The sequence below is a fragment of the Schistocerca gregaria genome, chromosome 3 (assembly GCF_023897955.1).
Source record: "Schistocerca gregaria isolate iqSchGreg1 chromosome 3, iqSchGreg1.2, whole genome shotgun sequence".
Taxonomy (NCBI): Eukaryota; Metazoa; Arthropoda; class Insecta; order Orthoptera; family Acrididae; genus Schistocerca; species Schistocerca gregaria.
This window is the reverse complement of record NC_064922.1, coordinates 151,436,598-151,508,686: the sequence shown is the minus strand read 5'-3', so window position 1 is coordinate 151,508,686 and position 72,089 is coordinate 151,436,598. Positions and strand designations below refer to the sequence as shown.

Genomic DNA, 72,089 nt, shown 5'->3' with positions numbered 1-72,089 from the left:
CCGTTGGCATATCTTGGCGCATACAACGTACATGAACGAACTGTATTCTTCCTACTCTCTCCACATAACGTGAGCCTGTCGGCTTTATCTGCGGTAGTAAATTCCTTCTTCCATTCACAACCTACCGTTTGGTCTGTCACACATTGACTAGCAAGCCACAATGCACTGAAGGAACACAGAAGCACTCAGTAAGCAAAGATTACAACATGGTACCTAGCAATTACTCAGGCTGAATGGCACAAACAAGTGTCGGTGAGTAAACCTTTCAAGATACGGTATCTCGTTAACGACTCGCGCTAAAACCCTGCGACAAACAACACTGACATTATCATTTACCCTACATTCCTACATTTAGTCTGTTAATGTCAATAGGCACTGTTCCATTTCAGAAAGTGTATGTTTGCACAAAGGTATCCTTTCTAAGTATTATGATAATCTGTTTATTGATTAACTATACGATCCCCTGACTACCACTTCATTTTGCGAAAACGGCACATAAATAGCACTATCCATTTCCTCAATGTATGAGGTGCAAGTTTTAGCTGATTTACCCCTATTGCAAAGATAAACGAATTTGGCATTCCTCTGAAAGTTAATAACAACCGTATAGAGTTTACAACAGAACTCAATGAAGTGTCAATGGATGGCATACGTCAAACGCCACCAAAATCTGTAGTAATGCTTGCCAAATACTTATTCGTTCAGGCGAATAATTTAATGATCTAAGCAAACACAGGTGATGTGTAGACATAAGATAGCAAACATTTAAAAAAGCCGGCCGGGGAGGCCGAGCGGTTCTAGGCGGTACAGTTTGGAACCGCGCTGCTGCTACGGTCACAGGTTCGAATCCTGCCTCGGGCATGTATGTGTGTGATGTCCTTAGGTTAGTTAGGTTTAAGTAGTCCTAACCTCTAGGGGACTGATGACCTCGGAAGTTAAGTCCCATAGTGCTCAGAGCCATTTAGCCATTTAAAAAAAATCAAGACCAGTTAAGTTAAACCAGTAGATTCTGAGATTTATAATAAAGCAGTAACATTCGAAAAATATGAGTCTAATTAACGTCATTATGGCTAAATGATACATGATGGACTTGGGCGCACCACTGAAAACAAAGTGAAAATTCCTACAAAAGTGGTAGCCAGCGTGACAACTAAGTATAACATTAGAAACCGTAGTTTGTGTGGCTTGAAAGCGTAACAAGCTATGATTAGTTTTTTTTTCTATCGACCGTAACGTTTTAGAGTCTAGAATTCTGAGCAGCAGTGCTTCTACGGGACTTGTAATATTTGAATGCATCACATTTACGGAGTCTAACGTTTTATAGGAGCACTGCAGATAATTAGAAGGAATCTTTCAATGATCGGAACATTGAAAAATTTTGGACTTGGTACTTTCAGGATCATTAGTAAATGAATGCTAAAACTATATTTCAGTTTCATGTGGGCCAGATCGAACTTCAAAAATTTTTCGTGAATTATATAATAAATTCAACTACACTGGATATTTTGCCTTCTTTTTTGTGTGCCTCAAGTGAAGTGCTCGATACAGTCGGCCTTAGGTCCATTTAGTGCCCCACTGTACGCTAATATTCATAGCCAGATCCATGTGCACCTCCTATTCACATTTGAGACTTTAACTGTACTCCCCAAGTCAATCCTCTCAGGTTTTGCTAGGAACGTAGCACGGCAGTGTGCGATCTCCCCAAGCTGAATGGTGAGCCATACCGACCGTCCATTGTTCCACCATCCGGTAGGTAAGTCGACAGGTGCACACGACGACCAGTGCTCATATTCCTAGTAACCAAATATTAATTTTAACACCTTATAGTTGCGTCATTACTGATATAATATTTATGGTAACGATTTCCAAAACAGGTTATGAAGCTGGTACTGATTTTTTTTCCATTCACATCAGGTATATTGTGTACATCTTTCCACTCTGGGTTTTCACCTATGTGGCTTTCCATTTCTGTTAAAATTTATGTCAAATAGCGTAGTATGTCTGCAAACTGTTAAACAGCAGGAGCTGGGAGAGCATTAACTATGGGATTTACACTGTAATGTTACAGATGGAACTGTCCATGAAACAGAACCAATGGACGTGCCTCTGACTTGTATAACTCTGGTTGTGGAGAACTAGAGTTATATGGAATGACTAGTTAAGATGGAAAAATCTTCTGTAATACTCTCTTGAATTTATTCGTAAACGTCGAAGTTGTATTTCACTTGTGAATATCTTTATCGTAATTGCTGAGTGAAATTTTGATTATATGTGTATGTGGTGGGAGAGAGAGAGAGAGAGAGAGAGAGAGAGAGAGAGAGAGAGAGAGACTACTGTACGAGAAATTCTTAATTTCTTCTACTACTCTTCCCTTCAAACTCTATTATGGAATTAGAAATAGTTCTTAGGTTTCTAAATGTTTGTTGTTATTTGCAAATACTGTTGTCGAAATCGTTGGAAACATTGCTGACGTGTGTTACATATTGGCGAACGTTAATATTTGATGTCGCGAGGCTTATGAAGGGTGTGGAAGTTGAGGGACATTCTTGATGATGAATGATGGTACCCTAAAAACAAATACAACTGAACTTGCAATTAATGTGATTAACACGGGTAACGAAACTGAAGAAGTAAATGTTGAACTAAAAGGACATGTACTTGAACAACATCTGCATTGTTTTGTTATAGACACAATGGTAGCGTAACTGTTTGGAATAAAAGTAAACAGTGATAATTGCCTGCGCTAAAGACATCTACCACTAAGCACGAGTAATTAACCTCCTATGTCACGTATTAAAGGACAGGAGAGTACAGTCTTTAGAGGCAGCATGTTTTCTGACCTCTCCTGTTAGTTTTCTATTACGCAAATACTGAAAAAGTTGGCACTGAGAGTGCATCGCCGACTCTGTAGTTCTGTAAACTTAACTTATTAATTAAAGGAAGGTGTCTAAGTTGTCAAAAATCTAACATTTAATTTTGGTTCTCATTTTTCGTTCCTACTCATTAGACCTGAGCGGGTGTTTTACGGTAGGGGTTTGTTCTTTATGACTACATTCCTCAGTGGGATGGGAACGGGGCAGGGGGCTCCCAGTGGGGCATAACTGCGAGGGGACGTACTGTTGTTCTGCCATTTGCCTGATAACCAAGGGGAGCCTCCTGAAAACCGTGGTCGGAACTGGGGGATTGGGATTATTTCAGTTTTTTGTTTCTGAGACAATGAAGACCATTGTATAAGGCAAAAATTAAAATTGTGTGTGTGTGTATTTGTAAGTGTGGCCGTTGTCAAAACATTTAAATTGAAAATATTTCCATCATACAGCGTAACATATCAAAAGGGACTGTATCGATAAATCCGGATCATTTCAGTTTTTTCTTCTGTGGCTGTAACATTCGTCGTCATGTCAGCTCTCCAAACGCTAGGTAGGTGTGCAGGCAATGAACACTGCGCAGGTATTGTAATGTTTAGAACCGCTATCTGTTCTATGTCTGCACGATACGTGAGCAACGTTCGCAGTGTACTGCCTGTTATGGTACGTCATAGTTCGTTACACGGCCAGGGTGGCGCGTCGAGTAGTGCCCTGTTCGATATGTTAGAGGATTACAACGTCGCGAATGGAGTTTCCGATAAGAAGTTATGAAATATTGGCCTTCCATACTCTCGCAGCATGGAGGTGTAGTCCCACGTGCCACTGGATATTCAAGGGCCACTGAGTAGCACGTCGTAAATTACGATTTTTACCCATTTCTATTCCTCCCATTACAGCGCTATGTCTGCCGAAATGAAGAGAATGCTTAAGACAAAACATATGTAGATTTTGCAGTAGAATCTTAATCTGCAACAAAAAACGGGGGCTCCCATTGAAGATTTCAAAGTTGGCCACGTCACCCACGCTCTGGGTGGAATGGCGAGTCGTGAGTAATAATCGTTGGATGTCCCCCTCCGAGACAAACAAATTGTAATTATTACTTTTTTTATCCGATGTCCAGTTCTCGAGATATTTCAATGTCTTCAGTTAAAATAAACACGCTGTACACCGAAACATCAGGGAAAATGGCTCTGACAGTTCTTAGGAGGGGCATTCTGCACTCCTGACTGCTAACGGCGTACCGACTCAGTTATGTACTGATACACACTACAGTACAGTAAACTCTTGGAAGGTTCAGCTATAAGGGGTATTGATTAAAATATACAACACTTTTTTCCGAAAGCAGGATTGGTTTTATTCGGGATTCCAAAACACCATATTAATACCTACTCTTTTGACTACAAAACCCCATTTTTGAACATAATCTCCTTTCAGTGTGACTGCCTTCAACCACCTAACTGGGAGGGCCTCTATGCCCGCAGTGTACCACTCTAGTGGTCGAGGTCCGAGCCAATCTTGTACTGCATCAATAACCTCCCCATTACCCACGACCTGCTTCTCGCAGAGTGCATCCTTCTTTCTACATCTACATATCTACATCTACATATATACTCGGATTTCGGAATTTAGTGAGCAGTCCCTTCCGTTTAGCGCGTCGTCTATATGCAAGTGTGTTCCACTTCAAACATTCTATGAGATTTGTAACGCTCACGCGATGGTTAACTGTACCAGTCACGAATCTTGCGGCTCTTCTTTGGACCTTCTCAATCTTTTGAATCAGACCCAACTGGTAATGGTCCCATACAGACGAACAATACTCTAAGACTGGCACGAACTAACGTATTGTAAGCAATTTCCTTTGTTGGCAGACTGCATCGCTTCAAGAATCTACCAATAAGCCGCAATCTAGAGTTCGCCTTACCTATTACTTTTGTAACCTGATCGTTCCATTTGAGATCATTTCCTATAGTCCACTTCCAAAGACTGGGCATTTATTTTGTACTCTTACATTAATGGGGATTTTCGATTTGTTATACGCAGTAGGTTACACTTACTAATGTTGAGAGATAACTGCCAGTCATTACACCACGCATTTATTTTCTGCAGATCCTCATTGATTTTTTCACAACTTTCGTGTGATACTACTTTCCTGTGGACTACAGCATCATCGGCAAACAGTCTAATGCCGCTGTCAATACCATCAATCAGGTCGTTTATGTAAATCGCAAAAAGCAGCGGACCTATTACACTGTCCTGGGGCACACCTGAAGTTGCGCTTGTTTCTGTTGAAGTCACCCCATTCACGACGACATACTGCTCTCGGTATGTTAGAAAACTTTCTATGCAACCGCATATGTCATCGGATAGACCGTAAGCGCGCACTTTTTGGAGCAAGAGACAGTGCGGAACTTAGTCGAACGCCTTTCGAAAGTCGAGCAATATGGTATCAACCTGGGAGCCGGTACCTAGAGCCTGTTGTGTATCATGCACAAAGAGGGCCAGCTGTGTCTCGCATGACCGCAGTTTCCTAAAACCGTGCAGATGAGATTCTCAAGAGTCTAGAAAGGTCATTATATCTGAACACGAAAGGTGCGAGATCTGGTCTGTAGTGTGGATGAGGAAGAACAGTCCAATGAAGTTTTGTGCGCTCCTTTCGGGTGTGCAGACTTGTGTGAGGCTTTGTGTTGTCATGGACGACAAGAAGTTCGTTTGCATTTTAGCGGGGACGAACACACCGAAGTCCTTTCTTCAGTTTCCTGAGGGTAGCACGGTACACGTAAGAATTGTTCGTTGCGGCTTAAGAGAAAACATCAAACAGAATAACCCCTCCAGAATCCCAGAAACCTGTCGCCGTGGCATTACCGTTTGAGGATGTGGCTTTGAACTTTTTCTTCGGGAGAGAAATGGTGTTGCGCCACTCCAGAGATTTCCGTTTTGTTTCCATTGGAAGTGATTAACCCATGTATCATCGCCCGTGACTATGGTCGAAAAAAAAAATTATCACGATCAGCGTCGTAACGCACGATAAAAATTCGCACAGATGGTCCTTCGTTGGCCAACGGCTTTGCCGCAGTGCTAACTCCGGTTCCCGTCAGATCTCCGAAGTTAAGCAACGCCAGGCTGGGCTAGTACTTGGATGGGTGACGATCCGGTCTACCGAGCGCTGTTGGCAAGCGGGGTGCACTCAGCCCTTGTGAGGCGAACTGAGGAGCTACTTGATTGGGAAATAGTAGCTCCGGTCCCGGAAACTGACATACGGCCGGGAGAGCGGTGTGCTGACCACATGCTCCTCCATATCCGCATGCAGTGACACCTATGGCCTGAGGATCACACGGCGGCCAGTCGGTACCGTTGGGCCTTCATGACCTATTCGGGAGGAGTTTTTAGTCCTCTGTTCTTCTGTATGATCTTCTGTTAGGACGGTAGCTGAATGGTAAGGGTGACGGATTGTCAGTCCTCTGGGCCCGGGTTCGACTCCCGGCTGGGTCGGGGAATTTTCTCCACCCAGGGACTGTCCTCATCATCATCCGATCATCCTCATCGACTGCAGGTCGAAGCAGTCGGGTCAAAATTGAAAGACCGTCACCGGCGAACGTTCTGCCCGTCGGAGGACCCTAGGCGAACGAATAAATACACTACTGGCCATTAAAATTGCTACACCAAGAAGAAATGCAGATGATAAACGGGTATTCATTGGACAAATGTATTGTACTAGAACTGACATGTGATTACATTTTCACGCAATTTGGGTGCATAGATCATGAGAATTCCGTACCCAGAACAACCACCTCTGGCCGTAATAACGGCATTGATATGGCTGGGAATTGAGTCAGACAGAGCTTGGATGGCGTGTACAGGTACAGCTGTCCATGCAGCTTCAACACGATACCACAGTTCATCAAGAGTAGTGACTGGCGTATTGCGAAGAGCCAGTTGCTCGGCCACCATTGACCAGATGTTTTCAGTTGGTGAGAGATCTGGAGAATGTGCTGGCCACGGCAACAGTCGAACATTTTCTGTATCCAGAAAGGCCCGTACAGGACCTGCAACATGCGGTCGTCCATTATCCTGCTGAAATGTAGTGTTTCGCAGGGATCGAATGAAGGGTATAACCACGGGTCGTAACACATCTGAAAGGTAACGTCCATTGTTCAAAGTGCCGTCAATGCGAACAAGAGGTGACCGAGACGTGTAACCAATTGCACCCCATACCATCACGCCGCTTGATACGCCGGTATGACGATGACGAATACACGCTTCCAATGTGCGTTCACAGAGATGTCGCCAAACATGGATGCGACCATCACGATGCTGTAAACAAAACCTGGATTCGTCCCAAAAAATGACGTTTTGCCATTCGTGCACCCAGGTTCGTCGTTGAGTACACCATCGCAGGCGCTCCTGTCTGTGATGCAACGTCAAGAGTAACCGCAGCCACGATCTCCGAGCTAATAATCCATGCTGCTGCAAAAGTCGTCGAACTGCTCGTGCAGATGGTTGTTGTCTTGCAAACGCCCCCATCTGTTGTCTCAGGGATCGAGACGTGGCTGCACGATCCGTTACAGCCATGCGGATAAGATGCCTGTCATCTCGACTGCTAGAGATACGAGGGCGTTGGGATCCAGCACTGTGTTCCGTATTACCCTCCTGAACCCACCGATTGCATATTCTGCTAAGAGTCATTGGATCTAGACCGACGCGAGCAGCAATGTCGCCATACGATACACCGCAATCGCGATAGGCTACAATCCGACCTTTATCAAAGTCGGAAGCGTGATGGTACACATTTCTCCTCCTTACACGAGGCATCACAACAACGTTTCACCAGGCAACGCCAGTCAACTGCTGATGTGTATGAGAAATCGGTTGAAAACATTCCTCATCTCAGCACGTTGTAGGTGTCGCCACTGGCGCCAACCTTGTGTGAATACTATGAAAAGCTTATCATTTGCATATCACAGTACCTTCTTCCTGTCGGTTAAATTTCGCGTCTGTAGCGCTTCGTGGTGTAGCAATTTTAATGGCCAGTAGTGTAGATTCTGTTAGGAAGCTATGAACCCAGCGGGCACACACCTTTGAATATCCCAACTTGTGGACGAGTGTGTCAGCAGTACCAACAGAGATGTCCAACTGAGCAGCGAGGAGTCTGTGATTCGTCGGCCACCTCGAATGAGAGTGTCTCCACGTTCCAACATTTCAGAACGATGTGCGGCCGGCCGCAACGTGCGAGATCGGACAGTTTTGCCGACCTTGTTGCAATGATGACAGACGCCTCGCCCTACGGCCCACCGTGGTTTTGCTTAGTGCAAAGTATACGTGGCCATTCTGTGAGTGTCTCTCAACATCTGCGACAATCCGGTTTTTGTGAAATTATTTTTATTTAACAAAGCTTATAATTTTTTAGGCTCTACTCATCCATTTTCGTTAAATCTGTTGCTGCCTCAGCCTCATGTTGTCGAGTGCAAATGGTTGTTGGCGGCCGTCGTGGCCGATCGGTTCTACAGTCTGGAACCGAGCGACCGCTACGGTCGCAGGTTCGAATCATGCCTTGGGGATGGATGTGTGTGGTGTCCTTAGGTTACTTATGTTTAAGTAGTTCTAAGTTCTAGGGTCTGATGTTCTCAGAAGTTAAGTCCCATAGTGCTCAGAGCCATTTGAACCATTTGAAGCCAAATGGTTGTTACGCCATGAATAATAAATATAAACATTAAGTTTCAGAACTTTTATTCTCTAACTTCATAATTGTACTGACATGCTTATAACACTGACGTACATCTTCCTTAAGTCATTTCATGCTTCTCGCACGGAAACTAATAAGACATTGCTCTCTCATGCCAACATGGCTGCCCCTTCATATATAAATCCGAACAATTCTAGGTATTGTTGTAAAGGGTGTTTTAATAAAATGTATAATTAAAATTGTTGTCTTAACATTAATAACAAATTTCAACAGTTGCACTACCACTTATAGAGTAAATACATTTATCGAATTTTACGCAATTAACATTTTAGAAGTGTGGAAATATTCATGAAATATTAACAATACTTTTACTGTTTTTATAAAATGCAAAAGATACATGGATCGGAAAATGTTCCTACCAGTAAATATGTTTCGAAGTCTCCTATTGAGTGTGGCAGAATATGTCTTTTATTTACTATCGGCAAAATACCTAAACAACTACTTACACGCCACTTATAACATTGTCGCTAATTACATTTTAATTTTGTTATCAGTTCTGATTCTCTCAGTTGGTTTTTCGTTTAAATACAACAGACTTTAATTTAGTTATTGTTTTAACACAAATCCATCCCAGTTTCAAAGAAATGAGTTTGATCAGTGTACTCGATCATTTGATCCACGTTTCACCTAATTACCTTAATTCTAAATGTTCCTACCAATTACAGGACTTATATACTTTAAATGGGTTTCAATTGACTTAGTCTAATTTTCACCAAAAGAAACTCTATGACAACTCTCTGTCTGGATGGCACCTCAGTTACAGAGGCCACTTTGAAGCCTAGGTGCAGCACCGCCATTAATCGGAAAGTCATGAAATTATAGGAGCTGAAAAGGGAAAATTCCACGATGTCCCCCAACAAATTCCGCATTTATTTCAATCGAAATTGGCCGAGGAAAAAATGTGTTCTACTTTCCACTGAACGCCCCTGGTATATCACCCGTCATTCAGACTTCTCATTTTCTCATTCACTACAAACTTGCACTACACGTGATGCTTGTGAGTAAGGTATTACAGATCCTAGTGCCTTTAATCGGTGTGTCGAGATCCTCTTTGTGAGCAGAGGAGGAAGCAGTGGCGTACACTGTATGCCGCACGGCTGCCCTCAGTCACTGTACCAACACACAATGATTAGTTTTTGTATACAGAATGTTTCTGGAAGAGCGGGCAAAACTCTAACAGGACATATAGAATGCTCCACTGAACAATTTGAGCTAGGGAACCTGGGCTCGGAGAAGCCAGCTTAAAGAGATATGGAAGTAAACTTGTCTAGCATTACTGTTTTCCAGCATATATACAACTATAAAGCGTACAGGTTTACATGTACTGTGCTGTTTATTTATATGTACGTTCTTTGTTTCCTGCAAGGTAACAAGGAGTCATAATGCGTGTTTTGTTTACTTTAGTTGTCCATAAGGTAGCTCTGTTGTGCCGTATTAACATGACAGAACGTGCTATAAATCAACGGCAGACTCATTCATTACTCAGTGCTATTCCGAGACGCACAGTACAACACAATGGAGCAGTACCGGTACAGTATCGCAGAACTCAATGACATGCACCTTGTGTGTGGGGAAATACGTTGCAATGCTCTCCCTGCTGAAAGGCTGTACGGGGAGCGATTGCTAACAGACATCATCCGTCACGACGACTGTCTCCCCTGGTCGACGAATGTGGGAGACTGGTTGACTGGCGAGAAGAAAAAGGGACCTGGAAACATGAGGGCCACTCGCACACCCGTATCCGAAGAGGAGTTCTCGCAACCTGACGTGAATCCCCTTGATTATTTCCTAAGGGGATGGTTAAAGTCGCTTGTGTATGAGACACCAATGGATACGGAGATGGCATTGGTTGCCAGAATTGCAGCTGCCTGTGATGTCATTCGAAACACACCACGGATATTTGTCAGGATGCGACAGAATCTTGTTCGCCGATGTCACGCTTGCATTCACGGTGTAACTGTCAGTTCCAGCACATTTTGTAAGATACAGTACAAATGGTATGGTCATTGTGACAACGATGTATTTGTACTTCACTGTAACTAATGTAAATATAAAAAGTGCACAGTAATGTGATTTCATTCCTGTTATCTCCTTAAGCTGGCTTCTTCGACCCCAAGTTCCTTACCTCAAATTGTTCAGTGAAACATCCTCTGCGTCCTATTAAATTTTTGCACGGTCTTACGGAAACGCCTTGTATGGCACAGATGACGTAAAACTAGTTATTGTACAGGTAAAATTGGTTATTGTGCAGGTCTTGCTACGGAAAAATATGTATGGATGACGCCGTGTTAATGACACCTCATTTCTGGAAATATTGGATAGTTGTGGCTTTCTGCACGTATCTTTATCTCTACACAGCGCTTGTTGCATAGATAAGCAGGGACCAGTTACACAGCGAATGGATTGTCATTAGGTCTGTCGAGGATCGCTGCTCCCATGTATGGAAGGGGTCTTTGATTTTGTTATTTCATGTGTGACCGCTGCTTGCTACCGTTGGCGGAGGCCGCTCCTCCCCCTTAGATAATGTTTACGTTCTATGTAAATGATCTTGTAAAAGGGGTCGGAAGCTCTTTGTGACTGATCATAAAAAAATGGTTCAAATGGCTCTGAGCACTATGGGACTCAACTGCTGTGGTCATCAGTCCCCTAGAACTTAGAACTACTTAAACCTAACTAACCTAAGGACATCACACACATCCATGCCCGAGACAGGATTCGAACCTGCGACCGTAGCAGTCGCACGGTTACGGACTGCGCGCCTAGAACCGCGAGACCACAGCGGCCGGCGACTGATCACAGATGATGCGGTTGTCTGTATGGCAGTAACAGCGCCAGAATGGGAAGGTTGCGGGCAGTATTCTAAGGATTGCGTGTCTCCTTTCTGTCAGGATACTTAAATGACCACACAGAATAAAAAAAAAAAAAAAACAGAGTGCTCGCGTTGACTGGTATCATATGGCTACAAGATATCGCTGTAAGATTTCACAGCAAAGCATCATTATAGTGAGGGAAAAAAAACAGCGAAACCGATAAAATAAAATCACGTCATTGTGGGACAGTTACAAACTGCAGGACCAGTTACAGGCGATCGACCCTCGGGGCCGTGACTGGCCCCTGATTCTTGACAAAAATAAATTTAATGTGAAGACCGTAAACAGACGAAAAGATCTGATATCATTTGACTGCATATTCAGCGATCAGGCGTCAGGAAGTATGTGGTTCTGTTCTACGAAAGCGATTTAAAATGCAATGAGCACACGAATCGAGGCGGGAGATGATGTGATGGTGGCAGATGTCGGACTCAAAGTCCTTAGAAGAAATTCATGAAATTGTAATCTACGTACGAAGATGGTCGCTTGCATGATCCTCTTTCGGGCATATATTGAGTATTACTCCTCTCTATCTAATCCTTAGAAAATAGTGTTAATTGAAGATACAGAGGAGATTCCAAGAAGAGCTGCGCATTTCATGGCAGGTTTGTCTTTGCTGACAGTTTGGCACGATATGGAAGGTTGCCAAGAGTTTTGGGTACTGTGCACCCAGTTTCAAGTCATAGCGACTGACTTTATCAAAAGAGTAAATTTACAGTGAGATGTTAAACTGCCCCTCATATTTACAATTTGTACAGAAACCAGATGGCAGTTATAAGAGTCGAGGGACATGAAAGGGAAGAAGTGCTTGCCAAGGGAGTAAGACAGGGTTGTAGCCTCTCCCCGATGTTATTAAATCTGTACACTGAGCAAGCAGGAAAGGAAACAAAAGAAAAATTTGGAGTAGATATTAAAATCCATGGAGAAGAAATAAAAACTTTGAGGTTCGCCGATGACATTGTAATTCTGTCAGACAAAGCAAAGGACTTGGAAGAGCAGTTGAATGGAATGAACAGTGTCTTGATAGGAGGATATAAGATGAACATCAACAAAAGCAAAACGAGAATAATGGAATGTAGTCGAATTATGTCGGGTGATGCTGAGGGAATTAGATTAGGAAATGAGATACTTAAATAGTAAAGGAGTTTTGCTCTTTGGGGAACAAAATAACTGATGTTGATTGAAGTAGAGAGGATATAAAATGTAGACTGGCAATGGCAAGGAAAGCGTTTCTGAAGAAGAGAAATTTGTTAACATCGAGTATAGATTTAAGTGTCAGGAAGTCATTTCTGAAAGTATTTGTATGGAGTGTAGCCATGTATGGAAGTGAAACATAGACGATAAATAGTTCGGACAAGAAGAGAATAGAAGCTTTCGAAATGTGGTGCTACAGAAGTATGCTGAAGATTAGACGGGTAGATCACATAACTAATGAGGAAGTATTGAATAGGATTGGGGAGAAGTTTGTGGCATAACGTGACCAGAAGAAGGGATCGGTTGGTAGGACATGTTCTGAGGCATCAAGGGATCACCAATTTAGTATTGGAGGGCAGCGTGGAGGGTAAAAATCGTAAAGGGAGACCAAGAGATGAATACACTAAGCATATTCAGAATGATGTAGGTTGCAGTAGGTACTGGGAGATGAAGAAGCTTGCACAGGATAGAGTAGCATGGAGAGCTGCATCAAACCAGTCTCAGGACTGAAGACAACAACAACAACAACATAATGCGTTCATGAGTGTTTACTTTGATGTACTAATACTGTAATAAATTGAGGCACTATGACTTAAAAAGTATGTTCAGCGCTAGTTATTAGCGAAGTATATATTGCGAGTAAGTATAGCACCCAGGAGATACGCTAGGATGTCGGTCTACTTCGGATCATGCAGATTGGCGGATGTGTAGTGACTACAGTTAAAATTCTGTGTGACAGCTAGAGTGGCCACCAGAGAGAATTAGTGTTGTTCGTTTGTGTGGTGTTGTTACAAGGCCGACAGGGTATACCAGAGGCTCGAATAGTATTAGATATAGGATGATCACTATGAAGTACACAGCGACGCAGTGTACTAGTATGAGACAGCGCTATCAAGACCTGGTAAAAAATTTGAACCCAGCCTCACTGTTAGTCTCCATTTGACAAGCTAGTCATATCGTGCAGTATCCAGACATGTGGGGCATTCGTATGTGACAGTGTCCCTAAGTCGGACACCATGGATATGTGATGGAAGGGATACTCATCGTCAAGTTTGCACTCTGCCACATCTGACCACTACAACGCTGTATTGTGCACAAAGCACATCGTCATCCGTTCACATATGTGACTGCCATCCGAGAACAAGTAATGGACTCCTTGTAACATTCTGTGTTATCCCACACGATTGGTTGAAGACAGATTTCAGTTCCGCACTTACCCGGGAGACCATTGCTGGCGAGTCTGGTAGCAACCTGTGGAGAAGTCCCTTTCTTCCCACGATTTGGAGAGACATAGTGGCGTTATTTCAGGTGTGATAGTAGATGTAATGAGTTCTCGTGCGTCACCTCTCATGCTACTGTGCCGTGGTGCCGTTTTTCAATAAGATAATGGTCATCCACACACAGCACGTTGTAAAGGAATTATATTTTTTTTTAGAAAGGAATTAAGGAAAGGAGATAAGGATCTTTATTGTCTATAATATATCATACAATCGCCATTAATCTTTATTTTACAATTGCCACTACCAACTTTGGCCCATATAAAGAAGTACTCATCAGCATTTAATTTCTTCTTCTTCCTAGTACTCAAAACAAATGGCATGCTTGGAACTAGAGTACCATAAGGCTGTTTAGCCAACAGTCCTGTAGTCTCCGAAATACTCCATGTCTTCCAAGTGAGAATATTAGCATCAGGAAATGCTTCAAGGCCACCATAATCTGCTTGATTACCCCACACAACAGCAAGTGTGAGCCAAGTACTACCTCCAAACACTGCCTGTACATCGCAGGTAAAGTTCAGATGCAGTCCACGAAACACATTCGGGCCTCCAATTAACTGCTGCTTATTAAATTGACCAGCAAGGTCAATATCAATAGCCTTCAAGCTGCGATACACAGGTACACTGCGCCGCCAGCGACGACGCCATGCATGTCGCAGAGGCATTGCTGTGGGACGTTAACACTATTATTTTAATTTTATGCAAAGAATTTAGATGGAGGCGACGATCTTCACGGCGAGAGGTACGTGAATGTGTTCATCTTTTTCCTTTCGTGGCCGCTACCTTCAATTTCAATATATTTGCCACGACATTCAGAACCTGCAGTCTTTCTTTCATTTAATTTTGAAGTACACGCATTTACGTTCTACGATGAATAAATGCATTTAACTGTAATTCTTTTTATCCAGGCCACGAGGGATGATTACACTCAAAATGTACGTGCCCCTTTCCCGTTCGTATGTTCGCATACGTTTGAGTGCGTACAAGCATAACTACACTCCTGGAAATGGAAAAAAGAACACATTGACACCGGTGTGTCAGACCCACCATACTTGCTCCGGACACTGCGAGAGGGCTGTACAAGCAATGATTACACGCACGGCACAGCGGACACACTAGGAATCGCGGTGTTGGCCGTCGAATGGCGCTAGCTGCGCAGCATTTGTGCACCGCCGCCGTCAGTGTCAGCCAGTTTTCCGTGGCATACGGAGCTCCATCGCAGTCTTTAACACTGGTAGCATGCCGCGACAGCGTGGACGTGAACCGTATGTGCAGTTGACGGACTTTGAGCGAGGGCGTATAGTGTGCATGCGGGAGGCCGGGTGGACGTACCGCCGAATTGCTCAACACGTGGGGCGTGAGGTCTCCACAGTACATCGATGTTGTCACCAGTGGTCGGCGGTAGGTGCACGTGCCCGTCGATCTTGGACCGGACCGCAGCGACGCACGGATGCACGCCAAGACCGTAGGATCCTACGCAGTGCCGTAGGGGACCGCACCGCCACTTCCCAGCAAATTAGGAACACTGTTGCTCCCGGGGTATCGGTGAGGACCATTCGCAACCGTCTCCATGAAGCTGGGCTACGGTCCCGCACACCGTTAGGCCGTCTTCCGCTCACGTCCCAACATCGTGCAGCCCGCCTCCAGTGGTGTCGCGACAGGCGTGAATGGAGGGACGAAAGGAGACGTGTCGTCTTCAGCGATGAGAGTCGCTTCTGCCTTGGTGCCAATGATGGTCGTATGCGTGTTTGGCGCCGTGCAGGTGAGCGCCACAATCAGGACTGCATACGACCGAGGCACACAGGGCCAACACCCGGCATCATGGTGTGGGGAGCGATCTCCTACACTGACCGTACACCTCTGGCGATCGTCGAGGGGACATTGAATAGTGCACGGTACATCCAAACCGTCATCGAACCCATCGTTCTACCATTCCTAGACCGGCAAGGGAACTTGCTGTTCCAACAGGACAATGCACGTCCGCATGTATCCTGTGCCCCCCAACGTGCTCTAGAAGGTGTAAGTCAACTACCCTGGCCAGCAAGATCTCCGGATCTGTCCCCCATTGAGCATGTTTGGGACTGGTTGAAGCGTTGTCTCACGCGGTCTGCACGTGCAGCACGAACGCTGGTCCAACTGAGGCGCCAGGTGGAAATGGCATGGCAAGCCGTTCCACAGGACTACATCCAGCATCTCTACGATCGTCTCCATGGGAGAATAGCAGCCTGCATTGCTGCGAAAGGTGGATATACACTATACTAGTGCCGACATTGTGCATGCTCTGTTGCCTGTGGCTATGTGCCTGTGGTTCTGTCAGTGTGATCATGTGATGTATCTGACCCCAGGAATGTGCCAATAAAGTTTCCCCTTCCTGGGTCAATGAATTCACGGTGTTCTTATTTCAATTTCCAGGAGTGTATATGTACTACACAGTATTAAGGCTTACTTATTTATTTATTTATTTTTCCCTCTGATTAGCGAATGTACGTGCCCTCTTATTTGATGTAGTCAGTCGGCCGTATTCTTTAATAACATTATCTGTAATATTCAGTGGCCTAGTTTCCACAATTGATCTTTGCCTGTGTCGCAACAGCGCTTCACGCGAAATATTTATAATAGCAAAACACAATAATATAAGAGGACGCGTCACCTCGTGTCACTATGGACGGCTGGTGTCACGTTGTGGTACTCCTGTTTCGAACGAGGTCCTCAGATTTGTCTCTTGTGCCATGGGTTGGAACAGTTCGGACATCGATTCCGCTCCATTTCCAGTATCCATGATATCCAGAACAAGTTACAACAGTTTTGGGCCGCCTTGTCACCGTAGAGCATACAACGGTTTTATGTTGACACCCTTCCCAAACCCCTGAGTGGAGGCATCCTGGCTAGGGGGGGGGGGGGGGTGAATCCAATGTCATACTAACAAGTGGGCTCTTACTTTCGAGTTCTTTGTAAATGTCAGTCGAATTTGTAATCACTGAAATACTACATATCCGCTCAACCTGTGAAGTCTTATTTCATTTGCCGGCCGTTGTGGCCGAGCGGTTCTAGGCGCTTCAGTCGGGAACCGCGCTGCTGCTACGGTCGCAGGTTCGAATCCTGCCTCGGGCATGGATGTGTGTGACATCTTTAGATTAGTTAGGTTTAAGTAATTCTAAGTTCTAGGTGACTGATGACCTCAGATATTAAGTCTCCTCATCTTGGTGCATCACTTGTTTGTTAGGCAGTATAGTTTACACGAGTAGCTAATCCTTATCTCCACAAAAATGGCGGACCTACTTAGTACATTCATGTTCAGAAATAGAACCGGATACCTTGAACGAGTAGGGATAGGACGTTCCCAGCTATAGGATATGTACATTGGTGTGCTGCTGAAACAGTTAACATCTGAACCGTGTCAGCCCGCAGGTTCAAGGTCAACACTAATATGGCGGCGACACATGACCGACCGCTAAAATGTGCCTGCGGCTCTCTTTATCGCTATAAACCGAAGGTAATGGATCAGTGTGACTTGAGCAGAAGTGCAGAATGCCTCGCAGATGTATACGCAAACCTTACCGTCAAATCAGTGAATTTGAAACATGGCGCACTATTGACAGGAGAGAATGTGAGGCATCCATAGGGAAAACTGCTGCTCGAGTGGAACAAAGTGTTTTGGCACTGCAGCAGTTGTGTGCCAGAAGACTGTAGAACACGACGCGATGAGTCAGGTCGCACTACCCAGACCACACCCCGAGAAGATCGACACCTCATCGGAATTGCATTGCACGACAGATCTGAGTCCTGCTCAGCCCTGGCGTAACAGTGGAACAGTGTAACACATCGTACACTATCAGGAGTGACAGCCCGTCGCTCTTATTACGACATGAGTTAAGTTCGGGTCGTCCACTTCTCGGTCTAGCCTTGACGAATGTACGAAAACACACTAGACGACAATGGTGTATGGAACGACTTCACCGGAGACAGGAACGGCATCACACTGTGTTTTCGGACGAATCCCTGTTCTCATTGTTGATGGATGGATGCATTATGGTTTGACGCAGACAGTGGGAACGGCATCACAGTGACTGCATTTGCGTAAGAAATACATCTACATCTACATTTATACTCCGCAAGCCACCCAACGGAAAGCCTCCGTGCGCGCTCGAATCTCTCTAATTTTACATTGGTGATCTCCTCGGAAGGTATGAGTAGGGGGAAGCAATATATTCGATACCTCATCCAGAAACGCACCCTCTCGAAACCTGGACAGCAAGCTACACCGCGATGCAGAGCGCCTCTCTTGCAGAGTCTGCCACTTGAGTTTGCTAAACATCTCCGTAACGCTATCACGGTTACCAAATAACCCTGTGACGGAACGCGCCGCTCTTCTTTGGATCTTCTCTATCTCCTCCGTCAACCCGATCTGGTACGGATCCCACACTGTTGAGCAATACTCAAGTATAGGTCGAACGAGTGTTTTGTAAGCCACCTCCTTTGTTGATGGACTACATTTTCTAAGGACTCTCCCAATGAATCTCAACCTGGTACTCGCCTTACCAACAATTAATTTTATATGATCATTCCACTTCAAATCGTTCCGCACGCATACTCCCAGATATTTTACAGAAGTAACTGCTATCAGTGTTTGTTCCGCTATCATATAATCATTCAATAAAGGATCCTTCTTTCTATGTATTCGCAATACATTACATTTGTCTATGTTAAGGGTCAGTTGCTACTCCCGGCACCAAGTGCGTATCCGCTGCAGATCTTCCTGCATTTCGCTACAATTTTCTAATGCTACAACTTCTCTGTATATTACAGCATCATCCCCGAAAAGCCGCATGGAACTTCCATCACTATCTACTAGGACATTTATATATATTATGAAAAGCAATGGTCCCATAACACTCCCCTGTGGCACGCCAGAGGTTACTTTAACGTCTGTAGGCGTCTCTCCATTGATAACAACATGCTGTGTTCTGTTTGCTAAGAACTCTTCAATCCAGCCTCACAGCTGGTCTCATATTCCGTAGGCTCTTACTTTTTTTATCAGGCGACAGTGCGGAACTGTATCGAACGCCTTCCGGAAGTCAAGGAAAATAGCATCTACCTGGGAGCCTGTATCTAATATTTTCTGGGTCTCATGCACAAATAAAGCGAGTTTTGCCTCACACTATCGCTGTTTCTGGCATCCATGTTGATTCCTACAGAGTAGATTCTGGGTTTCCAAAAACTACATGATACTTGAGCAAAAACCAGGTTCTAAAATTCTACAACGGATCGACGTCAGAGATATAGGTCTATAGTTTTCCGCAGCTGCTCGACGACCCTTCTTCAAGACTGGGAGTACCTGTGCTCCTTTCCAATAATTTGGAACCTTCCGTTCCTCTAGAGACTTGCGGTACACGGCTGTTAGAAGGGGGCAAGTTCTTTCGCGTACTCTGTGTATAATCGAATCGGTATCCCGTCAGGTCCAGTGGACTTATGGTGTGGAGTAGTTTTGGGTACAATCGCAAATTACATATAGTGCGATTCCAGAGCGCTGTGACCAGTGTGACCAAAACAAATGACATCCTGTGACTCGTAGCCATACCATTCCTGCACAACACCCCAGACACCATTTTTCAGCAAGACAATGCACGACCACACGTTTCTGCACGAACACGTGCCTTCTTGGTGTCACGGGATGTCAGCCTTTCGCCCTGGTCCGCCAGTTCACGGGATTTGTCCCGAGTCGAAAACGTTTATGGTATAGTGAAACGACAGGTGCGGCTCTGTGACCCAACGCCAACTACCACAGATGAGGCTCGAAACCAGGTGAATCCAGCATTGATGGCTACACCACAGGACGATATTCGCGCCTTATACGCGTCGATGCCATCAGGCATGGAGCAAGTGGTCAGGGCCAATGGCGGACTCTGTGCCCACTAGCCAGCAGGGGACATGGTGACTGAGATGGTAATGGGAACTGGCAGTTGGCAAGAAGGTATCTAGGAAGAGGAGGTATTCAGACAGTTTTACTTCGCGTATATGCAATAGATTTGACCAACTGTCAGATTTGAGTGGAGAGGAGTCTCGTGTAGCTGTAGATGTAGCGAACATGCAGCAGTCGGCGGCAATTAGGAGGTCTAGGTTAGTTGCAAAGTCTAGCAGAAAGAAGGAGGTTCTGTCGCTAGGTACTTGTCACGGTAGAGGTGTGGGCCAGCAGTTGCAGGAAGTGTTGGCGAGTGAGTACCAGGTCACTTTGGTGTGACGTCACGTGTTGCACTGCTGTTGAAATTGCTCGTTACTATTTTATAAAGTTTTATTCTTCAGTTACTTATTTTAAAGTTTTTTGTGTTAATATTTCCTGTAAAAGTAACTTATTAGTCGATTTTCATTAATCTTAGACTTTCTTCCTGTGTTACTGACTCGAGTGGTCTATTATTCGTGAGTGTGCTTACGTTGATCGTCTAAGCCTCTCGCCTCAGTTGTGTGTTTACGTTTTGCGGCGTGAGCTGTAGCGGTTATATAGCTAAGTACTGACAAACTTATTTGTGCACTGTTATACAGTTATTAAATTTAATAGTTTTCAGCGGTGTTTCGTGCTGAATGTGGTGAAATAACGATTTAATAAACTTACGGAAACGTTCCCTCACTGTGTTTTTTTAAGATTTCTGTGCGTTGAAATCGTTTAGTAATTTTCGTGCTTTAGTTTTCAACTGACGTTTCTTATTGTTTCTAGTGAATATTACAGTAAAATTTTCATTCAGTGTTTTAACTTCGTTTAGTGTTCCAGTGGCCGTTTAAGTTGTTCTGTTTTACCTAATAATTTGGTGAAGTTTTGTTGGTATTGGTATTAGCTGTGGGGTAGTAGTATTAATACAAGTAGTTGCTTTCTCAGTAGACTGAGAATTTCGAGACAGTTATTATTAGTTTTATAAATAGTTCTACTGCTGTAACTGAACTTAAGTAGCGTAGACGTGGAGTTTTTTTCAGTAACAGTAAAATTTTACCATGAGTGAGAAGTGTGGCCTCTGTCGTAGGTTTGTGAGTAGTGGGTTACGGTGTGGGATTTGTTCAAAGTATTTTCATTAGGGGGGAGTGGGGGATGCAGTGCGGAAGCCAGTGGGCATTTTACTGAGATCCTCTCCTGAGTGTGCAGAATCTGTAGTAGAAATAAGTTGATAGAGACGCAGGAGCGTATGATCTGTGCCCTTCAGGTGCAGTTAAAACGTGTAAAGGAGGAACTATATAGGTTGAGGAGGGTGAAGGGTAGTGGGGAATGGGAACTGGCAGTTGACAAGGAGGCAGCTAGGGAGAGGAGGTGTTCAGTTTTACTTTGCTTATATGCAATAGATTTGACCAACTGTCAAAGATGAGCAGAGGCAAGCATCTTGTCGCTGTAGATGTACGGAACATGCAGCAGTCCTCAGCAGTTTCGGCACAACAGCGATTAGGAGGCCTAGGTTAGTTGCAAGGTTTAACAGAAAGTTCTGCTGCTAGGTAGTTCTCACGGTAAGAGGTGTTGGGGACTGGGGTCGACCGAAGCGTCCGATCCCACCCGTCGGCTTTGACCCGTGACGTAAAGCTGTTGTGGTGTGTGACGTCACGACGGCGCGGATTTTAGTATGTGAGAGTGGCGTGTTTGTTGGTGTCGTTTTGATGCGATCGGTGATGCTCTACGGTGGTGTGTTAGGTGATGATTTTGGTTTAGTTTGAGTGTGTGGCGTCGTGTATGAATTTTGGCAAACTGCTTTTTTTTGTCTTTGGTAGGTATAGATATGACTGACAGGGTCAACAGTTTTCGGTTGTCGGCTATGATGGACAGTGCGTTGTCTCTAATAAAATTTGTTCAATTATTCGCATTTTTGGATGAATTCGTGTTCAGTATGTCGTGAAGAAATGAGGCTTACTTAAAGTTCCGTTGTCTCCGACCAGGGACGGCTGGATATGAAAATGTTGTAAGGATAACAGGTCAAGGGAAGTGTTCGATCCCAGTGTGTGGCTGTGAATATTGGTATCGGGAGATGTTTTTGAGCTATATAGGCCAAGGGAACTGTTAGGTCCTAATTTATGGGATCGGGAGCTGCTGTTGAGCTATTTAAGTCATGGGAAGTGTCCGATTCGAGATTAAAGTGTACTTAGTGGTATTTGGGGAGGTTTGTGATGTCTGTTTTTTTTTCGTCGTTTTGCGTGGTGTTGCATGAGGGTGAGTGTCTAAATTTATTTATATTTAGTTTGTCCCCACCCAAGAACCCCCTATTTCCCGCGTTTGTCCCGTTAGTGTCATTAGGCTTTTTGTGGAACGTGTGTGTGTTTTTCGATGTATTTTCGTCCTCATAATGTGTACGTAGCGACTTTATATGCGCCATATTGGAAGCGTGGTTTATGGTCGATTTCGCCATATTTGTGACGTATGGGATCGGACGCCTCCGTATTTCCGGGGACTGAGTACCAGGTCACCAGCATTGTGAAGCGTAGTGCAGGGTTGGCTCAAGTGACTGACAGCATAGGGGAGTTTAGTAGGAATTCTATGGAGGAGGATCAGGTAGTGATAGTGGGTGGAGCAGGGAACAGTCTTCATAGGGATGGGGAATATGATATAGGTGGTGACCTGGTAAAGATAGCTACTCAAACTGGTGGCACTAATGTGCATTTCGTCCAACAGTTTCACCATCATGATCGGCCTCGCCTTAATGCTGCTCTTAGGCGCGTTAACGTGGGGCTGGGGAGGGCGCTGATGGCAGAGGGCATGGGTCACATCTCAGTGGTGCCAGTTTGGTCTATGAGTAGATTTGGTTTCACTAGGCATGGCCTGCACCTCAATATGGGAAGGGGAGGCTGGCAAAGCTTGCAGGTGACCGTGTAGTGGGTGGTGGTGGGGCCACTAATGGAAAAGTTACTGTAGTATTTGGCGTTAGAGCTGCACTTTTTAGATTGAAGGCAGCTGATAGGTATACCTGCTGAAAGGAAATCCATGTAACCAAAGGCTCACCTTCCGAGGATGTAATGTTTCCAAGTAGAGAAGGAATTAGCATATTTCATGAAAATATGAGGTATTAGAGATAAACAAACTGAACTGCTTATAGATGTTTACTGTGAAATTAGTGGTATATCATAACATCATTGAAATAATTTGACAATTCAGAGGCTTCCTTTACCAGGATGCGGATTAGTTGGCTGTTTTTTCAAGGGGTTCCTTGCGGACTGGGGGAGTGGCTATGTAAAAAAAAAAAGTATTCCATTTGAGTCCATAGATGTATCATGGCACTGCACTGAACAGATATTTGAATGTTGTGCATGGGCAGTTGAATTTAGTGAAATTAAACTTGTAATGGTTGTTGTTCATAGGTCTCCTCTGTGATACAGACAAGGGGAAATTGATACAATAATTAAATCACTAACGACTAAGGAATGTCCATGGATATAATGGAATGCCTAGCAGAATATTAAAGTACTGTGCTGCACATGTTAGCCATGTTTGTAATTTTTCCTTTAGGAATGGTCAGTTCCCTGGGCGATGAAAGTACTCAGTAGTAAAGCTGTTTTATAAAAATGGAGAAAGGGATAATGTAGATAATTTTAGACCTATTTCTGTGCCATCAGTGTTCGCAAAAGTTATTGAAAAGGCTGTGTATGTAAGGATAATTGATCATTTTATATCACACGATTTGCTATCAAAAGTACAGTTCGGATGTAGAAGTTGTTTAAGAACTGAAAGTGGTATATTCTCTTTCCTCTCTCAGGTAAAGGATGGGCTAAACAGATAGTTTCGAACGCTTGGCGTATTTTTTTTTTATTTAACTAAGGCATTTGATTGTGTTGATCACAAAATATTGCTCCAGAATTTGGACCATTGCGGAATACGGGAGTAGCTCACAATTGGTTTACCTCGTACTCTAGCAACAGGGAGCAATGTTAACAGCTGTGATGTGGAGTCTGAGTGGGATAATGTCAAATGGGAGGGAGGGGGTGGGGGTGCCCCAGGGATCAGTGCTGTGGCCACTCCTGTTCCTTATTTATATAAATATGCCCTCTAGTATTACAGCTAACTCTAAAATATTCTGTTTGTTGTTGATACTAGCTTGGTAGTAAAGGAAATCGTGTGCAACATTGGCTTGATTTCAAATAAGCCAAGTTCATTGCCTGTAGAAAATAAACTAACATTAAATCATAGTGAGACTCAGTTTTTACAGTTTCTAACACAACTAAACCTGACGTTTTCAATTTCACAGATTAGTGAAACAGAACACTTTAAATTTCTAGGTGTTCAGATAGATAGCAAGCTGTCGTGGGAAATCTAAGTTGAGGATCTTGTTCAGACTTAATACTGCCATTTTTACTATTCCAACGGTATCTGGAGTGAGTGATCGTTCGACACGAAAATTAGTCTACTTTGCTTATTTTCATTCGCTTAGGTTGGTATGTTATATTTTGGGGTAACTCTTCTCATTCTAAAAATATGTTTTTGGCTCAGAAACAGGTGGTTCGGGCGATAAGTGCTGAAGTTCACGAACCTCTTGTCAACCCCTGTTCACGAGTCTGGGTATTTTGACATTCCTTATTGTCATTTCTTTTTAACATTACTTTTTTCCCAAGAATAATCAGCTTTCACTGGGTTAATACTCGGCAGAAATCAAGCCTGCATTTGGATCGGACTTCCTTAACTCTTGTGCAGAAAGGTGCGCATTATACTGCTGCATCCATTTTCAATAAACTACCACTCGAATTCAAAAATCTTAGTAGTAATCCACGTGCTTTCAAATCGAAACTGAAGTTTCCTCATGGGTCACTCCTGTTCTATCGAGGAGTTCCTTGAAAAATTAAGCTGACTCTTGTTGTATTGTTGATTGCGTTTACTTAAACTTATTGACTGAATTTTTCGGGTTCATAAACATTTTTTTGTATTATATTGACACGTTCCTTGACCTTGGAGATTTGCTCTTCAATTTGGTCCTACGGAACTTGACGCGTAAATAAAATAAAAACAATTCTGCAGAACATATCCTGTGAATATGAATGAGTCGTTCAAGGCGTTCTGTTTCTTTCTGAACTCGAGTGCATAAACAATGTGTCGAAATGACTTTCTAACACTAGAACTTCAGCTTGCGTTATTTACTACGCAGATATCTTAGGAGCTCCAAAATTTCGTCAAATTTCCATAGGATGGCAGTTATCAGTGGTATTTTGTCTGTTCAGTGCGTTCGTATTCACTCGAGAACGCGATTTGTTACAAAACTGCGTATATTATTTAATCACCGCGTTTCGAGACGCTCTTATCGTGGCATCCAATAATCGACAACACCACGTGCACCGCGACACGAGCGGTATCTTAACGGTATCTCTGCCGCGCCGTGTTGGTGCGAGTTAGCAGCGATGATGCAACGCTGCGCACGTCAAGGTCGCGCCCGTTATAAAACGTTGGCGAAGATTCAGCAGCCGGCAGTCAGTGGCCGGGCGGCTTGTAGTGCTAGCATTGAGCAACTGTACCCGATCTCCACGTGCTCACACCTCGTGCGTAGCCAACGCCCACGGAAAAGCTTCCTTAGTTACTGAGGTCAGTGAACGCCTTCTATAACGCGTATTGCTTTATAGGAACAAATAACAAGCAAAGAGCTAAGGCTTAAGTGGTTAGAAGACCTTGAAGATACCCAACATTTACCACACTACTAGTACGCCAATTCATTTCGATCAAACTCTCTTCTAAGTTTCGACTTATTAGTCACCTTGTAAAAACGGTACCACCAAGCTGTTCCATTTATACATTCACAGTAGTTTTGCATTTTTTGCGTATTTGTACCGAACTGTCTTGTTTTAATCTATATCCATACTACTGTATAAAGATAAGACGCTCTTTAAATTTTTATTCCAGATCTTTATGAATATTCTGCAAATCACGCGTCTGGCAGATGGTTCATCGAACCACCTTCAGAATAATTCTGTTACTCCGTCCTCGAACAGCGCGCAGAAAACGCACTCTTATCTTTCCGTGCGAGCATTGAGTAAAAATCTCTGGAGTGAGCATTGTGTTCTGCGCTTGTTGTCAACATTGAACCACGATTGTCACGTGTTTTTGTGACTTCGCTGTGCGTATGTGCTTTCTGCAGCGTTTGAAGTTCATAATATCAAGACCTTTTGTTGTTTCACCGTTTGTTGATAGTGTAATAGCGATGGTAAATTACTGTTGTTGCTACGGATGCAAAGAAAAATATGTGAAAGGAGGGATAGTAACTCTTCATGGGTACATACAATGTAGCTCTAATTATAGTTTAGTAAGAGACACTGTATGTTTAAAAAGTTCGAGACGCATTATAATTAAGGCTTGATTCTGTAGACCTATTTTTCTAAGATTTTATGACTATATAATCGATATTACGGCTCGTACAAAAGATTAGACAGTCGCTTCCTCTAGTAAATTTGCTAGTGGAACAGGAAAGGGAATGGTTAGTTGTTTCAGCAAATACTATCCTCCATGCGTTTTTCAGTGACTTGCCGATTATTTATATAGATTACTCAGTCTGAAGTATTTATTTAACGCATTTTACGTACTTGCTCCCAGTTTATTAAATAAATAGTAGTGTCACCAGTAAGAAAAAACGAGAAAATAAATACGTAGAAATAGCAGAAAAAAAGACGAATTAGCAGGGATATAATCGCTGATGTGTGGCAAATTCGGTGACTTGCAAAAGTACTAGCGTACTGTCAAGTCGTTTTGCAAGACTATCACAGCAAAAATGTACGTCAGGCTCCGCAATACTATAAAGTGCCGTATTATACCGAAAACTACAAAAAATAAGTGTATCTGAACTGTGACACCTATCGCAAAGAAGCAGAATGTAATATCACTTGCCCTTAGCTGGTTTATTCCCTGTATCAAGTGGATATTAAAATGTCTGCGCAACATGTATAAATAATCCACGGCACGTACGAAAAGAATCCGTCTGTACTAGGGATGTAGTGACATTAGAAATATACCCGGCGCTATATAGACAAACACACGTCCCGAGAACACGTGACCAGGCCGGCAATGTATGTTGACAACACAAAATCTGTTCTGCGCATGTGAATGCTCACTGCAGGGATATTTACTCCATGCGTGCGAGCTCCGTTTTACTGTATTTTATTATGATGGTCGTTTGTCCCTACGTAGGTCGGCGTCAAAATATTTTCGCATTCGGGAAAGTTAGTGATTGGAATTTCGTGAGGTTTCGTCCCAACGAGAAGCGCTTTTGTTTGTTGTGTTCATCCTATACCATATCCGTGACACTGTCTCCCATATTTCGCGATAATGCAAAATGTGCTGCTCTTTGTTGAACTTTCCCGATTTACTTTGTTAATCCTATCTGGTAAGGATCTCGGACCGCCCAGCAGTACTCCAAAAGAGTAGACAAGCGTAGTGTAGGCAGTCTCCTTAGTAGATGTGTTACACTTTCTGAAGTGTCCTGCCAATAAAAGTCTTTGGTTTGCCTTCTCCACAACATTTTCTGTGTGTTCTTTCCAATTTAAATTGTTCGTAATTAAAATTCCTAGGTGTTTAGTTCAATTTACGGCCTTTAGATTATACTAATTTATCGTGTAACCGAAGTTCAAAGAATTCCGTTTAGTACTGTTGTGGATGACCTCACACTTTTCATTATTCAGGGTCAACTGCCAATTTTCGCACCATTCAGATATCTCTTCTAAATCGTTTTGCTATTTGTTTTGATTTTACTAGACGATAAACCACAGCATCATCAGCAAACAACCTAAGACGGCTGCTCCGATTGTCTCCTGAATCGGTTACATAGTAAAGGAACTACAGAACAACTCGAAAAGTTCTTGACCCTTTTACTTTATGTATTTACATGATGCTCTCATAAACATTCGAATCTACATAATTGTAAATTTTATATGTATGAAGTGAGAATGTTAGCAAAACTCTCGAAATGTTCCTGACCGATTTAGATCAAATTTTTATACGCTACTCTAATACACGTTCGGGCGGATATAGGCTACATATTTTTTTAAATATGTATAATATATAAATACAATATCTAAAGGGGAAAGGTTGTTTCCAAATGTCTCGATAAGTTCTTGACTTATTTACTTCAATTGTTTATCCGATACTCTGTGAACGTTCAGGCAGATATACATTTCTACCCTCTATAAATATATGTACATTATTAGTATACAATGGGGACGCTCTGTTAGCAAGAAATCTCCAAAAGTTTTTGGACAGACACAGGCCACGTATTTTTAATGTGTGGTACGATTATTTATAGAGTAATCTGTAAAGGGAAAACTGTTAGCATACATTTCGAGAAGCTCTTGACTCCTAATTCAGCTTTTTACACACCCTAGTAAACAATTCCACGGACGAGGGTTATGCGTTTCTTCTAAACAACAATGTTCCGATTTTGTGTCACTGTCTCCAACAAAGGAAATGCTTTGTTGTAAAATATGCCGTTTCGTTCTCTTTTTTGCAGTAAATGTTAAGTACGATAGCAAGGCATATAAACCAGTAGACAAATTGTTCCCCTCATATATTTTTTCTTCTTACATAAAATTTTAAACAAAAATTGTGCACGTAACCATGTGCTGTTTCGTTTTCTACTTTGGGGTCGGTTTTAAAAAAAAAGTCATAAGTCTGTAAACTCTTCTTCCTTACGTACGACCTTCCAGTTTTAATTGTAAACCTGTTTTTGGCAAAGCTTTCTAGGAGCATCTGATACTGCAGTTGGAAGAACATCCCCGCGATTGTCTCGATTTTACTGAATAACCGCCTGTTAAAGGAGGCTCCCGTCTTTGAATGTTTACTATCTTCCCTATTAGTTCACCCTGGTAACTAAATGTCCCAGACTATCAATACTAAAGAACCTCGGAAACGAGTGTTTTTTAAGCTACCTATTTTGCTTGTGTATTACTTTTGCTTGTGATTTTTGCAGTTAGCTGCCTTTCCTGCAACTACTTTTATATGGTCGTCTGTCATCTCTCTGGGTGCATACACCTTTGTACCTACCAAAATACTACCTGAATTTGATCCTGTCACAGTGGGTAGTCCTTGGACTGAGCAGAATTATGAGATAACGATTGACAGTTGTATCAATTGTTTTGTATGTGTACATAAATGGCATGGAATTGTGAAAAGATGAAAGACTGAAGTTGGCCAGCATATTGTTAAGTCACCTCAAGCTAATACAGAAATCAGAGTTGAGTTTTTAAAGGTGGCGTTAGTGTTTGTTCTGCTCTTCTACCTAGTACAAAGGATGCTTCGTAGCTAAGGATGTTGCACAATAACAGTGCTTAACCGTAACTGAGCCCCTGAATGCCAAATCGTTTGAATTTTCATTTAATATTGCGCTAGATTGTCTGAAATTGCACATCGAAAATTTAGTTCGTGAACTCCGCAGCGACCAATGAGTTTGTCCTTTATTAAACATTGCAAATATTTTTCTGGTACAGGTGATTGAGGCTTAAGACTGCAGGAGAGGGCTAAAGGGGGGGGGGGGCGGTCTGTACATTGTGGAGGAGTTCAACGATCTAAGTAGCTGTATAATGCACATTTATTAAACAGATGGAGCTTACTCCTGAAACTGCACTTACAGGGATGGCATAAACAGTACTGATGCTACGCTTCCACACAACTAACCTATGATAACGTACAAACGATCATTTGTCGCGAAGGATTAGGTGAATTAAGGGCCGTATCACGGACGCGGAATTTCCCGCATACAGATTCAAACTCCCCCAGTAATCCAGATTAAATTTCGCCGCTTTCCATTAACAACTGAATCTTCAAAGGCGGTTCGTCACTCACAACGAAAAGAATCATGAAAGTTAACTTTGCACACGATACATGAAGTGAAATATGGCCAATTAAGGACGAAGTTCGCTACCATCGGAATCTACGTTAAATGGAACTGTGACCCAAGTCATCCGTGCCCCGGTTACTCCGGGTCAAAATCCAAACTGCCTCGCTTGCGCGTACAGAGAACGAAAAAACTTGGTAGGGATGCACTGACCAATCAGCAAGACAATTTGGCCCGAGGTCCCATGCAATTCATGCTATCAGAAAAGACGAGAGATCGCTCCTCCGCCTTAAAATTTTTCACCCCATTCAATGTCTGAAATTTTGATGACGGCGTCCTCAGACTGGGTTCTGAGGGCCAACACCGTGGCGGCACGATTTAGGGCGCGCGACTGAATGTTGCGACAGACTTTTGTCACAGGAGACGACTTCTAATATTACGTTCAACTGTCTTTTCAGTCTGCTACAGCAAAATTAAACTAAGAATTCCACCTGAATTAACCCAGTTGCACATTCATTCAAAACGAGCGACCATCCATGTTTAGGCAGATGTGGTACATGTGGTGCCGACTAATAAAATCAATAAAATGAGTATTAAACACACTCAAATTAGGTACCTAGCGTGATCTACCACCTTGCCATGAAAAATAGGAACAAACGCAGACGTAGAGAATATACCCTGCGAACATGATTAAGAAAAAGCGCAATATTATATGAGTAGTGAACTGATAGACATCTTTCAGTATTAATCCTAATACGAGGTGTTCATAAAGTCTTTAGGCAGGGCCGTACGATTGTTAGCCTCGCGTGCCGTATACCGCAGTGAATATACCGAAAAGAAACTCATTGAATTAAAAGTTATTAATTTATTGAATATTCATTTTTAGTTAAAAGTTTTAACATTAAATGTTGAGTGTCCCCACTGCTTTTGAATACACGATTCAATACGTCTAATCATGTTTCCAAACACAAGCTGTAACATTTCTTCTGTAACAGAAGCAGTGAAAGTGGATATTGCAGTTTTCAGTTCATCGATGGACTTTGGACTTTTTTTTGTAGGCAGTTGCTTTCGCTGCACCCCAGAAGAAAAAGTCAGGTGGTGTTAGGCATTGAAAAGCGAGCTGTATGCGCGGTTGCACCATCTTGACAAAAAATAACCGTTCAGTATTTCACTTAACCCAAGCTCTCCAATGAATGAGTACAGAATATCACTGCAGTATCGTTGTGCGTTTATTGTTTCGTTGAAAAACCCAGGCAGGCGAATAATCATACGGCACTGCGGAGAGACTTTTTGAACACCCCGTATTTATGTCACCACCTCTGGGTCAAGTAGTTGGGAGTTTACCACGTGTTCGCGGACATCAGGAAAAGAATTCACATCCTGTGCTATGTAAATATAGTCTGCCAGGTTTGAAACTGCTCTTCCCAGGAGATGTTCACCCGCACATTTACCACATTCATTTGTTAAATGTTTATCTGTGAATGTTGAAAGTTTTCCTTCAATAGTTGTAAAGCACTGTTAAAAATAAATCAGTTACGCCAGTAACTCAGAAAGATAATGTGACTAATAATAATACAGCAAAATACTGTCGAATTCTGTTGAGAATAACATGAATCTCAGCAATTAAGAAAAATATTTGTTTCCAGAATGAAATTTTCACTCTTTGTTCCTTTCCACACTACCACTCATCCAAAACCTCACATCGATATTTCGAATATATTATGAAGCGTTGCAGGCTTTCAAGGTACGCGTATGTCTATCCTAATATAGATAACTAATCAAATTTCTCTTTTCCTCTCCAATAAATTTTAATGAAGTCTTACAATTTTTAATCCTAGATATACTTCGGTTCCCCATGTCATTAAATTTGTTTTTAAACACTGTCATGATTGTACTCTTAAAGTTAACATGTATTCTGAAGTTCCTCCACACCAATAGTTTGTTATAAATTTCTTCAATATTAATCTCCGGCATGCTATTACCTTTCACGACAATATTGAGCTGCTGTCAGCTGTTACATATGGTGTCCACTTTCATAACGTAGCAGTAACACTGTGGAGGATGGTGCGTTTATTGTTTCAGTGAAACTTTCACGCTCGCATCGTGGTTCGATGTATACAGAACCACACACTAAGCTGAAAACAGAACTGATAATCAGCACTGCTGGATTTTAGCTTCACAGGGCTGTGACATTCGATGTGCCAAAGCAACAAATCGGCCCTCTCCAAAGCCTGATTTTCTGATGAGATCAATGATAAATTTCAGAACTGCACCATCATGTGATCTTAGCGAAACACATGCACAATTTTCTGCAAAAACTCCATACCTCCACAAACAACAGAAGCCTAGCAAACACCAGTGACCTAACCGAAAAATAGTCTATGAATATACGCAACACAGCAATACTACTCTCATTTGACATCACATCAATGTACATTCACCTATCAATTGAAGGAACAATCATAATAATTGAAAGACAACTGAGAGAAACATTATCCCAGAACACAGGCACAAAGAGTCCCAACCTTTTTCATAGTAATTGCAGAGCTAAATTATTTCAAATTTAAAGATTAATTCTGCGTCCTACAGAAAGGACTCGTGAAGAGATCAGTCATACGTGGCTTGCTGGCCAGTATCTTCTTTAACCGCCTTGAAAACAAAATCCTTGATGAAATAATAAAACTTAAATAGTACAAAGTACTGTAGATGTGCCGCTATGTTAGTGATATAATTAGCATGATAGGTGAAACATATGGCGCTATGCTACAGTTACATAAAGATACCTGTACTGTCCACTTCATCCTTGAAAGCGAAACGTAGAAAACAATAGATTTCCTAGACATCACATAAAAAATAAAAAGCCCAAATACTTGTCCGCAACATTTAAAAAACCTCCACAATAATTCACATGTCACACCCAACAGTCCACAAATAGGCCAGACTCAGATGCCTCCCTGACAACTGAACAGAATTCCAATGGACAGACATAGCTACATACAAGAACTAAACATAATCAGACAGTTCAGCATAGAAAATGGGTACAAGGTAAACACAGCAGAACAAAACAGAACATACACAAGAGGAAGAAACGCAAAGAATATGAAACATTATGAGAACACACACACACACACACACACACACACACACACACACACACACACACACACACACACACAAAATCAAAAAAGATTAAAAGTATCCAACACCCCCATAGATAAAATCAAAAAAGCAGGTATCTGTCACTCGATGTATACTGTACAGATTTGTAGAAATTTCAGAATAAGATTCTCGGAACATTTAAGAATACTGAAAAGTGACAGCTCACACTCCACGTTTTACAGGCATGGAGCATATGAAGAAACTGGTGTTGCAGATAGTAAAATTTCTGGCGTCGCACCCATTGTTCCGTTGTCAGTAGCAACGGTTTTCGATGGAACTGAACGAAGAGTATGGAGACTTTATATATTACTGCAAAGTACGTTGGTAAAGTCGAGGGGCGATTTTGGGATTTAAAACCCACTATTGTTGAATTTATGAACGAACAAGGAGTGCACGAAAGAAAATTAAAACATCCGGAACGAATAATAGACATCGCTTTTTAAGTGGACTTGTCTGTCCATTTCCCACAGTAAGAAATTGTAAGGCGAGGAACAACTTTTTTCTGATTTGACAGGAATGAACTTCAAGGAAAATCACGTTGTCCAAATCTCTAAGCTCACTTACGTTAAAGAAAATGCGAGGTTTCAAGGATTCATTTTAGCCTCTTAAGTATTACAACAATAGTATCCTAAAAGTTTTGAGGACACTGCCAATGTAACATTTGCCTTTCAGTTCTTTGCAAGACAGTTAGCCGTTTCAGCTGAAAGCGCCCCTGGGCACGTGCAGAAGTAACTGATGTGCGAGATAAGTGCATCTTTGAAGACAAATCGAGTTAACATAAAAACTGTCCAGGACGTCTACAATTATTTCCTCAGGCAGAGTTTGCACGTCTCCATAATGAGGTTTTAAAAGTGCTGCTATTGTATATTTCGACCAACATACGTACGTGTGTGTGTGTGTGTGTGTGTGTGTGTGTGTGTGTGTGTGTGTGTGTAAAAGACGTTTTTTTCGGATTATGAAGCTAAATAAGAGATGATTATGTGGCAGCTGAGTGCGGAAATCTGTGAAACAGCCCGCGCCTGTCCGCATGCCGACAGTTTGTACAAGATAAAAATTATACAACTACATACACACTCCGTAAGTCACGGTACGCTGCATGGCAGAGGGTACCATGTACCAGTACCAGTCATTTCCTATCTTGTTCCCACTCACCAATAGAGCGAGGGAAACAGAGTATTTATACGCCATGTGAGCCCTCATTTCTCGTGTCTTACCTTCGTAGTCCTTACGCGCGATGTGTGTTGGCGGCAGTAGATCGTTTGGCAGTCAGCCTCAAATGCTGGTTCTCTAAACTTTTTCAATCGCTCCAGGGATTCCCGTTTGAGGTCCCGAAGCATCTCCGTAACAGTTTTGTGTTGTTCGAACCTACCAGTAACAACTCTAGCAGCCCGCCTCTGAACTGCTTCGATATCTCCCATCAATTCGACCTGTTAAGGATTTCAAGCACTCGAGCCGCACTCAAGAACAGGTTGCTCCGGCATCCTATATGCGTTTTCCTTTACTGGTGAACCACTCTCCTAAAGTTCCGCCTCTCTACCACAGTTTTCACATGCAAGCTTCACCTCATATCGCTTTGGAATGTTTCTCCCAGATATTTAAACGACTTTACTGTCGAGCATCTCACTAGAAATACTATACCCGAACATCACAAGTTTGCTCTTCCTACCCATCCACATTAACTAACATTCATACATTCATCCTCATTGCCATTCATCAAACCAACTGGAAATTTTGTCTAAGTCGTCTTATCTTCCTACAGTCACCAACTTTACCGTACACCACAGTACCATCAACGAACAACTGCAGGTTGCTGCCCATCCCGTCCGCCAAATCTTTGATGTGTGTAGAAAACAGCGTTACTATCTCAATTCCCTGGGGCTCTCCTGCACTCCTGACGATATCCTTGTCTCTGGACACTCGCCTTCAAGGATAACATACTGTGTTCCATTATTTAAGAAGTCTTCGAACCACTGACGTATCTGTGAACTTATTCCATATGCTCGTACCTACGTTAACAGCCTGCAATGAAGCACTGTATCAAATGCTTTCTGGAAACCTAGAAATGTCGAATCTGCCTGTTTCCCTTCATCCATAGTTAGCAGTATAGCCGGCCGCAGTGGCTGAGCGGTTCTAGGCGCTTCAATCTGAAACCGCGCGATCGCTACGGTCGCAGGTTCGAATCCTGCCTCGGGCGTGGAAGTATGTGATGTCCTTAGGTTAAACACGTTTAAGTACTAAGTTCTAGGGGACTGATTACCACAGATGTTAAGTCCCATAGTGCTCAGAGCCATTTGAACAAAGTTAGCAGTATATCATGTGAGAAGAGGACAAGCTGAGTTTCGCACGAGCGATGCTTCGTGGACATAAGCTTTTGTCTCAAAGTTTAGTGTATTCGAACTGAGCGTATGTTCGAGCTTCCTGCACCAAACTGAAGTTTGCAGGTACGTTCTTCTACTCTTCTTGTATGTTGGAGTCACCTGCGCCTTTTTCCCACATTTGCTTGGGACTTTGTGCTGGGCGAGAGTTTCACGATAGGTGCAAGCGAGATAAGGATCCAATGCCGTAGTCTTCGCAAAATCAGATTGGGATTCCATCTTGAGTGCGCCAAAAATAAATAGTAGTGAAAACTTATTCTTTTCAATATATGTTGTTGAGAAATGTGTAACATGAAACAGTCATACAAAGTGGGATCTCACCGCAATTTAAAAGCGGCGCGTTCGGCTGTTCGCAGTTGCCCCTCTTGTTGGTGTTGGTGTTGTTGTTGTTGTCAGTCCTGAGACTGGTTTGATGCAACTCTCCACGCTGATCTATCCTGTGCAAGCTGCTTCATCTCCCAGTACCTACTGCAGCCCACATGCTTCTGAATATGCTAGTGTATTCAGCTCTTGGTCTCCCTCTACGATTTTTACCCTCCACGCTGCACTCCAGTACTAAATTAGTGATTCCTTGATGCCTCAGAACATGTCCTACCAACCGATCCCTTCTTCTGGTCAAATTGTGCCACAAACTCCTCTTCCCCCAATTCAATTCAATACCTCATTAGTTATGTGATCTACCCATCTAATCTTCAGCATTCTTCTGTAGCACCACATTTCGAAAGCTTCTATTCTCTTCTTGTCTAAACTATTTATCGTCCATGTTTCACTTCCATACATGGCTACACTCCATACAATACTTCCAGAAATGACTTCCTGACTCTTACATCAATACTTGATGTTAACAAATTTCTCTTCTTCAAAAACGCATTCCATTGCCAGCCTACATTTTAAATCCTCTCTACTTCGACCATCATCAGTTATTTTGCTCCCCAAATAGCAAAACTCCTTTACTACTTCAAGTGTCATTTCCTAGTCTAATTCCCTCAGCATCACCCAACGTAATTCAACTACATTCCATTATCCTCGTTTTGCTTTTGTTGATGTTCATCTTATATCCTCCTTTCAAGACACTGTCCATTACCGAGCGAGGTGGCGCAGTGGTTAGCACACTGGACTCGCATTCGGGAGGACGACGGTTCAATCCCGTCTCCAGCCATCCTGATTTAGGTTTTCCGTGATTTCCCTAAATCGTTTCAGGCAAATGCCGGGATGGTTCCTTTGAAAGGGCACGGCCGATTTCCTTCCCAATCCTTCCCTAACCCGAGCTTGCGCTCCGTCTCTAATGACCTCGTTGTCGACGGGACGTTAAACACTAACAACCACCACCACACTGTCCATTCCATTCAACTGCTCTTCCAATTCCTTTGCTGTCTGTGACAGAATTACAATGTCAACGGCAAACCTAAGAGTTTTTATTTCTTCTCCATGGATTTTAATACCTACTCCAAATTTTTCTTTCGTTTCCTTTACTGCTTCCGCAATATACAGATTGAATAGCATCGGGGAGAGGCTGCAACCCCGTTTCGCTCCCTTCCCAACCACTGCTTCCCTTTCATGTCCCTCGACTCTTGTAACTGCCATCTGGTTTCTGTACAAATTGTAAATAGCCTTTCGCTCCCTGTATTTTAGTCCTGTCACCTTCAGAATTTTAAAGAGTATTCCAGTCAACATTGTCAAAAGCTTTCTCTAAGTCTACAAATGCTAGAAACGAAGGTTTGCCTTTCCTTAATCTAGCTTCTAAGATAAGCCGTAGGATCAGTATTGCCTCACGTGTTCCAATATTTCTACGGAATCCAAACTGATCTTTCTCAAGGTCGGATTCTACCAGTTTTTCCATTCTTCTGTAAAGAATTCGCGTTAGTATTTTGCAGCTGTGAATTATTAAACTGATAGTTCGGTAATTTTCGCGTCTGTCAACGCCTGCTTTCTTTGGGATTGGAATTATTATATTCTTGAAGTCTGAGGGTTATTTCGCCTGTCTCACACATCTTGCTCACCAGATGGTAGAGTTTTGACAGGACTGGCTCTACAAACGCTCTCAGTTCTAATGGAATGTTGTCTACTCCCGGGGCCTTGTTTCGACTTAGGTCTTTCAGTGCTCTGTCAAACTCTTCACGCAGTATCGTATCTCCCATTTCATCTTCATCTACCTCCTCTGCTGCCTTGACTACATCATCCCTCAAAGCTACCCATTCTTCTTCTACTGTGTTTCTTTCCCCCATTCCTGTCAATTGTTCCCTTATGCTCTCCCTGAAACTCTGTACAACCTCTGGTTCTTTCAGCTTGTCCAGATCCCATGTCCTTAAATTCCCACCTTTTTGCAGTTTCTTCAGTTTTAAACCTACAGGTCATAACAAACAGATTGTGCTCAGAGTCCACATCTGCCCCTGGAAATGTCTTACAATTTAATACCTGGTTCCTAAATCACTGTCTTACCATTATATAATCTATCTGAAATCTGTCAGTATCTCCAGTGTTCTTCCATGTATACAACCTTCTTTCATGATTCTTGAACCAAATGTTAGCTATGATTAAGTTATGCTCTGTGCAAAGTTCTACCAGGCAGCTTCCTCTTGCATTTCTTAGCCCTAATCCATATTCACCTACTACGTTTCCTTCTCTTCCTTTTCCTATTGTCGAATTCGTCACCCATGATTATTAAATTTTCGTCTCCCTTCACTACCTGAATAATTTTTTATCTCACCATACAGTTCATAAATTTCATCGTCTGCAGAGCTAGTTGGCATATAAACTTGTGCTACTGTAGTAGGCATGGCCTTTGTCTATCTTGGTCACAATAATGCTTTCACTATGCTGTTTGTAGTAGCTTACTCGCACTCCTATTGCCCCTGTTCACACTCCGATAATGTGACGTGGCAGTGCAGAAAACGTGCCAGACCGGCTGAGCGCTACGGCACACGTGCCAGGCCAAGGTCTGCGAGCCGAATTCTTGGCCATTCGTTCATTTTCACAGTTTTAAAATAGTGTATATCAGCGAGAGAAAGTATAGACGAAGGTAGCAAGAAAATTTTGGCAGTCGCTGGCTGTTCGAGCCTTTGTTGAGTGTAGTAATTCTTAACAACTGTTAAATAATGCATGTAACATAGCTGAGGTTAATAGCCAACAATAATGAACACAGTACAAGCAACATTTTATTGGTGGTCACTATAGTGCTGGCTTATGCAACTCATCCGCCCTTCGTTTACGCTTCTTTCAAGAGGTTACACCTTACTGGGGTTATTTGAGAAATTATTAACAGTATTTTGATTTCGTCTTTGCAGCAACAAGAAAATGTGCATATTTTCCGGCATATGCGTTTCGTTTTATTAAGTAAAGCATCATCAGTGGTCCGTAACGAAACTTATTTCCAATCTGGCTTGCTTTCAGCATCTAAAAACAGGTCGTTAGTAAAGATGTTGATGTTACGTACGAAATATTATGTCCGATTTTCACTCACATCTGGAAACGCTGGGTGTGGGTGTGGGTGTGGTTGTGGGTGATATTTCTCTCGTTTGACATTGTTAATTTAGTAACACTTGTCCACATTTGGAGTACTGTCCAGATGTTTCAGCCATCTCTTTGTACTACACATTTTTTACATTGTTGTGTGTTAATTCACACAAACAATGAACTTCAAGGTACAATTGAACAAGTTTTTCGGTGTGGCCTTGGTCCACCCCCTTTCTACACTCTTATCAACTAAAGCTTCCTGTAATCTGAAAACCAGTCTCTCATCAGTGTCGAATTTTGAATATCACATACATTTCTCTTGTTTCCTTTTCAAAATTTGCACCTTCTGTCGGAACAATGCAGTGTTTACGCAATGCCACCTTCCTATCAATCCAATCAAGTTGCAGATCCGACGGTGTCCTGGAACACAGAACTAATCGGGTCAAAAGCTTATGTAAAAGCAGATTCTCGGTATAAACATAAACGTGTAATTTCTCCACTTACAGTATCTTGCTGCAAAGCCACACCAATTCTCATTTCACCAGCTATCGATGACTCTAACAGAATTACGTCATTTTATCGCAAAAGTCTACAGTTACTTGCATTTTGCGGTAGGTAACTAAGTTTGACCTGTTCACCATGCGGAAAAATACTCTTCTCTTTCGGCGCTGTCGTTTGACAAAATCTCGTTTCTATATTTCAAACCGTTCCTGAGGTACAGGTGGTGGTACGAGTATCTCATTCCCGCTTTATTGCTGGCACGCGTGATCTCAAGTGAGTGCGATACATACAAACCAATTTGCTCGATATCAGCGACAGACAGACTCCTCCTCTCAAGTCTAAATAAAAATTCAGTACGTTAGCTAAATTTCATATGCAGCAATGTGTGGTATAATATGCACCGAACGCAAATTAAAGTGACCTCAATTTTTCATTTGCAAACTTTACGAATTTTACCCAGTATGTTTCTTGTATGCAAAGCATCATAATAACTATGATCATTGGCGAAATGATAGGCCCTTAATTATGAAGCTGATATCAAGCTATAACTGTCGAAAAAAACAATTTTTTTACTAATAGTTTCTTTAAAGTCGTTTGAGAAAGATTACGGGGTAGCCAACGTGATCCGACAGTATATAGCCAGCTATACTGCCTTCCCTTCAACATTCCTCTCCCCATGGCAATGCTGGGGCAAGTCATGACTCCTGCCTTTCCCGACAGCCACTGCGAGGATTGTCCAATTGTTGTGGACAAACACTACACAGCCGAGGCCTGAATACTACTGAGCACGTATTCAGGGTATTTCAGAAGTGATAGTCAATAATTCACACATGGAAAGTGCAGGCCAACAGTAACCAAGCTGCTCCAGTAAACATGGGTCCGATACTCAAACGTAGCCGACGTTTCGCACTAATTCGAGTTGGGAACCGCTGTAAACGCATCTGGATCCCGCTTTGTTATGTTGGTATCTCAAGATTTCGGATCGACCATGCGTTTGTTTATGCATGTGCAACTACTTCGCTTTCCCTCTCTGTGCACTGTGCCGTACCGTCCTCGCAATCAGTTATGAATGTGAAGGCGCCTTGTCAGAGGTACACCAGTGAAGAGTACGCTGACATGTACTTAAAGTATGGCAAAGAGAATGGCAGTGCCCTTGAGGCTGCACGATTGTATGAAAAAGCTTTACCTCTTTGTAGGCAGCCAGACAGGCGTGCATTTAGCCAGTTACATCAGCGCCTTAGAGAAACCGGGAGTTTCGCACACCATGTAGGAGAAGATCGACCCAGATGCCTAACACCCGATGTTAAGGAAAGGGTGTTAGGAATTGTATACGAGCGTCCGAGTACTTCAAGGAGGAGAATTGCTACCCAAGAGTGTGTCCTGAGTCATAGCAGTGCGTGGCGGATTTTACATCGGCAGTACTGTACCCATAGCATCTCCAGCGAATGCAAGCCCTCAACAATGCCGACTTCCCTCCTGGAGAGTTTCTGCCAATTGGTGCACCCTGAATCCCCTGTTTGTAAGCAGTACTCCGTTCACGGATGAGGCTGGGTTTCCTCGTGACGGGATTTTTAGCTACCGTAATTGTGACATTTGGCTCGATGTCAATACTAATGCAACACAGTTATCACGATACCAGCAGCGTTATTCGTTGGACGTCTGGGCAGTACTCTTTGGAGACCGCATAACTGGAGCCCACTTCCTACCCCAGAGACTAACCAGACAGCGTAAATGCGGTTTGTGGTACTGTACTTCCAGATGTACATGATGATGTCCCATTGAACCAACGCCTGAACATGTGGTTCATGCAAGGTCTCCTGGTTTAAATCCCACGGATTTCTGCTTGTGGGGTCATGTCAAAAGCCTGGTCTACGCTAGGGAAGTAAACTCTCTTGAGGAATTACGCTTGTGGATTGAAGCAGCCTTCCAGCATTCACAGAATTCTCCAGGTCTGCCTGAGAGGATTCGTAACTCATTTCAGAGACGAATTCAGTGTTGCATTAAGACGCATGGACAACATTTCGAACACTTACTTTAAAATTTAGAGATGTCATGTTTTCCTGGACACATGGACCGCAACAGAAAATGTGTTGTACCTCGCCCAAGGTTGATTTGTGGGCCCATGTTGGAGATTTTTTGCTGCTTTTGGCCTGTACTTCCCATATGTGAATTATTGACGGTCACTTGTGAAACACCCTGAATAGACGCTATAGTTGCTGCGCGCCTCTGCAGGTGAGCACGGGCAGTCTAATGAGCTGTGTCCACCCGTCAACCCCCTCGGATATATGTGGGTAATGCATACGTACAAGCAGGTAACGCGGTGGCGTATTGGCTGCAGCACTAGCGTTTACACTATAACACAGAGTTCAACTGCAGCAGTCGGAGCATAGTTGTCACTTGTGCACTCTAATCTTCCAGTTCTCGTTTAAGAGGGTAATAAATTCCACGTCTTTTAGCTTGCTTCACGTTTTATATTACACTAAACAGGGCGCAGGGCCTACGCTGGTCGAGGAAAGCTTAGTGATTATGCCCCACTCTGGGAGCAACAGTGTCTAGCTCAACACGGAAGGACATTTACCTGGCAGAACGCATGCTGCAGCAAATCTACTAAAACAGACCGCAGATACGCCATGCTTGCTTCTCCTCTTTAGGAGCATTGTTGCACGCTTTGAGACTCTTATCAGAAACGATTGATAGAGGACACTGAAGAAAAATTCAAAGAAAAATAGCTCATTTTCTATTATCACGAAATAGTGGAGGGATGTCACGGATACGATGTGCGATACGGGACTACAAATCTCCCATGTAGACGTGAATAACGGGACTGGGTTGTTTTAACATTTTTCGCTTTACGTTCGCACTACAGAACACGAACTGTTATCAAATGTCTCTGAGCACTATGGGACTTAACATCTATGGTCATCGTCCCCTAGAACTTAGAACTACATAAACCTAACTAACCTAAGGACATCACACAACACCCAGCCACCACGAGGTAGAGAAAATCCCTGACCCCGCCGGGAATCGAACCCGGGAACCCGGGCGTGGAAAGCGAGAACGCTACCGCACGACCACGAGATGCGAGCGAACTGTTATCAATCGTTCTGATACTGTTATCAATCGATTTGATTCACCGAGCTTCTCATCCTGTTGCTGAACTCGTTGCTGCGAGAGGTGATGGAGAAAGGCAGACTGCGTCCTCTGCATACACCTGGGCCGTGCCGCTGACTGCATCCTCGTATCCACGTGTAGGCGGCGTGACTATGCAGCAGGCGCTAACTGCTCGTCGTGGCGTGTTGGTAGCTGCCAGCCGGCCTGAACACTCCAACACTCGCACCACCTGCTCAAAAAGAAACAAACCTTCCCAGAGGACTACTACTTCTGCCCTTACTACTTCTGCCCTTACTACTTCTGCCCTTACTACTTCTGCCCTTACTACTTCTGCCCTTACTACTTCTGCCCTTACTACTTCTGCCCTTACTACTTCTGCCCTTACTACTTCTGCCCTTACTACTTCTGCCCTTACTACTTCTGCCCTTACTACTTCTGCCCTTACTACTTCTGCCCTTACTACTTCTGCCCTTACTACTTCTGCCCTTACTACTTCTGCCCTTACTACTTCTGCCCTTACTACTTCTGCCCTTACTACTTCTGCCCTTACTACTTCTGCCCTTACTACTTCTGCCCTTACTACTTCTGCCCTTACTACTTCTGCCCTTACTACTTCTGCCCTTACTACTTCTGCCCTTACTACTTCTGCCCTTACTACTTCTGCCCTTACTACTTCTGCCCTTACTACTTCTGCCCTTACTACTTCTGCCCTTACTACTTCTGCCCTTACTACTTCTGCCCTTACTACTTCTGCCCTTACTACTTCTGCCCTTACTACTTCTGCCCTTACTACTTCTGCCCTTACTACTTCTGCCCTTACTACTTCTGCCCTTACTACTTCTGCCCTTACTACTTCTGCCCTTACTACTTCTGCCCTTACTACTTCTGCCCTTACTACTTCTGCCCTTACTACTTCTGCCCTTACTACTTCTGCCCTTACTACTTCTGCCCTTACTACTTCTGCCCTTACTACTTCTGCCCTTACTACTTCTGCCCTTACTACTTCTGCCCTTACTACTTCTGCCCTTACTACTTCTGCCCTTACTACTTCTGCCCTTACTACTTCTGCCCTTACTACTTCTGCCCTTACTACTTCTGCCCTTACTACTTCTGCCCTTACTACTTCTGCCCTTACTACTTCTGCCCTTACTACTTCTGCCCTTACTACTTCTGCCCTTACTACTTCTGCCCTTACTACTTCTGCCCTTACTACTTCTGCCCTTACTACTTCTGCCCTTACTACTTCTGCCCTTACTACTTCTGCCCTTACTACTTCTGCCCTTACTACTTCTGCCCTTACTACTTCTGCCCTTACTACTTCGACGTTGATCTTGGGTCGTTTTCTCAATCAAGTCTGGTTGCTGGTCCCATGTTCTCTGTCTTCCGGTAGTATAATGATTCGATTCTATTTCTTTCTTGATTTATTCTCTTTTGGGCCCACTATCCGCATCCCGTCTTTCGCTGGACATTTGCACTAGGACCACAGATAGTGTCTCAATCACACAGAATACGGTAGGAGTGCGCACCAGCTTTGGTCCCAATACTACACATATGACAACTCGTTAATAACGAGATGCAATTACACTGTTGGGATTATTCAACAATATTTGTACCCTATCAATCCAAGCAACCTCCCACGACCGTTCTGTATCAATAACGTCTTCGAGGGGTAACAGTGAATTCGTTAACTCTTGGTAGATGTTTCATATTTTTGTATTCCTGGAAGGGAGACGAAAATTTGAGTCATAGGTGACTGGAATTCGATAGTAAGAAAATGGAGAGAAGGAAACGTAGGAGGTGAATATGGATTGGGGGTAAGAAATGAAAGAGGAAGCCGCCTGGTAGAATTTTGCACAAAGCACAGCTTAAACATAGCTAACACTTGGTTCAAGAATCATAAAAGAAGGTTGTATACATGGAAGAACCCTGGAGATACTGACAGATTTCAGATAGATTATATAATGGTAAGACAGAGGTTTAAGTACCAGGTTTTAAATTGTAAGACATTTCCAGGGGCAGATGTGGACTCTGACCACAATCTATTGGTTACGAACTGTAGACTAAAAGTGAAGAAACTGCAAAAAGGTGGCAATTTAAGGAGATGGGATCCGAATAAACTAACTAAACCAGAGGTTGTACAGAGTTTCAGGGAGAGCGTAAGGGAACAAATGGCAGGAATGGGGGAAAGAAATACAGTAGAAGAAGAATCGGTGGCTTGGAGGGATGTAGTAGTGAAGGCAGCCGAGGTTAAAGTACGTAAAAAGACGAGGGCTAGTAGAAATCCTTGGGTAACAGAAGAGACACTGAATTAATTGATGAAAGGAGAAAATACAAAAATGCATCAAGTGAAGCAAGCAAAAGGAATACAAACGTCTCAAAAATGGCTAGAGGACAAATGTAAGGATGTAGAGGCTTATCTCACTAGGGGCAATATATACTGCCTACAGGAAAATTAAATACACCTTTGGAGAAAAGAGAACCACTTGTATGAACATCAAGAGCTCGGATGGAAACCCAGTTATAAGCAAAGAAGGGAAAGCAGGAAGGTGGAAGGAGTATATAGAGGGCGATGTACTTCAGAACAATATTATGGAAATGGAAAAGGATGTGGATGAAGATGGAATGGGAGATGTGATACTGCGTGAAGAGTTTGACAGAGCACTGAAAGACCCGAGTCGAAACAAGGCCCTGGGAGTAGACAACATTCCAATGGAACTACTGACTGCCTTGGAGAGCCAGTCCTGACAAAACTCTACCGTCTGGTGAGCAAGACGTATGAGACAGGCGCTATACCCTCAGACTCCAAGATGAATATAATAATTCCAATCCCAAAGAAAGCAGGTGTTCACAGATCTGAAAATTACCCAACTATCAGTTCATAACTCACGGCTGCAAAATACTAACACATTCTTTACAGACGAATGGAAAAACTGGTAGAAGCCGACCTTGGGGAAGATCAGTTTGGATTCCGTAGAAATATTGGAACACGTGAGGCAATACTGATCCTACAGCTTATCTTAGAAGCTAGATAAAGGCAAACCTTCGTTTCTAGCATTTGTAGACTTAGAGAAAGCTTTTGACGGTATTGACTGGAATACTCTTTAAAATTCTGAAGGTGACAGGACTAAAATACAGGGAGCGAAAGGCTATTTACAATTTTTATAGAAACCAAATGGCAGTTACAAGAGTCGAGGGACATGAAAGGGAAGCAGTGGTTGGGAAGGGAGTGAGACAGGGTCGTAGCCTATCTCCGATGTTATTCAATCTATATATTGAGCAAGCAGTGAAGAAAATAAAAGAAAAATTCGAAGTAGGTATTAAAAATTATGGAAAAGAAATAAAATCTGTGAGATTCGCCGATGACATTGTAATTCTGTCAGAGACAGCAAAGGACTTGGAAGAGCAGTTGAACGGAATGGATAGTGTCTTGAAGGAAGGTTATAAAATGACACAAGCAAAACGAGGATAATGGAATGTAGTCGAATTAAGTCAGGTGATGCTGAGGGAATTAGACTAGGAAATGAGACACTTGAAGTAGTAAAGGAGTTTTGCTATTTGGGGAGCAAAATAACTGATGGTGGAAGTAGAGCGGATATAAAATGTAGACTGGGAATGGGAAGGAAAGCGTTTCTGAAGAAGAGAAATTTAACATCGAGTATAGATTTAAGTGTCAGGAAGTCGTTTCTGAAAGTATTTATATGGAGTGTAGCCATGTATGGAAGTGAAACATGGACGATAAATAGATTGGACAAGAAAAGAATAGGAGCTTTCGAAATGTGCTGAAGATTAGATGGGTAGATCACATAACTGATGAGGTGTTGAATAGGATTGGGGAGAAGAGAAGCTTGTGGCATAACTTGATTAGAGGAAGGGATCGATTGGTACGACATGTTCTGAGGCATCAAGGGACCACCAATTTAGTATAGGAGGGCAGCGTGGAGGGGAAAAATCGTAGGAGGAGACCAAGAGATGAATACACCTAGCAGATTCAGAAGTATGTAGGTTTCAGTAGGTACTGGGAGATGAAGAAGCTTGCACAGGATAGAGTAGCATGGAGAGCTGCTTCAAATCAGTCTCACGACTGAAGACTACTACTACTACTACTACTACTACTACTACTACTAAGATGGCGAACATTGGCATAGTCTGTGACGTACTGTGTCCTCCACTCTTTTTTTCTCCATGGCTAAAGAAAGCAACTATTACAATAATGTCTCTGCTTTAAAGTAAAGTCAGATTATTTAAAGAACACCCTCTGCCGGCAGGGGTGGCCGAGCGGTTCTAGCCGCTACAGTCTGGAACCACACGACCGCTACGGTCGCAGGTTCGAATCCTGTCTCGGGCATGGATGTGTGTGACGTCCTTAGGTTAGTTAGGTTTAAGTAGTTCTAAGTTCTAGGGGACTGATGACATCAGATGTTCAGTCCCATAGTGCTCAGAGGCATTTCTTGAACATCCTCTCTTCATTCTGTCAGTATTTTAGACAAGTGTGGCGTGTTCTTACACTATAACGTCCAGAAAATATTCCTACTTCGCAAAGATCACTCTGTCCATCATAAATTTTCAGTTTTCGTAAGTAGTACTTTATATTTTGTTACAGAAGACGACATATATCGAACCTTCACATTTACATGCAGTGCTTTTCGCTGAATACTAACGGAGACTGACTTCATTTTACAAATAGAACATTTTTCATTTGAGTACTTACAACTCAATTTCATATTTTATTAATAGGCACAGGAAATGGTCACAATAACAACGGCTTCTTCTCCTAGTGTTTGACTGTCGGTTGAGTGACAATGACGTCCAGCTACTTAGCTTGCAGCACCCACGTCAGCAACACTATTACTCTCGTCGCCGCTTACCCATTACCATAAAGCAATCACAAACAAAGCACATGGTATATTGTGTGGTGTTCGTTGTGTATTATTCTAGCTATTGTGTCATTTGCTATTTATAGTAGTGTGCTTGAGAGTCAGGACATGCTGATCATTTGTATAAAAAAAACACACCTCCTAACAAAGGTTTCACACATTCTCATTTTATTGTGTATTATTAACACGGTACACCGATCACTGCAGCTGTCAAAGATTGGTATATACTCTAAAGATCCAGGCTGCATGTTACAGGTGGAAATAATGTTTGAGTAACTTTATTAAATTACAAGCAGACGGTCCAACGTGCGCGCCCATGTGTTGGGAACCCCAAACCCTACCCAGACCTATACAGGTCAATATAGTCTGAACCATACCTGATCCTAATGTGAGTAGATCCACCACTGAACACCAGCCTGGATGCAGCAGGGATGGATCCACCTCCAAAGTGTTCCCACATGTAGGGCAGGTGAATCCATCTCCAAACTGTACCCAGATGTAGCACAAGTGGATCCCCAACTGAACCATACCCTGGACGTATGGGGTTGTTGTGACACTCACTCACGATCTTGGGCAATGTGTTATGTCTTTATAATTGGATAAAATCTGCTCCTCGAACATTGTTTCTATCTGTGACATACATCTTGCATCTTTAAGAGTAAGAGTGTACAAAGCTTTGACAGCAGCATTTGATCGATATTCTGTGTCAATAATATATGATAAAGTAAGAACGGATGTCGCCTTTGTTAGGTGGTCTGGAGTGAGCTTTCGTAAGATTCAGGAGATGTAGAGCTGTATTATAAATAGCTTAAGATAGCAATCCACCTCCACCACAGTCTATATGTCTTAGTGTATATATGGGGTTCCTTTGGCAGGTAGCACTGTGTGTTTATGGTAGTTTTTCTGTGTAGACATTCAGAGTAAGAGGAAAAGATGCTCTTGTAAGCACTTTGTAGATAAGATGGTTGGGTTGGTATCCGTCTCTCTGTTCAATGCTAAAAACACAAAGTCGTGGCTGGTAGGGTAGTGAATAAGAATGCACATAGTCTTATACAAAAACTTTTTTCAGTTGCATATACATTTACACATAGATTATGGAAAATTCTGGATGCAGATTTGGGATGCAAGATACCTACATTTACTGTAAATACTAATGCTGTGATCAAATGTTGGTCGACTTAATGGAAATGATGGGTTTCAAAGATATTACTACATTAGGTTATACCACATCTGTAGCATCAATTTACAAGTCTCTACTCCCATATGGGTCTGCTTAAAAAAAGATTATTTGTATCAACATGTGGTGGACTGGATGATGGGTTAGCTGTTGTTCCATAGGTCTTAAGAAAAAAGTACCATAAATTGTTGCTGTTCTTACAAATAATGTGGCTCCAAAAGTCTTAAGAAAAAGAATCCATGTATCAAACACTTAAGGCAAGCCTATTGAAGAAATTAGTCCTTTAAGGGTGGTTAATGTTTAAACTGGAAGAGGAGATCCATTTCAGAGAAAGAAAACTGTTTTATTTGATAAAATCAAATGTCACAAAGGAATAGTATAAAGTGCTACTGGAACAAGAATAAACTATTACTAAAGTGCAAGCAGGGCCTACAAATTACTTTACACAGTATGCGGAAAAAAATCTTAATATGAATGGGAGAACAAAAATCTGTATTTACTGGAAGTACTAATGGAGAGTGATCACACTGTGGTGTACTTGTCGAAAATGATGGGGTTTATGAAAGATCTGTTCATAAGCCACCATTCCCATCAGCTGTAGGACATCATTCCTCTTAGGGAGAGAAGGAGTGGGTGGGCAGACCCGATCTGTTGTAACATGTTATAAATCATAGTCTCAGGTGCAGAAAGTGATTCCTCTTGGGAGGAGGAAGAGAGAAGTATCAAGGGCAAGTGACGTCATGCCACTTCATGAATCCAACGTCTTTTTGATCCTTTGATCGTCAGCCATCTCACTCGTCATATTTGATAGTGACATAATACAGGCAAACATCTATCATTGGCTGTGACATTTCAATGTTATACCATCTTGCCTGATATATTTTCACCTTCAGATATCCGCTAGGATAACTGCCCTTGAATTCTCCTTGGCCTAGAGGAGTGAGATAGCAGGTCATATTCAAGAGGTGTGATTGGGTAAAAAATTATGCTAACTGGCTAATACTTCTAATTCATAAATTGTCCGATTAGGATCAAATTATACTAATCAGGTTATAAATCACCTTGAGCCCTGATAACACAGATGTAGATATGGTGGAAAAATGCACCAGAAAGTGCACAGCTCAATTACTGCCTTATCTCTAAAGATACTGATTACATGTCTAATATTGGAACTCCCATCTACCTCGTTTTCTGTGAACGCCCGTATTATGAAGGCCAATATGCTTCTTCTGAAACAGTACAAATAATTCCATCTGCGCCGGCCGCGGTGGTCTCGCGGTTAAGGCACTTCAGTCTGGAACCGCGTGACTGCTACGGTCGCAGGTTCGAATCCTGCCTCGGGCATGGATGTTTGTGATGCCCTTAGGTTAGTTAGGTTTAAGTAGTTCTAAGTTCTAGGGCACTGATGACCACAGATGATAAGTCCCTTAGTGCTCAGAGCCATTTGAACAAAGTTAGCAGTATATCATGTGAGAAGAGGACAAGCTGAATTTCGCACGAGCGATGCTTCGTGGACATAAGCTTTTCAGTCTCAAAGTTTAGTGTATTCGAACTGAACATATGTTAGAGCTTCCTGCACCGAACTGAAGTTTTCAGGTCCGTTCTTCTACCCTTCTTGCATGTTGGAGTTAACTGCGCCTTTTTCCCCCATTTGCTTGGGACTTTGTGCTGGGCGAGAGTTTCACGAGAAGTGCAAAGACGGAACTCTACACTCACTTGTTATTAAAATGTGGGACTGGGTCCATTAAATACACGAATAGGCAATAAAGTTAAGAATTTAAGCTATAAAGCACACAGATAAATCAAAACAAGCTACTTTTGGCGCGGAAACCATTAAAGTTTTTTTCTGCGAGATTTCGGAGACATTTGTCGAAAGTTACTCGTAGAGACACGAGAACGAACAGTTTGTTGGGAGATAGGCAATAGGAACACTTAACTATGAGGCTCATTAAAGTCAAACGGACGTGTAGCCAGACGAATGGGCGGTAGATAGCACAAGTACGTTTATTGCTGGCTTCCAAGAGATAAGAAAATAGATAGCCCAAGGAAGTTTCTTGCTGGGTTCCAACAGAAAAGACCATAATGTATTGGAAACGGTGTAGACGAAACTGGACCTTAATGCATGGAGAAACCTGGAAGGATCTTATTGTATGTCAAACGGCTGATGGTGGCGAACCTATCAAGTGCTTTTATGTCCTCTTGAGTTCCTATTACATCTAATCAATTAATTTGCTGCGTTTTTGCTATACACAAATTTTACATGTTCTGTCTTTGACGTTTCCACAATAAACATTTTTTCAGTCTACAATTCTGTCTCTAGTCCCAAGCCGTCGCCTCTCTTTTATACGAGCTGCTCTAACGATCTACTTCTTGCTTCAACAGTGTCGTGTTATCTTGCTGTATGATACGTATATCGTTTTACTGCTTCTACTGCACTTGCAATATGGTGAAGATTATATACTGGGATTTGTTGGATCATTTATAACAACCCCATAAGCTGTCATCACGACGTGAGCGTGTGTAACGAGTTCAGTACAGCTATTGTTTGTTGGCAGGTGACCGCCATGGTGACCGCCCTGTTGCTGTTGATGCTGTCGGTGCTGGGAGCCTCGGATGCGGCCAGGATCCTGTCCGTCGTGGCGTTCCCGGCCGTCAGCCACCAGCTACCCCTCAGGATGATAAGTCTGGAGCTGGCCAAGAGGGGCCACCAAGTTACCTTCATCACCACCGACCCGTCCAAGGTACCTTATTTCTCGTCTGTTCAAAGTTGCGAAGGGCAAACATATCGTTAAACTTAAATGGTGGACGCAACACCATTAATAACTTAAAACTAACAGAACAAGTGTAACAGCGGAAAATACGAAAATACGTGATCTGAAGGAACATCTGGAAATAGCCTCCCGCCTCCTGTCAAGCAACTACACTGAAGCGCCAAAGAAACTGGTATAGGCATGCGTATTCAAATGTAGTGATATGTAAGCAGGAAGAATATGGCGCTGAGGTCGGGAACGTCTGTGTGAGACAACAGGTTTCTGACGCAGTTGTTAGGTCGGTTACTGCTGCTACAATGGCAGGTTATCACATTTGAGTTTGTACGTGGTGTTATAGTCGGCGCACGAGCGACAGGGGTACAGCATTTCCGAGATAGCGATGAAGTTGGGGTTTTCCCGTACGACCATCTCACGAATGTACCGTGAATACCAGGAATCCTGTAAAACATAGTCTCGCACATCGGTGCGGCCGGAAAAAGATCCTGCAAGAACGGGGACGACGACGGCGACTGAAGAGAAGCGTTCAACGTGACAGAAATGTAACCGTTCCGCACATTACTGCAGGTTCCAGTGCTGGGTCATCAACAGTGTGCGAACCATTCAACGAAACATCGTCGATATCGGCTTTCGGAGCCGAATGCCCACCATGTACCCTTGACAACTGCACGACACAAAGCTTTACGCCTGGCCAGGGCCCCTCAGCACAGACATTGGACTGTGAACTGGAAACATGTTGCCTGGTCGAACGAGTTCCGTTTCAAATTGCCCGAGTGGCTGGACGGGTACGGGAACAACCTGAAGAATCCATGTCAGAAGAGTTCAGGCTCGTGGAGGCTCTGTTATGGTGTGGGGCGTGTATAGTTAGTAATATGGGACCCTTGACACGTGTGGACTTTGAGATGCGACATGTAGGTAAGCATCCTGTCTGATCACCTGCATCCATTCATGTCCATTGTGCATTCCGACGGACTTGGGCAATTCCAGCAAGACACCCCACACGTCCAGAATTGGCACAGAGTGTCTCCAGGAACACTATTCTAAATTTAAATTCTTCCAATGGCCCCTTAAGTCCCCACACATGAATATTATTTAGCATATGTGGGATGCCTTGCAACGTGCTATCATAAGAGATATCAACCCCCTGATACTCTTACGGATTTATGGGCAGCCCTGCAGGATTCATGGCGTCATTTCCGTCCATCACTACCTCAGACATTAGTCGAGTCGATGCCGCGTCGTGTTGCGGCACTTCTGCATGCTCGCGGGGCCCTACACAATATTAGGCAGGTGTACCAGTTTCTTTGGCTCTTCAGTATATTTTTTGTGGCTTTCGACGACATGCAGAATTATTTTTATAATTTGTTTGGAATTAATGCTGACATTTGTGAAATCAATCAGGTTCTATATCGATGGCTGTTGTCAATCATTGCATATATTTGATAATTATAAAAATCTGAAACATCATAGTCGTTTATTTTGTGGCAGACGTTGTTCTTGTGGAACGCAGGTATTTGATGTATCGACATTAATGACGCTTGTCATAGCGTGAGTGTGCACAAACCCATAGTGACAAATAGTTCATCAACGACGTAATGTGTCTTCATTTGTTTCAGACTTTACGCTGTACTTTTCTGAGTTACCAATTTAATACAGTGTTGTTAAGTCAGAGGACCTCTTTCACCAATGTATTTGACCGAATACCTCATGACTTTGCTTTAAAAACAGTAACTCATCAGGTTTTAGCGAAAGGTGCTAAATGTTTGTTCTTTGGATTCCGAAAGAGGCGAATCACTAATCAATTACTCGATGTAACGTATTTCTATCCCTCTCTTATAAGGTCTAGCTTCGTATTTCTGGCAGGTGTGCTGGTAAGATAGCGTAAAAACTGGATCTGCCACATACACCTACACCAATTAATCTAACTTAAACTAGCTTACGCTATGGACAAAAACACACACACACACACACACACACACACACACACACACACACACACACACACGAGCCGCGCGGATCGTGACATGCCGCCCGAGTCATAGGTAAATGCGTAGTCTGGGAAAAGTTTTCTTGTAAGTCGACAGTAGCGTAACGTACAAAACACGAAAATCTGTTCTTACTGCAAATAAATTAAATTAGTATAAATTAGACTGGTCTCCAAAATCAAAGCAACAAACGGAAATTTTGCGAGTCAGGGCCCACAGCACCTCTAAACAACCGCACTTGAGGTCCCAAGATCTCGTCACGATACCTGACAGCTGTAAAACCTTACCGATTCACCCACAGAGTTTCATGAAGAGGTGTTGATATGGTCAATATAATCCTTGCCCACAACATTAGGGATCCTCCTCGATATCGGTCTCTTTCCATAATGTTTTGGTCCCAAAATCGTGTTCCACGTCCCCTCGAGATGCAAATGCGTCGAGAATCACTCTGCAGACCAAATTGGGACTCATCTGTGAAAAGAACATTGGCCCACTGTTCGACCGCACAGGTGGTATGTTGACGACTCCACTTTAGACGTCGCCTTCTGTGAAGAGGTGTCAGAGGTAGGCATACAGCAAGTCTCCAACAATGGACACTTTGCCGAAGCCTGCTGTGCACCGTTTGTCTCGATAGAACACGTCCAGCGGATGCTGCGAGGTCAGATGCCATCTGCCGTGCATGCAGTACTAAGGCAATACCGTCTTGCCCTTGTGGCCAAATAACGGTGCTCTCCTTTCTCTTTGATATCACATATGGTCGGCCCTGCCCAGGTCTTCGGGATATTGTTTTGATCTCTCTAAGTTGTCGCCATATCCGAGAAACAGAACGATCCACATTCAGCATTCGTATGGCAGTTTGAGACTGTCATGCCTCCGTTCGTCTTATGGCCCCCCGGCCGCAGACAGATTGGTAGGCGTCTTCTTGGTGCCATATTGCACCATCTCTGATCATACACAGCGGTTGTGGATGTGGGACTAGCCGGCAAAAACTACCTCGTCATCGTTGACGTGATTGTCCATTTACCGGAATGCTATCTTCCATGCAGAACACGATCGTACGGACATCTGTTGACATCTTGCGTGATTATATCGCGAATTAGACACAACACGGAGAAATAGCGGTTTGTCGCTTTAATTATGGACACCAGTATAGTATAGAGACCTGCATTGGCTCTTATTCTCAAACTTTTTTAACTGTAAGAAATTAAATACTTTGTCTGAAGGTCTCATCAAATACCCGTTACACATTATGATTATTTCTACTTCCAGAAAAGCATTGCCAACTTCACAGAAGTTGACATATCTGCGTCGTACAAGTTCCTGAGAACAGGCGCAACCTGGGACTGGATGACGATGGCTCATTTTACAGCAACCGATAACATATATTCGTGGAAGGAACAGTTCCGTGGTGTTTGTGAAAGCGACCTGAGTGCTCCAGAGATGGTGGAATTCCTAAAGTACGTAGCTGCTCTGGCAGTCTTACTTCTTATCAGCCTTTTATTCTTCCTCCTTCCTCTTCGCCTCCAGCATATTTTGCTTCTACATTCGGCAAATTCTGCTGCCAACAGTAGCACACGCATGCTTTGGGTCTTTAACTTTAAGCTATGCTTAAGACATCCAGTTTTTTAATAGCATATTGAAATATCACAGAGCACACTATTATAGTTTTTAACATGCCGGCCGTTGTGGCCGAGCGGTTCTGGGAGCTTCAGTCTGGAACCGCGCGACCGCTACAGTCGGAGGTTCGAATCCTGTTTCAGGCATGGATGTGTGTGATGTCCTTAGGTTAGGTTTAAGTAGTTCTAACTTCTAGGCAACTGGTGACCTCAGATGTTATGTCCCATAGTGTTCAGAACCATTTGAACCATTTTAACATGAAAAAATAGTTTTTAAAATTGTTAAAAACTGTTACATTTTGAAACACGAAATGAATGGTTTTTATTACGATGAAAACGAACCACGTTAGTTCGCTGCACTAAGTTGTTGGATGTTGTGAGATCACCGTTGCTGCATCTCGATCGATACGAGAAAAAGTGCAACCTATGGGAGGCACGACGCCTCGCGCTTTAACATCTCTATGGGCTCAGCCCCAAGTTTCAAGGTTGTTTGCCCTTGTTCCTGGCGCAGGCGCTAACGCGGCAGTCGTTAATGCTGCGTCATCAGATGTAGTGGCTCCCGAGCTTCCGGTCGCATGTAGCAAGGCTAATGTTAGCGCACATGGAATGTGGTCCACGGTTCACGAAAGTTGAAGTTTTATCCTAATCTCATGGTATTGGTTTTACTATTTTGATTCAATAATATTTTTTGACAAATGATACAAGCATTAGTAGAATCTTAATCCATTGTGCACTATGAAGTTCCCCCAAACCGAGCGCTAAATAATACTAGTGACGAACAGTCACGAGGAGAGGGGTAGTTATCAAAGCGATGAGTACTCAGAAAGGGTAAACTGGGAATAGAAGGGTTAAATGTTATGAGGGGTTCGCTGGTAACGTAATTTATGGGCTGATATGCGGGAGATTTGTGGTGTGGGACAGTGAATAGTAGCACTCTTTGGATTTCGGTTAGACGTGAGTGCGGTAGAGACTGGACCATGGTCATGGAAGGAGAGAAAAGGATAGGACGGGAAATGAGGAGGGAATCCAACAGCAGAATTAATGGGAAGGTGTGAGTTATCTCCAACAGGAACGATAAGTGTTAGGTCCGATTTCGTCGTCTAGGGAAGAGAGACTGTGGAATGTGCGCTGGGAGAGGTCATGAAAGATGTGTGGAGGTGGGATAGGTCGGACGTGCATTTGCTGGTATTGTGGTATATAACTAGGTGGGAAATGACACGATATTTGATTAACACTTCTGGAGAGATACCGTTTATATTCCGGCCTCTATTTTTTATCTTCTCATCTCTTTCCACGAACGCAGCGATCACAACCAGTTTTATACCCAAAACGATCCAGTTAAAAATAAATGGTACGATGGTTTGAAGCATCATACAATACTGGCTATTAAAATTGCTACATCAAGACGAAATGCAGATAAGCGGGTACACATTCAACAAATATATTATACTAGAACTGACATGTGATTACATTTTCACGCAATTTGAGTGCATAGATCCTGATAAATCGGTACCCATAACAACCACCTCTGGCCGTAATAACGGCCTTGATACGCCTGGGTATTGAGTCAGACATGGATGGCGTGTACAGGTACAGCTGCCGATGCAGCTTCAACACGATACCAGAGTTAATCAACAGTAGTGACTGTCGTATTGTGACGAGCCAGTTGCTAGGCCAACATTGACCAGGCGTTTTCAATTAGTGAGAGATCTGGAGAATGTGCTGGCCAGGCCAGCAGTCGAACATTTTCTGCATTCAGAAAGGCCCTTACAGGACCTGCAACATGCGGTCGTGCATTATCCTGCTGAAATGTAGGGTTTCGCAGGGATCGAATAAAGGGTAGAGCAACGGGTCGTAACACATCTGAAATGTAACGTCCACTGTTCAAAGTGCCGTCAATGCGAACAAGAGGTGACAGAGATGGGTAACCAATGACTCCCAATACCATCACGCCGGGTGATACGCCAGAATGGCGATGACGAATACATGCTTCCAATGTGCGTTCACCGCAATGTCGCCAAACACGGAAGCGACTATCATAATGCTGTAAACAGAACCTGGATTCATCCGAAAAAATGACGTTTTGCCATTCGTGCACCCAGGTTCGTCGTTGAGTACACCATCACAGGTTCTCCTGTCTGTGATGCAGCGTCAAGGGTAACCGCAGCCATGGTCTCCGAGCAGGTAGTCCATGCTGCTGCAAACGTCGTCGAACTGTTCGCGCAGATGGTTGTTGTCTTGCAAACGTCCCCATCTGTTGACTGAGGGATCGATACGTGGCTGCACGATCCGTTACAGCCACGCGGATAAGATGCCTGTCATCTCTACTGCTGTGGTACGAGGCCGACGCGATTCAGCACGGCGTTCCGTATTATCCTCCTGAACCCACTGGTTCTATATTCTGCTAACAATCATTGGATCTCGACCAACGCGAGCAGCAGTGTCACGATACGATAAACCGCAATCGCTATACGCTATAGTATACTCCGGCCATTATCAAGGTCGGAAACGTGATGGTATGCATTTCTCCTCCTTTAACGATGCATCACAACGTTTCACCCGGCAACGCCGGTCAACTGCTGTTTATGTAGAATCCTCATGTTAGCACGTTGTAGTTGTCGCCACCGGCGCCAACCTCGTGTAATGTTCTGAAAAGCTAATCACTTCCATATCACATCTTCTTCCATCCGGTTAAATTTCGCGTCTGTATCACGTCATCTTCATGGTGTAGCAATGTTAATGGCCAGAAGTGTATTTACATATCAAGAAAACTGTAGCAAAAAACCTATCAAATTCAGCACTTTTGATTTAGAAAGCTGAATTTCAGTATTGTGAATCACGCAGAAACTAATCTTGCATCGCGTTGGTTGGCATTCCACAGCTTGTTACGAAGATCCAATATGAGTTGTTCTTTTAGCCTCTGGGAATATCCCGAACCGTGAAAATCTAGCTTCATTCGGATTTACGTGCAAAAACGCATTTATTGTGAAACTTTTTACACGCGCCACATTTTACGTGCAAAAAACACCTTTTTCTGCAAGGTTTTTGAAGCGCCCCACTCCTATACTTTAAACTCGTACGAATCCCCTCAAACCTTGCACGATGATAAATGGGTAAAGTCAGAACGAAATTTTTTGTACCCAATAGTCCTCATGCAATGTCGAGAGACTATTAACATAGAGCTAAGTATAGCATATAAAATTCGTTCTAACGTGAAGTGAATGACTGGAGGCGGTTTAAAGTGAATCAAATAAATAAAAAATGCATTCTTACGATAAAGTTGAAAATTCGCTTCGAAAAATCTAGCTTCATTCGAATTTTACGTGCGATATAAGTTTTTTGTGTTTTTATGTTTTTACATGCACCATTTCTGTGTTTAAGACTTGTGCGAATCAGTTCAACTTTATGAGAAGGTAGACAAACACAAGTTATTAACGGTCGTCTTCTTGTTTTGTGAAAGCTTTATTCGGTAACCTGTACCGGATCAGTCGTCGCCCGGTTCAACAAAAATCTACTTCCGTTGCCAAGCAGTGGTGGTCTAATGTCAGAATTATCATAGAGTAAAAGTTGGGAACCAGAAAGAGAAATGCCCTTATCATAGCGCAAACGAGGCGAATACGTTTTAGGCGTAGTGGGCTGCCCAAATTCCAGCCATAGTAAACAATCTATAATATCTTATGGCTGAAGAGCAGACATGTAATAGCTACAATAGTTTTCCATGAGTGATAAAATTTCTGGGCGTGGACTTGCTCGTTGGTAGGACGCTGAAACAATTTCTTAATTTATGTGTGGGAGGTTCAGTTGATCCCTCCCCTCCCCCCCTCCCCCAACAGAGGTGAGCGTTTCTTCCCCCCTCCCCCAGACTCACACCCTTTTATATGTATGGTAAGGGGTGTAACAACAAATAGACACAACGCACCTACAGTAGGAAGTATACGAAAGCATGGGGGCTTATCTACTGTATGAAGCATCGCAGATTTGGAACGTGTGCGACCTAAACTTTGTCATGTTGTGCCATCAGAATGAAATTTTCTCCCTGCAGCGGAGTGTGCGCTGGTGAAACTTCCTGGCTGATTAAAACCATATGGCGGACCGAGACTCGAACTCGGTTTCTCTGCTTCTCATAGGCAAGTGCTCTTCCAGCTGAGCTCCGCAGGTTTTACAGGAGAACTTCTGTGAGGTTCGGAAAGTAGGAGACGAGATACTGAGAGAAGCAAAATTGTGAGGACTGATCGTGAGACAAGCTTGATGTATGGACATAACAGAAACCGTCAATGCGTTACGGGAGAGTTAGAAAATAAGCATTAGAAATGGATACCATGGTATTCATTTTACTTTGTCCAGTCTCCAGGTATTTATGAAGTATCTTTCTGTACAATCTCCAGGTAGCAGTGAAGTCCCAGTCATTATTTTTCTTCTTTCTTTTATGGAAGTTTTGCTGTTTGTCGTAACCCACATATTGTACCAGTTAGATTAATGAAATCTTACTTCAGGTAGCAATACCACTATAACGCGCAAATTTGTTGCAGGTCACCTCCAAAATTCGACCTGGTCATTTTGGAACGGTTGCTGTCGCCGTGCTTCTACGGTTTGGTTCATAAAGTGGGATCCCCACCTCTCGTCGGGTACATCAGCATAAACGCAGGCGTACCCAGCCTCTGGACCGATGGAAACCCCAGCAATCCCGCTTACATTCCAAGCTTTATGGTGCCCTTTTCACACCACATGTCATTCTGGGAGAGGCTTTACATGACATGGGTATGGCTCTACACGAACTATCGCTACTTCTACGTAATGATGCCGCACCAAGAAGAAATCAAGAGGAAATATTTCGGGCCTGACGTTCCATCAGTTTATGAAACTGAAAAAAATTTCAGTTTGATGCTTATGAACAACCATTTCAGTATAAACTACCCTCGACCGTACCTGCCGCACATGATAGAACTGACTGGATTACATGTGGAACCAAACCCAGCACCTCTTCCTAAGGTAATTCCTCTTTCTTCTGTTGTTACATTAGTACAAATCACTTTGACACCACCTGACTTATAAAAATAACAAAATTATCACTAATTTCAAAGTGCAGTATGTAATTTTAAAAGACTACCATAACAATATTACATACATACCCAAAAACATAAAACCATCAACAAATGAATTCCTCAAACGTATATCGAAATGCAGAACAAGAAGGTACAACTTTCTCCAGGACATGTAGTTATGGAAAACCTCGAAACAAGATACATAACAAAATTTGATAACGAAACTAAAAAGCAAGACGGAAGGTAGGAAGGTGAGTATCTAATGTGCAGTTGACGTCGAGCTTGTTACAGATGGAATGAATGCGAGCTCGAATTATGGAGGGAAAGGAAAGGATGTCGTCAGTGTACTTTTGAAAGTAAACATCCTGATAATCGCGTAAAGCGATTTATGGAACTCACAGCATCTTGACGCTAATTTGAATCTCCAACAACGAGAATGGGAGCCCAGTGTCTTAACCACAGCACCATCTCGCTCAGTAGCTGGGAAAATCACTTCTGAGAAAAGAAAATTGTTCATTGGAAATATGCATACTATCATCACATGTGTATGATAGCAGGTGTGTCATGCTTTGTACGGGGAGTTTCAAGATCTCTATTGGTAGCCCATTCCAATTCTCAACAAGGTCTGTGTGCAGGTCTTGAATGGTCCTCAGTGACAGGTTAAGGACTAAATTTCCACTCCCAGGCTTCCTCTGCGGCATTCATATTGGGTGACCTCACTGGCGAATTTTACAAGAACTTCACCAACTGGAGCTGCTCCATACAGATAGGCGCTATCGGTACCAAACCGGGAGTCCTGGACGCTTACTACGTCAGAAAATATGGACGTCGTTACATTACTTTGCCAGTACCTTTAAAGCCCCTCTGACCCCCATGAGGCCCTCTCAGTTCATCTGATTTGGTGCCTCCCTAACCACTGGGTCCCATCACCACCAAACAGATTCATTCTCTGTATCTTCTTGTTACTATATCGAGAACTTATGCCGATAATTAGTTGGAAAACTGAAATAGGGCTCAACTAAAATGAGCGTTCCTCATCTAAGCGTACTCCATAATAAATGGGACCTTCCCTGTACTTGCCCGCCCCAATAGCTGAATAGTCAGAGCGGCCGTCTGTCACGCCAAGGGGCCGGGTTCGATTCCCGGCTGCGTCGGAGATTTCCTCCGCTCAGGGACTGGGTGTTGTGTTGTCCTCATTATCATATCATCATCAGTGGAATGCAATGGGAAACCACCACTGGAATCCCTTCCCTAGACGCTCGTGCGGTGGACCTCTTTGACGAGGCAGAACACAAGTTCCTGTACTTCGGCATGCAGAACACGCACTACTGGACACCTGGCACACTGATCAGCTGCTCTGAACTTTTCTGGGAAACTGAAACACTTAAGACAGCTGTACGTCCTACATTTGTCGTTCGACTTCGTTGTTTACCTCAACTCAGATGTAGATGTCGGTTGAGTTGTGTTACTCTCTCCGACATTCTACCGACTTACGATGAACATTTCCTGTGCCTACAAGCCATCTCTAAAAGCCGTGATAAGACACTTGGTGATACAGAGAACGCTGTAGTCTGTACCTAATCAGACACAAGGATTTGACCCTCCCGAAATGGTCCAAATGGCCACTTTGTCATTCTTTTCCAAACAGTGACAGGACACTAAGCTTTGCTCACCACTAAATTGAGACATGAAAGAGACTTTCTGGGTCATAGCGAGGCAACGCAGTGGTAAAGACACTGGGACTCTATTCAGGGTTGAACACCTTATCCAGCCAGACAGATGATGTGAATCTTCAAAGTGAATGTTAGGAGGGTTGTACTGAAAAATAAACTGCTAACATCCTTACTGACCCATATCAAATCAGAGTTTGTTCTGCGTATCGAATGGCCTGATGGTTTACTGGATGTTAGGCCCTAATCTTTTATGTCCATAGCCTAAGTAGGGACTACAGTATTTCTATACCAATGCCACATTTCCATTACGTGGAGGAATCTGGACAGTTAATTACAGTGAATATTCCTTTTTCATTTGTTCTTTACAATTGGTTACTGGTGGAGTGATTTGCAAGGTTGTATTTGCAAGGTTGTATTTGCAAGGTTGTATTTGCAAGGTTGTATTTGCATGGTTGTATTTGCATGGTTGTATTTGCATGGTTGTATTTGCATGGTTGTATTTGCATGGTTGTATTTGCATGGTTGTATTTGCATATGGGAAAGAGTGATGCAGACGTACGTTTAGTTACGGTTTACGCTACATCTTCCTTGAAATTCCTTTGAACTTGAAGACCAGCTATTACAGGTGCATACAACTCAGTGTTTGCTTCTACGAACAGGACCTACAGGAGTGGCTGGATGGAGCAAAACACGGGGCCGTATACTTCAGTATGGGTTCCACTGTCATGGGGAGTTCGATGCCTGAAGATAAAAGACTGGCGTTTCTCGAGGGTTTCAAGAAAATCCCACAGAGGGTGCTGTGGAAGTGGGAGGCCGACATGGATGACCTGCCACCCAACGTCAAAGTCTCAAAGTGGCTGCCGCAGCAGGCTATACTGGGTACGTCACCAACATCGCAAGTACCAAACTTAATTTGTATTTCTCTTTCCAGCATTTGTCTGTCTCATTTCCTGAAAATTAATCGATTTTGCAAGAATCACATGGGAACTTCCTGCAGATCTAGGCAGCAGAAACTCCCTTCTCTATTGTTCGCAATGGGTTACTACTGTCTGGGTGTACGGCTCTGTATTTTCGGAAATAACTGGCTAGCGTGCCTATCATGGAAAAAGAATCATCAACGGTATTTGGTCATGTGATCGGTAGAGTATCTGACCACCAATGTGCAAGCCATGACTTCCATCAAATTCCAGATGTCACGTGGTGTAGGGCGCCTTGCCACGATTCGCGCGGCTACCCCCCCCCTCTCCCGGAGGTTCGATTCCTCCCTCAGGTGTGTGTGTGTGTGTGTGTGTGTGTGTGTGTGTGTGTGTGTGTGTGTGTGTGTGTGTGTGTGTGTGTGTGTGTTTGTGTGTGTGTTGTCCTTAATCTAACTTTCATTAAGTTAGATTAAGTAGTGCGCAACCCTAGTGACCGATTACCTCAGCAGTTTGGTCCCATAGGAACTGACCACTATGTCATCGTTACCATTCTGATGATCTTTTCACGATAACAGTGCTAATTCCTTCCGTTTCCTGTTGATGTAAACTGAACCTGGACGGAACGTCTAATTATTGGAGTCGCTGCAAGACACTGGCGAGGTAGCAACTTAGTTTGCCACGCTTAGACGTTGGTAGCGGCTGTCTGGTGACTAGATTCGAAATGTACACCCCGTGACATACAGTGATAGTCTGAGGTGCCAAGTTATCAATTTTTTGGGTTCAGTAGCGTCCGAGAACCCATCAGAGCCGTAGCAGAGCGCCTTTGCGCCAATAGAGTTAGCTATGAACTACCCAGTCCTCTGTCAAAGCGTTCACTGTCTGGAGAAACTTACGGTACTGCTAGCACACAGACGTCTCAGCAGTTAAATGCAGGAAGAGAGATACAGTCCTGAGAGCACTAAAAAGAGCATAGGAGGTTCCGTGGAATAGCACAGTGGAAATGATTGACAACCTGGGGTAATCTATATTTTACAACGGTTATGCATTCGTTTCTCGTAGTCTGTGCCCATATCCGATGTAATGCGCTTCTGGGACACTAGCTACATGTTCCTCATGGATAATGTTGAGTTTATTAGGGCGCATTCACACCTATGCGTTTTCCAAAGCTGTTTCACAGAGGAAGACCGCACTGCAGTTCCTTCTCTAAATCCTCGCACAAACGAAAAAATGGCTGACATCAAAACAAGTGTCCAAGGAATAGAAAAGCAACTGGAATCACTCAACCGAGGAAAGTCCACTGGACCTGATGGGTTGCCAATTCGATTATACACAGAGTACGCGAAAGAACTTGGCTCCCCCTTCTAACAGCCGTGTACCGCAAGTCTCTAGAGGAACGGAAGGTTGCAAATGATAGGAAAAGAGCACAGGTAGTCCCAGTCTTCAAGAAGGCTCGTCGAGCAGATGCGCAAAACTATAGACCTATATCTCTGACGTGATCTGTTGTAGAATTTTAGAACATGTTTTTTGCTCGAGTATCATGTAGTTTTTCGAAACCCAGAATTTCCTCTGTAGGAATCAACATGATTCCGGAAACAGCGATCGTGTGAGACCCAACTCGTTTTATTTGTTCATAAGACCCAGAAAATATTAGATACAGGCTCCCAGGTAGATGCTATTTTCCTTGACTTCCGGAAGGCGTTCGATACAGTTCGGCTCTGTCGCCTGATAAACAAAGTAAGAGCCTACGGAATATCAGACGAGCTGTGTGGCTGGATTGAAGAGTTCTTAGCAAACAGAACACAGCATGTTGTTATCAATGGAGAGACGTCTACAGACATTAAAGTAACCTCTGGCGTGCCACAGGGGAGTGTTACGGGACCATTGCTTTTCATAATATATATAAATGTCCTAGTAGATAGTGTCGGAAGTTCCATGCGGCTTTTCGCGGATGATGCTGTGGTATACAGAGAAGTTGCACCATTAGAAAATTGTAGTGAAATGCAGGAAGATCTGCAGTGGATAGGCACTTGGTGCCGGGAGTGGCAACTGACCCTTAACATAGACAAATGTAATTGCGAATACATAGAAAGAAGGATCCTTTATTGAATGATTATATGAGAGCGGAACAAACACTGGTAGCAGTTACTTCTGTAAAATGTCTGGGAGTATGCCTGCGGAACGATTTGAAGTGGAATGATCATATAAAATTAATTGTTGGTAAGACGGGTACCAGTTTGAGATTCATTGGGAGAGTCCTTAGAAAATGTAGTCCATCAACAAAGGAGGTGGCTTACAAAACACTCGTTCGACCTATACTTGAGTATTGCTCATCAGTGTGGGATCCGTACCAGATCAGTTTGACGGAGGAGATAGAGAAGATCCAAAGAAGAGCGGCGCGTTGCGTCACAGGGTTATTTGGTAACCGTGATAGCGCTACGGAGATGTTTAGCAAACTCAAGACGGAGCGCCAGTGCACTACTGTGCTGCAATCCGCAACCAAGCGTCGCGGAGTCCTTCCTATAAACACGTGTTTATCTCGGAAAACATTGATTAATTTTACTGCCCAAATACGGCTAACGTAGCTTAACACTTAGAACAGATTCTTCAAATTACGAGGGCACTTGCCATAAGGCGATTCGAAAAATACCGAACGCCCTTGCTTCTTCCAAAATATCGCGTAGTGATATTGCATGCATTCAGCGTTGTACAAAGGTTTAACTACTTTAGTTCTCTTGTGCCATTCACTAATGGGGTTGGAAAGGGCAGCGAAGAGTGGGAATGATACTGGTCCGCTATGTACACTGTTCTGTCTTACGTATTATTGATACATGTATACATATAGAAATTTTTGGGCAAATTAGAAAATTTTGTTTGTGCAACTTTTATAAACTTTTTGTTTTCTGCTTTCCAGCACATCCCAATGTCCGTGTGTTCATCACTCAGGGCGGTCTGCAGAGCTTTAACGAGGCTGCCTATCACGGAGTTCCTCTACTGGGGATTCCCATCTTCGGCGACCAGCAACATAATGTAGCGAAAATGGTCGACGCTGGTGTTGGCATAGAGCTCAAATTGTGGGACGTCACAAAAGACACGATTTCGGACGGTATTCGAACGATTATTGAGGATAAAAGGTACAAAATACTATGTAAATAAATCATTGTTAATGATACTAGATTCTTAAGTTAATAGATATTTTATTATTTATACAAAAATGCTCCACTGAAATGGGTAGCAGGAATAGGAGTTTGGGCGATGCTGTTCTATACTGTAAGATTTATGACTGACGGATGGGTAATTTTTGTTTAGAAACGACGTTACTGAACACTGTTAAATCTTCAGTAGTCTTAATGTAAGGGAACTGAAGTGAAACTAACAGGCTCGATGGTTTTACATATTCTAATCACAGTGTAGACAATCAGTTACTGCATTGTTAATACCAGTGAACCATTCTCAGCAGCCTATTCCTTTTCTGTAGAAGAGAAATGACTTGGAAGGACATCTGCCTAAAAGTTCAGAACTCAACAAATAATACAGGATCTATACTGGCTACTGGCATGACCAGATGGAATTTGTATACCACAGTATCGCCAACGTTTTTGGTTAAAACTGAGAAACAACAGTGTCATTGATTTTCTAACCAGTTAGCTACCCTTTCGATAATTGCAAATTGCTGGATTGTGCAACAGGAGGGCTTCCATGTCACACATGCGGCTGATTTTTCTTAAGAGACGTCAAGCGTCTCGGATAATCTCCAGTTACTCGAACACGTTTCTGTGTGATATGTATCTACACTTTAGCTTACTCAAGATACCGATATATTCTGTACCTTATTGTGAACCATATCACAAGGGTTATGTTTGATGATGTCGCCTCATTTTCACTGGAATTTATATTGTTCAGTAGGCTTGATAATACCAGAATTACATAGAAATTAAAACTGAAAACTCTTTTGCTCTATATTACCTCATATCGTACTGAGGTGTCTGGAAGTGTCCATCACCTATCTGAATTATTATGAGCACTGCCAGTCAATATTTTTTTATAATTTTTAAATAAAATGGACGCACATTTTAGACTTGGTTATTTTTCTTGCTTTTAAAAATATTATTTGCTCCTCAGTTTCTAGAAAACTGTCTCCATCAATGCGTTGTTGATGGGAGGAACTCACTGTAAAAACTAATTACGTCTTCATTGGGTGTCCATCTTCTGTTACACAATTTTTTGATCGTAAAGTGAGCCCTGTTCCAATCATATATGCCTTCTGCACCCAAATTCCTCGCGCTCATCTTCGTTTTCATATTTACTTCCCCTGCAACGATCAGACTTGCAGTGCGAATATTTCACATTATGTCTCCATGCGACTTCACAAAAATTAGCTATCTTGATTCTTCTAGTAACTGTTGCGCACTGAAGTATGGCCTGTTATCGCTTTCAGGCACTGCAGAAATGAATGGTTATCAACCTTCTTTCTTTCTTTCTACAGATTCAGCGAGAACATGAAGCGCTTGTCAGCTGTATACCGTGAGCATAAGGAAGAGAGCCTGCCTAAAGCTGTGAAGTGGATCGAGTATGTACTTCGCCACAATGGAGCCCCACATCTGCGTAGTGGTGGAAGAGACTTGGCCTGGTACCAATACCTGCTGCTAGATGTCGTTGCCTTCGTGCTGGCTGTTGTAATGGCCTTTTGTATAGCTCTCTACCACATTGCTAGCTTTCTAATCCACAAATTGTTTAAATCCAAGAAACTGAAAACGAACTGAGGACGTATAATCTTCTGTCATACAGAAGTCTATTTGCCTGCTAATTCAGTGAGCATGAGCTTGAATGTCTCAAGTGGAATGTTGGAATATACATTCACACAGATTTGTGAAATTTATGTCATGTTTGTGTCGTATGAAATACAACGTATAAAACTTTTAAATCTCATTTGTGTAATGTTACAAGTGGGAAAAAGTCTGTGTGTATGACTACATTGTTATTGTTATTTGAAGTACAGTTTTCGTTTGAACGGATGGTTATACAATTCAAAATACTGTTTTGAGTTTTGCGATTTGTACAAGTGAAGTTTAAAAATTTTGTACGTGGTATTTCATATGATACAACCACGACGAAAGTTTCATAGGTGTACATACCTATGCATATGTGGCTGGAGTCAGTCCACACAAACACTGCTTGTAACATCTTTCATGCGACACTGTGTCAATGGAAAGTGCTAGCTTACTTCCCATTACAAACAAAATAATTATTAAAGCGGACTTTTATATGCGTATTCAAAAGAGTGGTGTCACCTTAGTTTAGTGTGGTACTGTTTTATCGATATATATAAAGTAAAACACGAAGAATTATCTTAGCAATGTGAGAGCTGCTGTATACAAATACAGGATATAGAAATAGAGCCAAAATGTTGTAACTTATATATGGCATTAATAAACTGTTATACAGTTTCTTCATAATTAAATAAATCAGCAAAAACGTGCTGCCCTGGTACACACTGATTGCTGCCGCCATGTTGCAACGCTGCTCAGTTGTTGCCTGTGGTACAGGTTATTCTGCGTGTCTTAATGTTCTTGTTAGTAAATAGTGATGAAACGAATACCGTATTAGACCCATTTGGGACCGCTTTATCGAACGGGCACAGAAAAATCCAGCTTTAAAATCATTTTTGTAGTAATGGGAAACAAACCGACGCTTTCTGTTGACCCGGGGGCACCGTATGAAATGTGTGATGAGCAATATTTGTTTGGACTGATTCCAGCTGCTCATTGTAAAAACTAAAATGCAAATATCTACCGAAAAACCAGACAAAATGCGCCTGTCGGCTCTTAAAAGGGACACCACACACAAATTCTTCTATGTGGAGCACTATTTGTTAATATTATTTCATCCTCTTCAGTACACTTCATCAAATAAAAGAATTAAGAACAGTTTGAAATGTGTAATTTTTTCGTGTTTTCTGAAGCTGAGTGAAATAGCTTCCCTACAAAAAAGCAGTCACCTTATTACTTAAGTACTTTCTTAGTCTACAAATTAATAAATTGGAAAGTATGTGTAATTGTATAACCTAAGAATGACAGCAAAACACAACTGTAGAAACCCGTCGTCATACAATTACATTAGCAATGTGAGAGCTGCTGTATACACATAGAGGGATTTAAGTAAAAGAGCCAAGATGTTGTAACTCATATATGGCATTAATAAACTGTTACTGTTTAATTAATTAATTAAATAAAGCCTATTGTGTTTAACAAGTTTACGACTTATTTTCTTGTAGTCCTGATCGGTTCACTTTGGTAAAAGTCCTTTTCTTCTCATCTGAATCCTAGAAATTTTGGATTACAGCTTACATGTGTCAACAGAATATTTCTGTCTTTTACACCCCCACCCCATATCAGCAAGGCACTGTTTGTCAGCGAATACATTTGCCTTTCTTCTGCCACATAAGAGGGAAATTTTGAAAAACATAATACAAAGGTTGGATGTGGTGGTTGACAAGATAAACAGTTTGTACAACAGAAAGACAGCTCGTAAGACAGATCCTCAATTCCATAAGTAAAATGTAAAAATTTGGTTCAGTGACTAATTAAAATATATACACAGATGAGTGGAAAACTAGTGTCACAAAAGAAGATATAAAAACAGATGTAGTGGCAGTTGAGCTGTGACTCCTCCTCCATCATAGTGTCCACGTCGATCTGTATGATGACGGTGGTGGTTGGGGGATGGCGAGATGGTTGTGGTTACTTGGTCCTGGAGTTTATGGGAAAGGATGAAAGGTTTGCATAGGGTCCAAAAATGGTCTGAAATTTCGATCAGGGGATTTGATGAGGACAGTCATTTCTAGGGATTATCTAAGTAATGGGTATGTAAGGGATATATTTTCTGGTTTAAAGAGGAATTTTAGGAAGTTGAAATCAGGACAGGAGGGAGGTAAGAAGTTCTGTGGAGTTAGTGGCATATGGGTTGACGTGGCGGTCCGTGAAGTCTGGGCTTTGCGTTAGTTTAGATGCTTTTTTTAATCAGGGGTAGCGGTAGTGTCAGTGCTGAGACATTTGGTGGTCTTTTGGATGGTCGTATGTAAGGAAGATGTGGTGGGCACAGCTGAAGATAACAGGTGATGGGACTGTTTGGAAGGGGTACCACAGTCCAGGAACCTATTGCAGAAACGATCTGGCTGAGTCGATGGTGATGGCGCAGGCGGGTCAATATATGGTGGTGACAGTTCTGGTCTTGGTGCTATACTTGATGATGCTGGTCCTCGTGTTGGATCAGAAGAGGGTGCCGCTGAGGAAGGCATGTCTGGAGAGGCGAGGACTGAGAGATGGGTTAGGCCTGATGAAAGGTGGAAGACTTTCAGGTGAAGATAGCAGGTGATGGGAGGGGCTTGTGTAAACATCAGTAGTGATTGGAGAATCTCTAGTGGCAGGGGTAGCAACATATGCAGCGTTGACGGCAGCCACGGCAACTGTGAAACTGCGGCGAGATGGAGACGGCAATAGTGACGATGATGCACCTAAAAGAGTTAGACAAACAGTTACGACACACAGCAGTAGTCCAGAAGGCACAATAAACTGACTATAAACACGCACACACAAGGCACAACAAACTACACGGATAAACATGAGTAAAGCATAGGAGGGTATACTCCGTACACCATAAGAATAAACCTGATGTAAACAATCACAAACGCGATGATTGGTCGGAGGCCAGTCGTATCACACGTACACTGGTGGTGTTATATTCTTGGAACTAGGTCCTATTTATGCATGGGATGCATTATTGCTAAGTTACGTTAAAAGAAAATTTAAGATATTCAAACGTATTACCAGTGATAGACGTATTTCTTAATCGCGCTTCAGCTATGTAGCTTTCATTTAAAAAATCTTGTACAGTAACGGTCTCTTCACTGTTGTGGACTGATTGTCGCGCTATTAACACGCAGTATGAAAATGGCTGATGCTGCTTACTGTTCTGCCGTAGAACACGGTTAAAACGCGTGTCGAGAAATAAGTTGCTCTTATTGATTTTCATAAATGCACAGAGATACCAGCTTTGAAGTTTTTCGAGGGACTCCGTTATATATATATAGTTGAGACAATCATATACATTGTTTGTATAGCGGTATCGGTAGTGGCGTAGATTTTTAATTTACTGCAGTTCCGGGTTCGCGTTTTACGTAAGTCATTCTTTTCCCGTAATTTGAAATACGTACATCTCGTAAGTGTAAAAGGTATCATTTTTATGAACATGCACGCCTTCTTCTTTCTACTTATGTATTGCACGCGAAAATCCTGTTTTAATTTCAAATATAAATTCATAATTATCAATACTTCATGAAAGGCTGTTAATAGAGGTTGCTTAAATTGTTTAATTTTTGAATGCAAAAATGAAAAATCAAATACTCTTTATTTGGACTATGTCCATTGTTTTGTACCAGTGGTGTCGTTGTTGTTGTTATGGTTGTCATTTTCAGTCATGAGACTGGTTTGATGCAGCTCTCCACGCTGCTCTATCCTGTGCAAGCTTCTTCATCTCCCAGTACCAAGTGCAACCTACATCCTTCTGAATCTGTTTAGTACATTTATCTCTTGGTCTCCCTCTACGATTTTTACCCTCCACGCTGCCCTCCAATGCCAAATTTGTAATCCCTTGATGCCTCAGAACATGTCCTACGAACCGACCCCTTCTTCTGATCAAGTTGTGCCACAAACTTATCTTCTCCCCAATCCTGTTCAATACTTCCTCATTAGTTATGTGATCTACCCATCTAATCTTCAGCATTCTTCTGTAGCACCACATTTCGAAAGCTTCTATCCTCTTCTTGTCCGAACTATTTATCGTCCATGTTTCACTTCCATGCATAGCTACACTCCATACAAATACTTTCAGAAACGACTTCCTGACACTCAAATCTATACTCGATGTTAACCAATTTCTCTTCTTCAGAAACGCTTTCCTTGCCATTGCCAGTCTACATTCTATATAGTCTCTACTTCGACCATCATCAGTTATTTTGCTCCCTAAATAGCAAAACTCCTTTACTACTTTCAGTGTCTCATTTTCTAGTGTAATTCCCTCAGCATCACCTCACTTAATTGGACTACATTCCACTACCATCGTTTTGCTTTTGTTGATGTTTATCTTATATCCTCCTCTCAAGACACTGTCCATTCCATTCAACTGCTCTTCCAAGTCCTTTGCTGTATCTGACAGAATTACAATGTCATCGGCGAACCTCAAAGTTTTTATTTCTTCTCCCTGGATTTTAACACTCGAAATTTTTCTTGTGTTTCCTTTACTGCTTGCTCAATATACAGATTAAATAACATCGGGGAGAGGCTACAACCCTGTCTCACTCCCTTCTCAACCACTGCTTCCCTTTCATGTCCCTCGACTCTTTTAACTGCCATCTGGTTTCTGTACAAATTGTAAATAGCCTTTCGCTCCCTGTATTTTACCCCTGCCACCTTCACAATTTGAAAGAGGGTATTCCAGTCAACATTGTCAAAAGCTTTCTCTAAGTCTACAAATGCTAGAAACGTGGGTTTGCCTTTCCTTAATATTCCATCTAAGATAATTTGTGTCGTAGAAACATGGAAAAGAATCATTTTCACAGCATTGAGCACACCATACAAATGCTGCATTTTTTCATTTTCCACTGTACAATTACAACATGAACCCAACAGAACTCTTCTGTAGAAGGGATTTGGCCCGTGAAATAACAAGACTATTAAGCTG

The 72,089-nt window shown here is 42.8% G+C and overlaps 1 protein-coding gene across 1 annotated transcript; it reads left to right on the top strand.

Moving 5' to 3' along the window:
• The first annotated feature begins 25,278 nt into the window (after positions 1–25,278).
• On the top strand, positions 25,279–68,607 carry LOC126355887 (UDP-glucosyltransferase 2-like). Its single transcript, XM_050006391.1, has 7 exons — positions 25,279–25,472; positions 50,909–51,094; positions 54,376–54,563; positions 59,252–59,711; positions 62,097–62,316; positions 65,266–65,485; positions 66,838–68,607. Exons 2-7 carry the CDS (start codon positions 50,918–50,920, stop codon positions 67,112–67,114), a joined length of 1,542 nt encoding a protein of 513 aa, XP_049862348.1. The 5' UTR covers positions 25,279–25,472; positions 50,909–50,917; the 3' UTR covers positions 67,115–68,607.
• Positions 68,608–72,089: the final 3,482 nt, after the last annotated feature.

What these genes read in the sequence shown, in the direction of transcription:
- LOC126355887 (XM_050006391.1), top strand. Translation starts at nt 50,918, where the DNA reads ATGGTGACCGCCCTGTTGCTGTTGATGCTGTCGGTGCTGGGAGCCTCG. An exon ending in ACCCAGCACCTCTTCCTAAG is followed by an intron (nt 59,712 to 62,096) that starts GTAATTCCTCTT and finishes TTCTACGAACAG; the next exon opens with GACCTACAGGAGTGGCTGGA. An exon ending in GCCGCAGCAGGCTATACTGG is followed by an intron (nt 62,317 to 65,265) that starts GTACGTCACCAA and finishes TCTGCTTTCCAG; the next exon opens with CACATCCCAATGTCCGTGTG.